General features: G+C 45.9%; 1 long non-coding RNA gene across 1 annotated transcript; it reads right to left on the reverse strand.

The window, feature by feature from the left end:
• Positions 1 to 16379: 16379 nt before the first annotated feature.
• Positions 16380 to 41465, reverse strand: LOC133211496 (uncharacterized). Its single transcript, XR_009725213.1, has 3 exons — positions 41413 to 41465; positions 17536 to 17678; positions 16380 to 16935 (listed from the first exon to the last, which is right to left on the reverse strand). It is a non-coding gene; the product is annotated as an uncharacterized LOC133211496 (long non-coding RNA).
• Positions 41466 to 72089: the final 30624 nt, after the last annotated feature.

The following is a 72089-nucleotide window of genomic DNA, read 5'->3' on the forward strand; positions in this document are numbered from 1 at the left end:
GCTCTCTTCCCTAGGGTGGAAAGAAGCACCTCAAGAGAAGCACAGAGTTCTGGAGTTGACATCTGTCGCCTTCTCTGTAGAGGAAAGTTTTGCCCCAGGTAAAGATGTTCAGATTGGGCTGGGCCGCGTGTTTTCCAGTGGCTTCCAGTCCCTATCAGCTTCACCCATTTAGTAGGCTGGTGTTAAACAAGTTCAGAGGCAGGTGTGGCCCCTGCCAGGAATTTCTTTGGCTGTGGGAAACTTGCACTGAGAAACAGTTTTTGTGATGCTTGTCTGGGCTTGTAGGAAGCCTGTCCCCAAGGTCCCATGAAGGCTTTGGTGGTAGATGTAAGATTGCCTAATGCAGAGCAGCACCCAGAGACAACCAATCTGTGGTACCCAAAGAAAGCTCTGATACAACGGACCAGCCAATGGATCGGTATCAATTAGAAGATTCATTAGCAAGGAGATGAGAGGACATTCTTACATTCTTTGTGGCAGAGTCAGTGTTTCAGAGTCTTTCACACCTCTTTTTCTTACAGGTGGGATTTCCCAGCAAACCCAGTCTTCCAGGGTAAACTCCTGACAGTTTCTTCAACTTTAGAGGGTTAGAAGGACCCAAGAACTCAATATTCCTAGAATTACAACATCCTCCCGCAAGCATAGATGCTTATGGCATCCAGATGCCAAAGATGAGAGTAAAGCCTCTGACAGAGTCATATTTCCCCAATATCCAGCACCAGTGTAGGGCTCAGGAAACCTGAACAGCTCTAGTCACCCTCATCCAGAGGGACCTGCTTCTGTAGTACAGCATGTTGTGATATTCAACCCCTTTTTCACAAACACATACAGACTCCTCCATCCCTTAGTCTGAAGCTAGATATTGCAAAGCCTGAGCCATTTCCCAATTGAGAAAAGGAGTCCATAACCCAGTCTTTGTCTCTTTTGTCCCTCTATGGATTACAAAATCCTCAGGCCAAGGAATATGTGCTTGTACGGTGCCAAGCTCAATGTGGCCATGATCTCTGATGGATACTTCCGAAACACAGATCCAATGTTTAAGGCACATCCCAGAGCAACCACGGTCCAGATCATCTCTGATCTAATCTGGCTTCCATAGTTAGCCTTCCTTGGACCCAGAACCAATGCTCTACTGCATACAAGGCTGGTATGGCGAGGAATACGATTTGGTCATGGCAAAGTACTAGATCCCACATGCGTTTATTTCAGTTTGCTGAAAGTGGGAGACAAATGACCCTTTAAATCTAATACAAATCTAATACAAATAGCCATGAATCTAGAACATAATATTGAGCAAGAAATCAATCTTGGTGATTTGACAAGGTGATTTGACAGCTTTGTTGACTACAGACATCACATGAGGACCTGGCATCCCTTTTCTACTTCTTGTTCTTATAAGATCACTGAACTAGTTTCTCAGCAATTATTAATGCTCCTTGGTTATGCATAGCTGCTGCTTTGATGTCCTCAATTCTCTGTACTCAGCACCAATGTTCTGATCAGAGGTACAACAAAATAATGCTTGGAGGTGGGTTTCTCACCTGAGGTTTTGCAATTAGCTTTCTTTTGCAGTTTAAGCTCTTTTGTGTTCTCCAATAAGCCTGATTAGCATCTACAGACACTTTGCTGTCCACTGCTCCTCCCCAGGCTCAAAGGTGGTTCTTTTTCTATACATGAAATTATAGGGGTTTAGCATGCAACCTGAAAAATTCTTGTAATCACCTCTCAGCACTCTTTCCACCTGGTGAGCAGAAGGGATGCTGTGATAGGTAACCTTCTTCTAGAACTAGAACAAGGTCACTTGACCCTTCAGAGCAATAACAGGCCCTTTAGAGCTGTAATTGCTAGTAGATCTCCCCCTCCGCCCCCAAAAAAAAAATAATCAGTTGAATCTCCTTTCTCAGAAATACCTGTTGTTATTTTCCTCCTCATGTTCCACCTACCTGCAGTGATACAGGGGCACTGCTTCATGTGGGTATCAGAGAAAAGCTGTTTAAATCCAGGTTTTCTGCTTTTGAACAAAAGGCTCCAAAGGTAGATTGAGAACACCTCATGAGCAAATAACGAGTGTGTAGGTACCCTCCCCTACACTTCTAAACCAAGTGTTATTTTTAGTCTGGAGGAAAGAAAGCTCCCCATATTCCAGTATTTAAAGGGTGGCTATGAAGAAGATGAAGACTCCCTTTTTACAAGGAGTCCCATGGAAAAGACAAGGGGTGATGGGCACAACTGGGGAGATTCCAACTGGACACAAGAGGAAATTTTTCACATGGAGAACAACCAACCATTGCAATAACCTCCTCAGGGAAGTGGTGGATTCCTCAACATTGGACACTTAAGACTGGGCTGGCCAGGGTGCTGGGTCATCTCGCATAGGTCATGCTTTGCCTAGAAAGGTTGGTGCAGATGATCCTTGAAGTCCCTTCCAACCTGGGATTGAAAGATCCTAGGATTTAAAGACTTTAAAACTGCCTAGGGGAGAAAAGCTGCTGCTGTAAGAAAAACCCTCAGAGGCTGAAGGCATGGAGCAAAGAGGGTGGCAGTTTCACACCATCAGGGTCAGGAGGAGACCTGCTGGATGGCCAGTGGTAGGCTGGGAGCTAGGCTGGTCCCCACGAGCAGTGGCCCACGGGTGGGGGCTGCGCTGTCCCACTGCTGTCCATGGTACTGAGCGCCGCAGGGGCTGCCCAGCTCTCCCTGCTGAGTCTCGGGGTCGTCCCTTGGGCTGCAGCAGGCTCTGCCCTTCGCTTTTAGAGCCGCAGGGATGGAGAGGGTTGATTTCAACGTTTGGAAGCACTCAGGCTCCTAGAATTTCCTAAGTTAAGTGCTCAACTCTCAGGAAACCATAATCATAGAATCATAGACTCAACTAGGTTAGAAAAGACCTTTAAGATCATCAAGCCCAACCATCACCCCAGGACTAACTAGTCCACCATTAAACCATGTCACTGAGGGCCTCATCTGTATGTTTTCTGTCATCAAAAGCTGCTCTGGAGGCCTTAAAGCCAAATACATTCATGAAACAAGGCATTAAATGGATCATAAAGAGCATTGTTTCATGAGCAAAGGCAAGTCAGCATTACTGGAAAAGCCTGACAAGGTTACCCTTTCCTTCTCACGACCATACTCCCCCAGCTCTAGAAACTAGTACAGATTTGTACTGAGATTGAACATAATTTCGTTAAATAGGAGAGATTTATGAGCAGGCCAGCCAGCCATACAGCAAGGGAGACCTGAGAGTAGAAGTCCTCAAATTGAGACAATGTCTCCTGTCTCTTGCAGAAGGGCCACTGATGATCAGGACTCACCAGCTCTGCCTATCCCAAGTGAGCAAGGCTGGGATTCCCCCACCACAAAGGTGGACCAAAGTGAGGTACCCAAAGCACAAAATGAGGCAAGAGTGGAAAGGCAGATGATCTGAAAACAGCTGCTTTTTTCCCCTCAGTTCTGTGCAATTCTTATTTAGGACATGATGAAGGAGATTTTGCAGGAAAATAAAGGATCCTAAAGAAGATCTACCCCCTACCAGCCCTAGACAGCACAGGACATGCTCCCATTTCACATGGCTCAGTCTCAACAGTTTGTTTGCACAGCTTTCCACCTCATTATGTAGAGCAGGACTGCACCTACGCCTGCTTCAATGTGAGTTTCAGACAACATTTTCTGACGTGTCACCTGAAACACTTCCTCTCGTTTTCAACAAATTTAGTAAATTAGCCTAAAATCTGCCCTTATTTATGCTTGCTACAGCCAACCCAATCATCTTCTCTAAGCAGCTCCCAGTCAGCAGGAAATTGGTCCAACAGTCAGATTCAATGTGTTTCTAAATCTGGAGTCTGAAGAGAGAACGGTTGTTGCGCTCTGATGCTGCCTGCCTACAGCCAGTTACAGACTCCATGTCTACCATCATCTAAGGCACAGTTTACCCCTCAAAGCCTCCTTGAACCAAACCACAGCTCTCTTAATGGTAACCTTGTTCAAGCACACTTCCCAAAGGGCCCACCTCCCTGTGGAGCTTAGGGTTTCCTAGTTATATTCCCAAGGGAAGAAAGGGTGGGAAAGCAAGAAATTTCTTTCCACCATCTCTTCGGTCATGGTTGTTTCTAAGGTTACAGGAAAACAGAAATACACTGAATACTACACACCACATCCGGACATTCAAATAGGGATGAGCAGCTTTACTTGGTCTGACTTCCTTGTGAGTTTGCAATGAAGATCTGACTCCTGTTCTCTGGAAATGCCTTTTTCCTGACACCTAGCACAGAGATGCATTGAATTCCCAGTCATAGACATGTCTCATGTGTGCCCCACCACAGGTCCTCAGAAATTGCCTGTCCATGTCCTTCCAAATAGCCACCAACATGAACAAGACTCCTAAAATCACAATGAACTCAGTTCAGCCCCAGTGTGTTCAATTTTCCTCAATATGAATTTGCAGAATCCAGATAACACTTTATCATGTCTACAATCCAAAGTCACTGAGCAAGACACTGATGTGTTAAGTTCTTTGCAAATGCAGTAAGTATTTCTGCAGCTAATTTTCTGCAATAAAGTTTTTAGAAGAAGACTCACAACAAGAAATGAGACAATATTCTCTCAAAATCTGAATGTTCTGGTCACAAGCCAGAAATTTTTGGGGCAATAACTTGTAGGACTGCTCTCAGGGCAGAGAAAACTCAGGTCCTCGATTGCAACATGCCTGACAAAATCAGACACCGCTATTCCTCATGAGAACTCTTTAGAGAAGATGGGAGATGAAGAGAAGCAAGAGTGGAAGAGAAAATCCTCACTTTTCTTGTCTTTAAATTTAATCTCAAATTATTTTACTTGAAAATAATAAAAACGTGGATGCTTCTACACTTGGCAGAGAAACAACAAAGGAGGAGCTTTTGCTTTTCAAGTTTGCAGCATGATTTCCTTTTTTTATTAACTTTCTTAGTTTTATCAACCACTGAACCACATCAGCTTCGTGATTTTTTTGACCGCCCATACAGACACACAGGGCTTTGTGTGGCACACAGCAATGTACCCACCCTGAACTTACCCAGGTGGGCTGCAGTAAGTGACAGCAAATGAGTGAGACCATCACCAAACAGGGCTCAACCCAAAACCATCTGCCTAAACCAGGAACTTGGGCATCTAAAATGTGACTACAATGTAAGTGGTGCTTCTGCTGTCAGCTATATTAATAGAAACCCTGCAGTGCCTTCATTGACTCTTTGCATTTGCTGATGATGCTCAGTAACCCAAACCTGCTCAGGAGACATCCCAATGAGGCTTCTTCTTTGCTAGTGACACCTAAACTAACCCTGTAAAGAAGAGGATTTCCTGTAAGTGAGAGATATAGGATGCACTGGGCTTCAGGCATCCCATATCTCCTCTCTGCCACTGACAGCTTGTGTACAGACACCAGCTCAAGTTTGGGGCTCAGTTTGGTCCAGATTAGTCAATCCAGCCCAAGAGGCTATAAGAAGCCTTTGCTTTAAACCCACTAAGGTAAAGCAAGCTTAAATCTATATGAATTGGCCAAAGTGAAAACAAGAAAAGCCACTCTGAACATGAGGTAAGCGTCCACAGTGTGTTTTCCACCTGCTTTACTAAATTGGCACATGTTTCTCACGTAGACAAGGCCTAATTTACTTGTCCCTGGGCAAATCCCACAACCTCCTTCTGCTTTATGTTTCCCACTTTGTAAAATGAGGGTAACACTGTACCCACTTTTGTGAAGTGCTCAGAGATTTATGGAGAAGGAGTGCTACATTAAATGGAATAAGTAGGAATTATTTTACCTTGATATACAAAAAAAAAAAAAAAGCCAAAAAAGGGGGCTCCAAGTCCAGTTCTCCACTATTTTACTGGCATTTTGTGACTTAGCAGAAGCAAGAGTTTAGGGAACAATAAAAACAAAGTTAAAGCGTTCTCAGCTCATTACACATTTTCTCAATGTCTTTTCAGACGCAATTAAACCAAAGAACCCTGAAATTAACTGGTTTCCAGCCTGAGTAACACTGGAAACATTTATTTCCTACCCTACAAGTCTAATTAGTGCCATTTAGTCAAAAGGGAGCAAAACTCCAATTTGTAAGTGAAACTAGACGTATATTAAAAACACACTCTGTAATAATGCCCCAGTGCTTCTGTAATGCTTCATGCCTTCAAAGGGCTGAGCAAGTATGATCTCATTAATTCTCACAGGTAGGTAATTTGGTGTTATTAGCCTTGTTTTACAGCCAGATCTTAGAGAGGTGGAAGTGATTTGCCCACAGGCACAGACTCCACGCTTGAGACTGAACTAGAACTTGGGAGACCGACGTCGTAACTGGAGCTGGGGGACCCTCCGTGCTTCCAAAGGGGAACTCAGCTTCTTGCAGGGTCGGGAGACAGCTCCTGGGGGATTTAAGGGTCTGCTATAAAGACCATTAAAAAGCCAGAAGGAAAGCTGGGGAACATGGGAGCACCAAGCTCAACAGCAGTTGTGCGAGAGCCTTTCCCCTTGCTCTCCGTCCCTAATGCCAGCAATATCAAAGCTTTCCTGTTTATGGCTCTGCTGTGACTTTTGCTGCTAGGCTTTAGACCATGCCGCTTTCCAAGGGGCCTCACTGAAGTCTTGCTGTCATTGGAGACTATAAGAGCTTTACCCAGGATAAATAAACAGTAAGAACACTCTCCCACAAGGGCCTTTACAGCCAAATCCAGCCTGTTGTAGCCACTGTCATCCAAGATTTCATTCTCACACCCTTGTTCACCTGCCATGTCACTCTGGGGCATTACAGCTGATGATAAAGCTCCATTTTTACAGCCCCTAGCCCAACAGCACAACATCAGAACATGCTCAGAAGTGTCTTGGTCCATGCAGGCCGTGCTTGGCCAACACATCGCCCTTCCCTTTTGTCACCACCACAGCCTGGCCCGTAGGTGTTTCCATCACATGCCTACTACATCACATACCAGCAGATGCCCATAATATGCAGGAGTAGGAGGCAAAACTCATGCATTCTCCTCCTTCTTAACAACTGAAACATTAGTGAGTATTCCCCAAGTCTGGGAAACCTCAGCCCAGCTCCCTCTAACACTGGATGTAGAAGTCCTCCAAATCCTGCCTGTAGTGGGCTGTGTCCCTACCCAACAGCAGAGCTGGAGAGGGGCTCCCACACCCCATTTAGGGAGAAACTACTCAGCAAGGGGAAAAAAATAATGAATAAAATCAAAACCTGAAGCTCCAGAGGGCAAGAGTGAGCATGACTCCGTAGCCCTGGGATTGGGGCACTCCCCTGGGAGTGGGGAGACCTGAATTCCAGTTTCCAGCACCATGGGTTGTTTAATTTTCAAACACATAAACAGTCCTTGGAGCAGGAGCTGGATCTCCGGCCGCCCCGCTCCCAGGTGAATTTCCCCAAGCGCTAACACAGACAGCCCTGCTTGTTCTTTCTTGCTGACCCACTGAATCTGGTGTTTCCCCGCTGCGAGGTGGAACAGCTTTACCTAAATGAGGATGAAGGGAGAGCAAAGAGGCACCTGACACCTCCCCATATCGCCCCAGGAGGGTGGTAGGAGAGTGCAGTGGGAGATGTGGCTTGGACCTTTCCTGATGGAAAAGGGACCCAAGCCCACGCCTCCCCTTGTTGAGGCCACGTGTTGGGGCTAGCGAGGTGAAGAACTGCTGATGCAGGAGGAGAAGCCCGATCCCCTTGCAGTGGTGCCAGCACACATATGGTTTTGGATAAAAAGGCTTTACATGTTGTACGTGCTGCCCATGCAACTTTAGTCCAGGGACACAGCTCCAAGGAGCATGCAGTGCTTGCACTGGCTTTAGGAGCACAATGTTGACTCTGAAAGGGGGGGAAAAATAAAGCCTATCACAGCAATATATAAATTAGGACAACCTCACTCTTCTATGGGAATTTGTGTAGTCATCTACAGCCCAGCCCTGATCTTGTGGGTCTCCATTCTTCTTCCATGGCCTTCAGGGAGTGCAATGGACAGTAGTGGAGGAGGTGCTGCATTTCTCCATCTCTCAGAAACCGCAAAAGCCCTGGCAGAAGAAAGCCATCAGAGCAAGTGTTGGGCTCTCCTTGATGTCCCTCTGCACCTTCCCTGACCTTAGCATACCTCACTGCAGCCAACACAGCTGCATCACCCAGCACAAGCTGCTTATGACACATTGCAAGGCCCAGCTAAGAAACCCATCCCTTCCAGCTGTCCCCAGACTTGGTGACTTTTCAATATGGGACAATTACTTCAGGAACAGGGGCCTGTTTGAACACTGCAGTGCTCCAGAAAGGTTTTCAAGGTGTGGGGATGGAAATGCATGCACACTCTCACACACACCTCACACCCACACATGCTCACTTCCAACCATTCCTTTCTCACACCCACAGAAGAACTCAGTCTCACACAGGGACACTATCACAGCATCGGCAGCTCTTGTTCCCAAGTCCTCTCCCACTCTCAGACACGTGCACAAACTTTTCCCTCTTCTTCTGCCCCACTGCGTGTTGGCTTGGCTCTCCCTTCTCAGGAGGTTCATCTCCCAGGAACCATACTAGTCCCTAGTAAAAGTTCTGGAGGGGTTTAATAAGAGGAGCAAAACCTTACTGAGAACAAGCAGAGCAGATGAAACCACAAGTTGGGCATTTGCAACAGAAAGGAAATTGGAGAGATGTTTCCTTTTGAGAAAAACTATGCAGATAAAGGTGTGGGGACACCTCTGTACACACGGCTACCATCCCTACAAGTTTATTAATGAAAGTCTCCCAAACATTACACTGCTCAACCCCTAGGGCCTGTTTTTCCAATTGTTAAGCTTGAAATGGGGGTTCAAACCTCCCCACCAAGCACAGGGTAATCCAAGTTCTTATCAGGGAACATCCCCCAGCCCAGGAGCCTGGGGCTTCATTCCAAGTCTCCCTCCTCACCAGAGCTGCAGGTGCTTTGTGTAACACACAACCACAGACCACCCTATGCATCGGAGCTTACCCCCCAACGTGGTGTAATCTCCCATCCCCATTGCACAGGTATGAAAGACAGAAAAAGGAGAAAAAAGAAAACCCATGGTTTTAGCATTTGCCATGGGTGTAGGAAACAGGGATTCAGTTCCCTTTTGCTAAAGCTCATACATGCCACCCCCCCAGCAGTGCAGTCCACTCATCGGGCACCAGGCTCAGATCTACTGTTCCTTCAAGCTGGTCTTGGAGTAGGCTGCTCGTATTAGGGGGTCATCACATCTCCTCCAGAGCACTAGTCATAGAATCGGTTGGGTTGGGAAGGACCTCAAAGACCACCTAGTTCCAACCCCCTGCCACATGCAAGGACACATTCAGTTCTGATGTTCTCAACGTAGGAACCTAGAGCTGTTGGAGCAAGTCCAGAGGAGGCCACGAGGATGATCAGGGGTTGGAGCACCTCCCATAGAAGACAGGCTGAGAAAGTTGGGGCTTTTCAGCCTGGAGAAGAGAAGCTGCGTGGAGACCTCAGAGCAGTTTCCAGTATCTGAAGAGGGCTACAAGGATGCTGGAGAGGGACTCTTTGTCAGGGACTGTAGGCACAGGACAAGGGGTAACGGGTTCAAACTGAAACAGGGGAAGTTCGGGTTAGACATAAAGAAGAGATTCTTCGCTGTGAGGATGCTGAGGCATTGGCACAGGGTACCCAGAGAAGTGATGAACGCTCCATCCCTGGCAGTATTTAAGGCCAGGGTGGACGGGGCTTGGAGCAAACTGATCTAGCGGAAGGTGTCCCTGACCATGGCAGGAGATTGGAACTGGCTTATCTTGAATTCCTTTCAAATCCAAACCATTCCATGATTCCATGATTTTAAATACTAGGACAGAGCAGTTCAAGTGTTCCAGACTTGTAGGGAGGGGAACTGAAGTCTGACAAGAAAAGCCCAAATGTTCTAACTAATGGAGCTCACAAAATGCTGCAGTGATGCCAAATGTGCATCTCCTCCTCTGCCACTGCACACCACAGATAATGGGCGATATTGTTCAGCACAGGATGAGTGCGGTCTCTCAGTCTCTTTTATTAGCAGCCTGCTTCCCAGATCCTAAGCCAGCTTTCCCTACCAGGTCTTGATTAAACTTTTGGTGAGCATCTCCCTCTCACACGCACCCGCTACCAAACAAAGCCAATCACTCACAACTTCCAGCAGCGCCGCTGCTTCAGAACATCCCTCGGCCTCATTTTGGGGATGTTTTCCTTTCAGCTGTGTGGTTTGCCAACCACCCCTCCCCTCCCTTTGCTAATTGATTTCTCAGGAACCACAGATGTAGCTTGGCACATTGGATCCCCTTGGTCTGTCAGCCACAAAATCGCCTCATTTCTCCCTCCCCCCTTTCCTGAGCCATGCTAAGGGAGGGGAAATGCTTTCCTGCTTATAAAGCTCCTGCCCCAGCTGTACTCCATGTGGGGAAATAAAACACACAGGAGATAAGAGATGCAACAGGCAAGGGCCATGCCCAGAGAGAAGAGGGACAGTTGCCAAAACAGGGAACAGCTCTGTCTGCTCCTCACTCTGCTCCAGCACAAGCAATGTTGACAACAGAAACTGAGGGTTATCAGGCTCCTACATCCCTTGGCTACTTTTGGAAATAGCTCTTCTTCCACAGGTCCCTCAGGGGGGATCTGCCCCACACTGGGACGCTAAAGGCAGGTTCGGAAGAGCCACCCAGAGAAAGAGGAACGAGAGGCATGGTGGAGGCTGATTCATCCAGCTTCTCAGCCTGCACATGTTGTTTCAGCTGGGCTGGTTGGGATGTCCACCTCTGCCAGCTGAGCACTAGCTCAGGCTGCAGTCTTGGACAGTCCCTTGAGGTCCCTGCCAGCTCCAGATACCCACGAGGAGCATCCAAACCATCAATGGCTTAGAAAACCAGTTTGTGCCTGGTCATGGTCTTCTGGTCATCTCTACCACATACATTATCTTATTCCTGCCTCTCTGTGGGATGAACCCCTGTCCTCTGAGGTGAAACCCAGACACAGCTGTAAGGGTGTTTTGCTCCCTGTGCACTGTACAGATTAGTCTATCTCAGATTTGGCACTCTCCATCCTCTGCAGCCATCCAACCCTTGCAAACACCTCACAATATGCTGCAAAATCAACTCTCCAGCGGGCTGCGACACGGTCCTCATGTATTTCAGGCACTTTGTATTTAAAACAAAGTTAAAAAAAAAAAAGGGAAAAAAAAAAAGTTAATTATAACAGGGAAACGCAAGGGGCCCAGAAGAAGCCTGAGCCAAGTGCTACATGGGGTGCACTTTGCAGCGCTGGCAAGGGCTGCTTGGTGGCAAGGCAAAGTTACCAAGAAGCATTCCTGCAAATCTTATCTGTAGCAGCTCCTAGGGGAGGTCCTGGTTCTGGGGAGGAATAAATAACTGTGTGTATATTAGTCAGAGATGGGCAGGTTTCCAATCCTCCGCTTGGGGCACAGCAGCTCCTGCTGCTTCCCACTGTTACAGACACTTCACCTATTCCTTTTCATTGCTCATGTTCCCTGAACCATTCCTCTGCCAGCACACGAAAGACACTTTTGAGCCTTTGTTATTTGCATTGCCGGATGGAGCAAAAAAAGCAGCCCTCTATTTTAGAGTAGGGGGAGAATATAAATGATTAGTGCTTTCTCATAATCTAATTTGTGGCAAGTTTTCTATACAAAACTCATCCAAGGCACTGGAATGGGCTGCCCAAGGAAGCTGTGAATGCTCCATCCCTGACAGTGTTCAAGGTTGGGTTGAAAAGAACCCTGGGTGACACGGTTTAGTGTGAGGTGTCCCTGCCCATGTCATGGCATTGGAACTACATGATCTTAAGGTCCTTTCCAACCCAAACTATTCTATCTTGAAATACAAATCAAATTCCCTTTTCTGAAAGGCCACATCACACAGCAAACTTGTTTCGGTGTCAGAATGCTGTTCCATCAGTGGACAGGGATGTACCTGCCATTGAGCTACCTGCCAAAACCCACTGTTTGTTTCCTGTTGGCATGAAATGAAGCTTTGAGAAAGGTAAGGTGGATCACACAGGCTTCACATCCACTGTGCCATCCTGCACGTTGGTATCAGATCTCTCTGTACCAGGAGCAGTGTGTGAAACCGCATGGACCTTGCCTGGTTCATCCATCACTGTCAGACTAAGAGCAAACTCTCATGAAGATAGTGACCAACAGAAACAGAAGGGAAGATCTGATGATTAAGCAGAGCCAGATCCATCCCTATAACTAGTAAAATCAGTTTCGTATCTCAGAAGCTACGTGGGAAAGAAAGATAAAATGAAGCTTGTTTCAATGACCCAGCATTGCACTGAGTAGGAAAAGCCACAGCTATTTGATTGAATCTGTTTGGCTGCCTGGTTAACCAGCTGGTAGACACCACAGATAGATACTCTGATTTTTTAACCAGAAAACCCAGCGCCTCCAAACCTTCAGAGCCTCCCACCAGCTATATTAGCTCCAGCTTCTCAGAACAGAGAGAAACCCAGCTCCAAAAAGGCATATGGGCCTTAAATTCCTGCTGATTGCTTTGGCACTTTAGTACCTAGAAGCCTTATTGAACCAAGGCCAAAGGCAACAGTTCTTGCTGTGAGAACAGGACCAAGGAAGTTGTGTCTGCTTGGTGCTTATGAGTCAGACCAGGTTCATGAAGGAGAAATGGGGAATCATCTCATAAGCCATTCCTGATAGCCAATGCTTTGAGGTGGGAGCCAGAGACTAGGGTCTGTTCTCAGCTCTGCTGTATGACCTTGAACAAGTCATTTCCCCAAATGAAAGGGTGTGTGTTTACACGGAGGCCCAATATGGCCGTACTGAGCTACAAGGCAAAATGTCAATGTTATTTCTGAGTTCAATGCTTGGACATGTAGAGATCCATCGAAGCACAAATTTATCACTGCCTATCTCTGAGCTGAGCAGAGCAGAGCAGATCATCAGCTGGGGTGACTGGTACAGAAACCTTCGGTCGCAGCCCTTCTCCATCACTAGATGTTTTCCCTCCAATGGTTGTTGCATGCCTGAGACGATGGCACCCTTGAGGGAAGGGTGTCATGGTTACAAAGCGCAGGTCCCAGAGCCTGAATTTACCGTTTCCATCCTGGCATAGCTCCATAGAGAACAGGGAAATTCTCCTGCTTTGGGAATGTAGGTCTGGAAAGGATCTCCTGCCACTGGCGAGCAGCACTTTTCCTCCATCATAAATGTAATTGAAACAGGGTCCCAGCTTTCACCCCCATTAGCCATTTAACCAGCAGTAAATTGCCCTAGACCACGAAAGCCTGCCAATGGCCTTGCACTCACCTGCCTTGGTATGAAACCAAAGCAACTCCATCTCATTCCCAGGTCACTTTGGATTCACGTTAATGTAACACCTTTAAGTCAAGCACACTTACTTACACCAACGTGTCAGTGATGGCAGAAGAGATTCAGAGTCGAGTCCTTTTGAAACTGCTGCGTTAACATGGGCAAGCAAAACCCTGCAGACACCATAACAGCTTAATATCTGTGCTCCTATTGAGGAAAAAGTTGTGCCTGTTATGGTACTGCATACCTGAAATCTGAGTATTTGTAATGGTATGAAAATTACATACAGAATAGGAAAGTTAGAGCTTAATTATTGTGATTCCAAATACCAATGTTCTTTCCTTAATCTTAACTATCAGAGACAAAGGAAAATATCCTTGGTCTGCACATCTCATCTGCAGAAGAAATTAAGAATTGTATACCTTTTTTGTGAAAATATGTGAAATCTTGATGAAAATAGATCAGAGGTTTCATGGCCCACAACTGCAGCTCAGAATTAGAGGTCTAAACTGGAGGAATGTTGAAAATAGTCATTATGGTTTTGTTTGTGCCCTAGGACACAAATCCAACACTAGGACTGAATGACCATCTCAGATCAGCATCCAGTCAGAATACATCCCACTGAAGCTTCTCAGGACAAACCTGTTGGTCCTGATGCGAGTGAGACCTTGATTACCTTCAGTGCATAGACAGCAACGTGCAGCTATAGCTCCAACTTCAACAGCACTTCAGAAAAGTCTTTGTTTTTCTGAATATTTCTACATATCCAAAAATAGCAAGAGCAGTAATGACAGCTAATGGGTCTGGCATTTAATGAGTTCCTAGATGAAGAGCCCTTAAGCTCTCAGATCTTCTAGTAGGTCATTAACTGTCAGAAATTATCTAGTCATTTATTTTAGGGTTTTCTTTTGGACTCATTCCTGTGACATTCACATACTTCAAGGGCCTGAGCCTGTTGCCTGCACTTCTCACTGATCTCAGTTGTACAGAATCAGGTACCAGCACCCTAAAGAAATGTTAGTAAATCACAGTGCTTTCAACACAACTGATGTTCCTACAAGTCCTGTAGATCCAGGGGCTTCCTCAGTAACAATGAGGGATCCAGGTTACTTCTCTGGGGAGAAACAAAACCCTGATGCACCGAAAAGGTGCAGCTGCAGGAACCCCCTTTCCCTTCAGAGGTTCCCACCCCAGCACACACGGCTGTCTTAAAGGAGAGGAGATGACTGTTCTAGTGAGACAGAGAGGACAGACCTCATAGCAGCCTTCCAGTATCTGAACGGGGCATATAAGGATGCTGGGGAGGCACTCTTCATTAGGGACTGTAGTAATAGGACAAGGAGTAATGGGTTAAAACTTAAACAGGGGAAGTTTACATTGGATGTAAGGAGGAAATTCTTTCCTGTTAGGGTAGTGAGGCACTGGAATAGGTTGTCCAGGGAGGTTGTGAATGCTTCATCCCTGGCAGTGTTCAAGGCTAGGTTTAGAGCAAGGTGTCCCTGCCCATGGCAGGGGGGTTGGAACTGGATGATCTTAAGGTCCTTTCCATCCCTAACTATTCTATGATTCTATGATAGGCTGGTAGCAGCTCATGGCACGGTACTGGACATGTCCTCACTAGGAAATGAGGCAAGTTTGTGTTCAGATCACCTACTAGGTACATCAGGCTTGAACCCAACTACAGACAGTGGAGAGAAGCTGCAAGTTCTATGATAGTCACCTGTATTACATCCTTTGAACATGACCTTTTTCTGTGTATCATAGAAACATGAAATAGTTTGGGTTGGAAGGGACCTTAAAGCTTCTCCAGCTCCAAACCCTTGCCACAGGCAGGGACCCCTTTCACTAGAGCAGCTTGCTCCAAGCCCCTGTGTCCAACCTGACCTTGAACACTGCCAGGGATGGGGCAGCCACAGCTTCTCTGGGCACCCTGTGCCAGTGCCTCAGCACCCTCAGAGGGTGTCATTTCTTCCCTATTGCTTCTTCCCTACAGTTAATCTAAATCCATCCTCCATCAGTTTCAACCCGTCACCCTTTGACCTATCCCTACTTGCTTTTATAAAGACATATAAAAATATCTTACCTAAACTGCAAGATCACTTTTTCCCCACCATCTCTATATGAAATCAGAGTCTGGAGGCTCCAGAGAGAAGACACTGTTTGATTCTTTATTTTGTAACACCTGTAGCAGTTGAAATACATCCTCAATGCTGCTCCTTACCATTGCTCCACAGCACAAGCAAACCAGGGCAACTGCACATCCTTGGCCAGAATCCAAATTAGTAGAAAGTAGCATAATTTCCTGGCATTGGCAACACTTCTGATTCAGAGCAGCCAAGGGGCTGACCCAAGAGACAAAGAAAACCCACAAAAGTGGTAGTTTTTCCTCTAGAAGAGATGCATGCTTATATTGCCTCTGCCAGTTCGTTACTAAGAAATACATCTGTGTCAATATTGAGAATAGACAGTGGTTGCTTCACCCACACCCTGTTGTAACTCTAGTGCCTGAATGAATCTATCAGGAAACAGAAGATCGGTCCTGTCACTCACCATGGCCCAATTCTCTGCATCCTTTGACTTTGCTTCACCTCAATCACTATCACAGAGTTGTGTCCCACCAGAGAGTATTAGGTCCTGCTAATATACAAAGGCTACATCTGCATTAGTAAGTCAAACAGCATTAGGAACTTTTTCAGGCACAGAAACACCACTATCTATACCATTATGCTCATACAGTGGTCTTGGGCGCAGTTTTAGGCCAGGTCAAATGATGCTTTTGCGAACAACATCTGAACAGGAACCAGCCTGAGCAAGGGACCATCCCCAACATGCAGCTGGGATGCAGCCACCCTGTTACAAAGGATGAGAGAGCCCAATAGCACAGACACAAATTTCACCACCAGAAAACAATGCCAGGCATATCTAATTTACTCCTATAAACATAGCTCAAAAAGTTTATTATCTTTGGGAAAGGAAGAGAAAGCAAAGCGTATTTCAACGTTCAAAGAACGTAGTGGGGAAAAAAAATACCTGGATATTTTGAGCATCCAAAAAAAGTTCCTTAAAAAAATAAAGATACTGTAGAAAAACTCAGTTTTCCAATGAGAGCATCAATCCTATAGTATTCCCAACATCTTTGACGAATTTTACTGTAACACTTCAGTTGGCTAAACTGGTTTTCAGGGAATGACACCCACAAACACTCTTTGTTTCCACAGGGACAAGAAAAGACATCCAAGCCAGGAAGTTCTCAGAAGGCAAAGCCAGCCGGCTCCAAGCCCAGAGGATCCGGGAATACTCAGCTGACCGCTTGCTTGCCCATTTTTCCCTGCAAGATATCACAATCCTTCAGGATGGAGATTCCCCACCCCACCCCACCCACAGTCTGTCCTGGGACTTAACTGTCCTCCTGGTTCAAAAGCTCACCCTCCAGTTCACCTCAGGCATCCTTTGCCACATTCTTTGTCCCCATCAGTTGTCCAGCCACCACAGGCGTAGCGGGTTGTTGACTGATTTCCTGCTCTTTACAGTAACTTGTATACACACAATTTGTTATCTGCTGTTAATCCCAAGCTTTCCCAGAGCCGTTGCCTTCCAAGACATCATCTCCTTTCGTAAGCTCTTTCAAAGTGTAAATTTGCCCTTGGCTGCCTTAACACAACCAAGAGAAGATGTTTCTATCAAGTCATCACAATCACCTCGTATAACTGTCCCGTCCATACTTGACCTCTCTGCCAGGATTGCACCATCTGAAAGACTTTACCAGGAACTTTATATTTTCCTCTAGATAATCATAGGATCATGGACAGACCCCAGTGGACTGAAAAATGTTTGTCTGAGTAATGGGTTATGCAGCATCCACACAAATAACACCCAAGAAGGAAACATGCATTTCCACACCACCTCTTACACAGAGTCCTCTCCCCACTGCTCACATGTACTGGCCAAGTTCAAGGTCTGAGCTTTCATAACGTTTCTTGTTAGGGTCAGGTCATATATTTCAGCTCAACTTTTGGATAAAAGCAGCTGATTCAAGTTTATTGAAATAGTTTGTTGAGTTCAAATCATGTAAGAAAATGGCTGTGATTATATTGCTTTAGCCTCCCATTTGAAAAAAAAAAATATTAAAAATACTATATTTCTTAAACAAAACAGTTTAATTCAAACACAAATAATTCTAATGATGTTTTTAAGCTAAAAATGTATTGGATAATAGTTATATTTTACTATTGCAGACCTTAAATGACTTGCCAAAATACCCCATATCATTCACATTTGTGATGTTTGGTTGAACCACATCTTTCCTCTTCCATTTTCTAACTTCTCCAGCATGAACCTTTCCAAATCAGATTTGCTTTTGCGCCAACAGGACACTATCCCCATGCTGACACTAGGGAAAGAACAGGCACCAGCACAGCAGAAACGTCAGCAAAAGCAGATTATTTCCCACAAGATTTGCAAAACACATCTCAGCAGTAAGGGCCAGAACAATAACAGCATTCGTTCTGATTTTCCCCCTGGGTAGGACTCATCTCCTCTAACCTCAGCGTAGCTGTGGTGTCACAACTGCTCTGATCTTAATTAGGTGCTCTTCAGCAGAGCTATTGGAGCCTGGGAAGTGTTGTGCCTTGTCCTGAAGATGCATATACTGGGCTTCGCAGGCAGCAGCACTGGTTTAGCCCCATTGCCTACCTCTCCTGCCCCCTGTGCTTCCATGCGCTGTTCAGCACACAGCAGCACCAAAGACCCAAGTGATAAAGGCAGGGCCCCAGACTCCATGGTTTGAATCTCAACACTATTTAAGCATTTAATCCCTCTCTGGGTTTGTTGCAGGCCCTGGTGTAAGTATTTCATATGCACACAGTCCCTCATCACTGCTACCACCATCTGAGAGACCTCTTACAGGACCTGGTACGTAAGAGAAAGATGGAGAGGAAAAGCTGTTGCGTATCTCCATTGAACGATACTGTCCCAACTGGGCTTCAGCCCCTCAGCTTCTGTTCATTTACACCTCAGAAACATCAGTCTTTTAATCCTGCTCAGTCCCAACAGCACTGGGCAAGAACAATTCTGCTCCCACAGAATCTGAAGCCATCCCCAGTGGCTCCGTCTTTCAGATGAGCTAGGAAGATGCCTGATTTCTTTCAACCCTGCCATTCAAACAGCTAGCTTGGAGGGGGAGAGCAGCATAAACATGCTCTTAGATTTCATCTGCGGCCTGTCACACTCTGCTACCTCCAGCAGCCCATGAGGTAAATGACCTTTCTAGCTTTAAACGAGATGGGTCTGATGAGCCCCTCATCATCCTGCTTCCCATCCCACCTTTAATCCCATGCGCTGCCTTGCCAGAAACATGATGTTCATGTCATGATAAGGGCAGACAAGGCTCTGAGAAAGTCTTTGCAAATATGCTTGAAGTTTTGGAATTGCCTTGAGCAGGCAGTGATCCTAAAGACACAGCAGTGGGTGGGGGGGATTTCCGAAGCTGCATCCATGTCACTGACAGCACAGTGGCTGGTACCGGAAAGCATCAGTGCTCATCGCTATTATAACAAATTACTACAAATGCCCATATTTTAGGGGAAGAGATGAAATCATGCAAATGAACCATGTTCCCTGACTAAACTTTACTTGCAAGCTCAGCTACAGGCAGGTGTCTTTGAAATGGATATGAGGTGAAGTCCCTAAATGTTCCAGAGGCTGGTTTGCCTCTTCATTCACCCCATTTCACAACAACAAACAATGAGAGGGCTTTGTTCATTTAAACACAGGAGAAAAGTAAAAAGAAGTTATCTCTTGTAGCCTTTGTCTTCAGGACATTGTGTTTATAGACTCGGTTTGCTCTTTGTAGGCATTAAAAAGTCAAAACGTTGCTCTTATTTCATTACCATTAATTTGCTTTATGCTCAGAGATCAGAGCCCATCTCACAAACGCAGATGTATTCTGAGATCAAGGCACAGGTGCTAGAAATAAAAGGTATATATGATATTGTGCAACATAAAAAATGAGGAAATAAGAATATAAGTTTTTCTGGAAATTTCCTGGTTTCCATCCTTTGGAAAAACAGAAATATATTGTAGGACAAAACATGTATCTTGGATAGATCCATCTTTCAGAGCCAAGCCCATCCTGCCTCCCAGGGCTCAGCTCTAAGCACATATCCAGGTGGCATAAGGTTGATGTGGTTGTAAATCAAGAAGAAACAGGTGGATATTCTGATGAAGGGTATCAAACTTGGCCTCTTCAGTCCCCTGGACCCACAGCTCCATGGATTACTCTATCACACTCCGACTTGCCTTTAAAACTCCTGTGCCTATTTGTTTTCTCTCCTTAGTTAGAAAAGGGATTTGGGGGGAAAGGAGGTCTTCCAAAGTCTTCTAGTGGAAGGTGTCCCTGCCTCTGGCAGAGGGCTGGAATCGGATGAGCTTCAAGATCCTTTCCAACACAAACCATTCTAGGTCTTTATGGTTCTAATTAGAGCTGCTTTGTATTTGTTAAAGACTGAAGCTGTTGTCAAGCTGCAAAACTTATACTCCCAAGAGTCTTTAAGAAGAGATGTCTTTCTCCTTTCCAACACTGCCACTTCTTACAGACTAAATAAACAAGAAATAAACTTCCCAGCTCATAGACCCACTAGCACAAGTGACCGATTAGTTTGGGGAAGAGAATTCAGCCTTGTCCCAGCCAACTAATGCCGCTGGCATGTTTTCAGGAGGAGCCATTGTAAGCCCTTGTTAAACCCAGTTCTTCAGCCACTGCTAAATTAATACACTGTGACTATTTCAGGCACCACTTAGGAGGCCAGGCTTGAAGAGTTCGGCTTGTGGTTCATCTTGGGGGAGCAGGAAGAGGAGGGAAAAGGATGACAAATTCAAAATGAAATCAAACAAGAAGAACAAAAATAAAAGGACTCAACAGCCAACCCTTCACAGTGGCCTGCTGGGAGCTCGTTCCTTTTACTTCTGATTTACAAGTTACATATGGCGGGTTGTTTACATTCTGTTACTGGTTTATGTTCTTCCAGAAAGGAGAAATTCCTCCAGTAGAGTTTGATTGCTTTCCTGTATGCCTCTCTCCCCCAGCACCCCCACCCTCAAGTATCTGGTTTCGCTTAATATGCCCAGAGGTTTCCGGAACAAAAGAGGTTGCTGGATTTATATATTATTTTTTATGGCTAAACAAAAAAATTGACTATTTTTCCAGGAAGATTCAGGCTAATTCAGAATATGTGATTGTGAATCCATGCTTTCAGGCTCTGTTAGGGCAGCCATGTCTTCATGTGTCACGCTAATGTACCACATGCAACAGGCAGAGGCATCCCAGTGGAAATCATTTTACCCATGTCTTTGGTTATGTATGCATTGTGGATTCACCAGGTTGAAGGAGCACTTCATGTCTTACAGTCCAGCTCCACACACTCAAAATCTCCATAAACAAGCAAAAAGAGTATTACTGCTCACACAGTGAGGAAAAAGGAAAGAGGTTTCTTGATTTTCCAAAGAATCCGAAGCAGAGTTAAAGCTGACACAAGAATCACTGAATCTCACGTTATGCGCATGTTACAGCAGGGATTATCAATGAGAAAACTGCCTACCCAAACAGTTTGTTCCTTAAATTCTTGTAAACAGAACATTTATCTGTTGAAGCCAAATCCATTTGGTGTGAATTCCAGTGGAATTTGCATCCTAGGCTGGATTAGTGAGGCTAAAGCAGTGGGTCCAAGGACATAACCCTTCCCTTCCATCTGGCACTTGTGAGACCACGGGTGGAGAACCATGTCCAGCATAAGAAAGACACAGACATCATGGAGAGAGGCCAGTGGAAGTCCCAGGATGGTTGGAGTTCAGGAACACTTGCCCTGTGAGGAGAGGCTATGAGAACCAGCTCTGGTTCTGGGATTTACCTTATTGCAGCCTTCCAATACCTAAAGGGGAGTTAGAAGAAAGATGGAGCAAGACTTTTTACCAGAGCCTGCTGTGATAGGACAAGGAGTAATGGTTTTAAGATTAAGAGGGTAGATTTAGAGGGTGGATATAAGAAAGAAGTTATTTACTCTGTGATTTTATGGACAGCTTTAAGAAGGGAAGGGACAGGCAAGACCTTACCACTCCTAACAGCTACCTTATCATAGGATATACAAAGCAGACTCTTCTAGGAGGTTCACAGTGACAGGACAAAAGGCTATGGGCACATGTTAAAACATTGGAAGCCCTGATTATATTTAATGACTTCTTTCATTTTACCATGACAGGTCAAATGTTGGAATACTTTCATAGAAATGGGGCCAACTCCACCTTTGAAAGTGCTCAAGACTCAATTGGAAAAGCCCCTGAGCAACCTGATCTATTAGGACTGGTTTGGGCAAGGGTTTGGGCTAGATGACCTCCAGATGTGCTTTCCAACCTGAACTGTTCTATGAGTCTATGAATCCTAATTTCTAATGTCTTTAATGACCAGGCCAAGTGCCAGTTTGGCATTCCTTTGCAGGATGAAAAGAGAAGTTAACTTGTGGCTGAAGAGCTGGCTGCGCACATCAAGCAACCTCCTTTCAAGCCCTACCGTTTTCCAGTCTGATAGGGAAACAGAAGAAAAGAAACAGAGCAGATATCATGGTATTCAGAGCTGAACTTCCCCATACATTGTCACTCGACTCCTAACAGCCCCTGTCTTCATCACCCAGCAGTGCAAACATCCACTTCTCAAAAGAAGGTTATAGACCTTCTTCAGTCCTGTTCAACAGGACTGTTCTGGAAGCTGGACATTGCTCTGAGCAGAGATTGCCATGGCCATAAAAATCAGTACATTTAGAGCTAAGTCAAATTACCTGAGGGTGATTTTTCACGCCCCAGATAGAGCATAAAGCCACTCACTGCCAGCTTGGCCCACCTTTCCAAAGAAGGAGCTCAAAAGTGAGGTACTGTTGGGAAACTGAAAACATAGACAAATTTTAGGAAACACAAGTAGCTATTTCTTTAGTTCAATGGGAACTGAGTTTGGCTGCCTTAGCTCCGGAAAAAGACAAGTGTCTTCACATATTGCCCCAAAGACAGTAATAAAAAGATAAAAGAAATCTCAAAGGAACAACGTTGCAGTGTGTGTGTTTAAATATACATGCTTCATCATACAAAAGAAGTCTGGTTTAAATAAATTGTCCTGCTTGTGAATTTAATGGAACAGCTTGTTGACAGCCAGCAACATTTGTGATGTACAATTCCAGAATACTAAAAAGAGAAAACCCAACCTGAGTCCACCAAGGGACTCTTTCACCCTGTACCCTGTCTCTGACACTAGTCAAGAGCTAAGGAATTAGGGAGGAAAACCTTTAAAAACAGGGTCAGTCTTGAGGCAATATTCTCTAGAATACTTTCCCAGTATCTTATAACAGGACACTCCTGAGGGTGTCTTCAGGTCACCTGGTCCAACCCCTGCTCAAAGCACCTCTAATTAAATCAGGTCACTCAGGACTTGCACGTTTGACTCTTGAACACCTCCAAGGATGGAGGCATCCTTTGTGAACGTCTCTGCCTTGCATTTGTCCAGCTGATTTATGAACCCAAGTAAACTTTAACCACCTACAGCATCCCAACAAAAGGCATTTCCTAGTCTAACTACAGGCAGCACAAGGAACTCTTTTCCTTATTGCTATTAGCTGCAGTAAATTAAAACCAAAACCAAATGGTACATCATGTAGGAAAAGAGATGAAGCTGATCATATCGCCACTGTTTGCTAGCAGTGCCATTGCTGTAGTCACCCTGTCTTGATAGAGCATGAGAGACAAGTGACAGGAGTTACTGGCCTGCTGGACCTTCAAACAAAAAGAAATTAGGATGAGTGAGCCTGCTAACCACCAAGAAGTATAACACATCTTTATAAAACAATCAGGTTTCCATATATTGTAAACTAGAAGTACAAAATATGTTTCCTCTCCAGCATGTCGGGAAAGGAGAAACTACTAAAACACTGACAAATTATGTTGTTAAGAAGACTCAAGTACAAGAGCAACATCAATTTATAATCTATGGCATTCATTTGCCCAGGTCATTGACAGCAGAACTAGGTATTTACACGCATGGTCCATATGATGGATTATAAAGGAAGCCCAACAAGGGATGCTGAAATTCTGCAGTCCTGAGGCATTTGCCTTTGAACAGATTTAAGAAGGCATTTACTGCACAAATCTGCTCATGAAATAAAATGAACCAAAATTACAAGAGCTGAGTTCAGCTCTGATCTCTGGGGCTCTCTGCTCCAACACTCAGGACTGACTCAATGGCTGCATTAAGACTGACCCTTCAGAAGATCCTAGTTCCACTTCCCTTGACAAAGGAAATCAATACAAACACTTGGGTTGGACAGCCCATAATCTGAGGCTACTAGAACTAAAATAACCTGTTCCACATGAGCACTTCCTGAAGTGTACTGCATAAACGTATGTACTTCAGGAAAAGGTACTTCACAGAATCATGTGTTCTAGATTTATTTCTAGGGACCTTCAGCTTCACCCTGTACAGACCTGCTCTAGGGGAAAGCAAAGCTGCATCATTCCTTGCTGGAGGGACCGGAAGGCATTCCCCCCCCGGGAAGGTCCCAAGACAGTATACTGCATCTAAATGGATGACAGAGCACTTTGGATAAGGAGTCCTTGCTTATATGGTTGAATATTGTCTGAGAAATTAGTCTTTTTACCCCAACCCTTGCTCTAAAGTGTCCGTGGAGCGTGCTATGAAAATCATCTGAAGGAAGATAGTCTGTAAAGGCATCTCACATGGAGATTCCTGTTCACTCAGTCTGTGCTCTTTGTGATACCCATTCTCACTCTAGCACAAGAAGCTCCTTGTGCTGTGTAGACCTACCCAATCTGGACAGTGTCTGCTTCTCTTCATGTACAAGTGCTCCCTGCCTGACCACACTAGGGATGGTGCAATGGGTCCCCAACAGCCAGGGCAATTCACAGCCTCAGAGTCCTCATCTTGACAGTGAAGGTGATACACAAAAGAATGCTCCCATTTACAAACTGGACTTCAAGGAGCTGTGAAGTTAGTAGATATTATTAAGAGAGAAGGCTTTTACTTTACTAAGAAGACATAAGGATCCATGTTACCAGCCAGAGGAACCTATGGCCTACAGGACTTTCATTCAGTAGCCTTCTCCATGAGTCTGGCTCTTCACTACACAGAAAAATCCCTTGATATCTTGGCCCTGTTCAGACATCAGACTCACTAGTAAGCGAGAGACCCATTTTCAGACCCCATTCTTCTCAAACATGACCAGTGTGTTAAATTCCCATGTCCCTGGACCATTTCTCAATCACTGGGTGCAAAATGTTCCATTTTGGGTACATGTGTCTGTAAAGTTACAGACTTGTTAAGGGAAGAAAAGGCTGCTTGTGTAGTTCAGTCCCTAAATACAGAAGGGAAGGGAGATAAAAAAGCATCCAGTGAGTTTCTGAACAATGCCTTACTCTCTAAGTAGGAAGCCCACAGTAGGGATCCTGCTTTGTTATGAGACCTCATATTCTTGGTGGGCTTGAGGCTCAGAAAACATAACAAGAGTGTGACATAAGTCTGTGAGGTGAAATATTGCAGCAGACCCAAGATCTTTTAGAGCACTGGAATGCAGGGCAGGTAACGCTGTACAGAAGTCCCAGCTATGTGGAAACACAGAGGATGGCTAACAAAGGGATAAGAAACCACTGAAACTAAGGGGAAGATGGGCTCCTTTGAGGAGAGGGGTGGCCCAAGAATTTAGTATTCATTTTAATAAGAAGCAACATAGATGGAGTTGCATCTACTTTGCTTGTCTGGTTTTTATTTACCCTTCCTCCCCTCTTTGGAAAAGCATCACAGAGCAAAACAGCCCAGAAGGGAAACCAGCCTGATAAATAGACCATCAAGAGAAATAATTAGTCCAGATAGGAAAATTAAATAGGGGGAGCCACTAATCAGCTGCTCCCTCTGCAAGGAGGAGGCTGGGAAAGTAATTTAAAAAGCCTTTTGGAGGAGACTTTGAGGCAGAGCGTAAAGTAAAAATACAGATGGCCAGAAATTAGAGCAAGTCTGTGTGCACAGGAACAGGTGGAATTGGTTAGAGACAGAGCTCCCTCCCACCCTGCTTACCCCCTCCCATCCTTCTCATGACTTTACCTTCTGCTTGGCAGTGCTGTGAGCTGGGAACTAAAAAATCTCTCCCTCCAAGCTGGTGGAGCTGGCTCCAGCTGGGAGACTGCAGTGCTAGCAGCCCTGCTGCGTTCCCAAGGGATGCGCAAAAACCCCAGCACCAGAAGACTACCCTAAATTCAACTCCTTCAGTGTTACCCTTCACAAGTAGAGGGGTAAATCAGGACCCATAGAGACCCCACCAGCATGAACTAGAGGGAAGCTTTACCTGGACAAAATGATGCTAATTAAAACCATCAGACCCCCCCTGCTTATAAGCCTCCCAGAAGGTGAAGCTTTGTTGCGATCAGATTGAGTCAGCCCACCACCAAGGCAGGAGGGAGCAGACCACAGCTCTGTTTTCCCCCCCATCAGACTCCTTTTGGCTCCAGGGCCTCACCAGTTCCTCTCATTCCTGCTATGAGAAATTACAGGTTCTCTAGTTGAGATCATCTTGTTGACTATCATCATGGTCACCTGCAAAGGTCAATGTCTTATCAAGAAGGGCTACAGGACAGCAGGTCCACAATGGTGCTACAAACTCAGAGGCTGTGTGAGTGTCAGAAACACTGGAAATCCTGAAGGGAAATTGGGATAGACAAGGCTTTGGAACGCAAATAAAATTCTTCACCCCAAGGAAGTTTGGATCTTCAGCTTCCATTCAATTTGGGAAACTCTAGCTGACTGAAGCCCAGGGCTAAGCAAACTCATGTCTCCCAGAATGGAATCCATTACCAAGCTGGAATGCCTCTAATTATCCTAACACTAATAACGTTAGCTACTAAAATAGCTCAGAAAAGGATAAGTTACAAACATGGGTTTCAGCCTGTGGGTTTTGAATGCATGGAAGTTGCCAGGAGGGGTTGAGAGCAGGGACACAACCTACTTTCTTTCATTTCACTTCCATCTAGCAAACTCACCCACCGTTTTCAGATCCAGTCACATAAAGAACAGATGTTTTAGTTGCTATGTGGGCACCCAAAGAAGCAGCCTGACTTTCAGAACGAAAGAGCTGAGAAGATTTTGCTCTCTTTTAGATAGAGAGGAGAAAGTTGTTTACCCAGGATAGGAGTGATCAGGTTTCCTTCCCTTTCTATATGTGAAATCATGTACCTTATGTCTATGAAAGCTTAAAAAAAGAGCTTTTTAAAAAAAAAAAAAAGAAAAAAAAAGAAAAAAAAAACACACCAGAAACCAGACTTCTGTCTACCTCATATAGCAAAGGGGAAGTTCATACCAGGTTACATCTGTCAGTGCTCAACAACCAGGAATTTGTACCATGCCTCTACCCCTCGCTAAGCGATGCATTATGGAAGATGACCTGGCGAAATGCCTCGCCCCAAGGAGAAAATAGGAGCCTGAAGAAAACCAGTGCCATATTTTATAGAGGATTTTCTTTGGCTAACATTATAGTTTTTCCATAGAAAATTAAATTCCCACCCAAAATAGAGTTTATTCTCCAACTAAATCCTCTCTGATTTATGGATTGGGATGATGGTTGGGATATTTTTTTGCTCCTAATATTGGAGGCAGGAGCAACTGCCTCCAAATGTAGGTTTCAAAGGGAAGGTCACAATTTTCTTTTCATCCTGCTTTGGCAGATTCGAAGAATCTTTAGGGTTTAAGAAAATTAAGGTTTTTGGAACTATTTATGTTCATTAGGGTGTCACTGGCAGATTTCAGACTCATTTGAAAACCAAGCCCCAAGGGACTGGAGGGGATATGAACTATATTTATGCACAGGATGCTTCATATTGAGAGGCAGGGGCCTAATAAAAGGCATGAGTAGGTGACCAACTTCAAGAGAAGAGACACATCAAGATAAAGAATTTCAAATCAAAGGATTTTTCCCTTCTTTAGGCAGGACTGTTTCCGAAGGACGTAAAACAGATCATTTGTCATGAGACTGGTGTTTCTTCATGCAACCATCACAGGAAGAGGTAAAGAAGAAACACACACATGGTGGGTTTCAGTAACATGGAGGTCACAGCTAAAACTTCAAGCCCTTACTAGAAGTTAGGGGAAATTACCTTCCTAAAGACATGCCAGTGACCTTCAACTCCTAATACAGTCTAAAGGGATTCGGAGTCCAGCTGTTCATACACATTCAGAACACCCAAATTGCAGATGATTAGTATGACTCAGCTTGCTACCTTCCCTAGATTTGTCCCCACTGGAAATAAATGCCAATTGTCCAAACATATGGGGTAGAGGGAACACAGTCATCCTGTTACAAAGCCTAAGGACAGTTATATGCTTTGTCACAGGTTTACCTGCCTTTCAGCATTACTTTTGGGGAGCAGATCCTTCCTCAGGCATTGCAACAACAGGTACTGTGAGAAAGTCCTGTTGCAAGTACACAGAAGGAAAGGAAGAGGGTCCCTTGCCACTGTTTGGACTAAAATGTACTAATAAGAGATGCTGGAGCTGTGGATGGGTCAAGTCTTTCAGGGGCAATTGCAAAGCAGGTTTTGCCAGTGAATGTCCTTAGAGAGGCTGGAGCTATGCACTATCTTCTACAGACTCCACCTGTCCCAAATGGTGCAAGATTCAGAACAGTGCTTTTTGAAAGCCATTATTCCCCCAATCCAAATGCTCCCACTGAACAACAGTTTTATCCTGACAGTACATTTTTATTTCATGCATTTTCTTCTGTGACACTAAAAAGGGAAAACAGGGCAGTTTGGTCACCTCTTCCTCATCTCATTTTAACTTTGGAAATAAAAGAAACTACAGAGAGAGAAAAACAGGAATAAAAACCAAAAGGTGAAAAAGACAGTAAAGGAAACCCAACATTCTTCAAAATTAAACAGATTGTTCAAAGCTCTCAACGAATCTCCTTTTAATGAAGGGCCAATTCCTTCTGAAGCCTGTGGAATAATTACCCTGAAGCTTGACAGAATTAGTTTCACCTCAAGCAAGTTAAGGAGTGATGAGCCATGGCCAAGTTTGAATAAATGGATGTAAATTGAGATCCCCCTGGCCCCCTTCCAAGCTGGCCAGACACAAGGAAGCTCTGGTCTTGAAGTCACATACCTCGTGTATCTACACTCAGAGCAGATCGTGACTCTGTCTGGGTTCATCGTGTGCTTGCTGACAAAGCTTCATCACTATTCCCCACAAAACTATATCCCTGTAACAGCAAGGTGCTTATGGCAACAGGTTAAGGTGGTGTGAACACATCACTAACAGGCTTCAAACTGCTTGTTTGACCTCTTAACAAACAAACAAAATTGCTTCTCACCTTCCTTGGAATTCCCTTTCTATGGGACTCCACATAAAAGGAAAAAGCTCCAGGCTTGCCTGGCCTGGAATCAGAAGGCACTTGCATGCAGAGGAGGAGGGAAGACAGCTCCAGTCATCTCCCTCCCCTGTCCCACTTGAAACGTTTTCTCTCCTTCAGCCCTGAAGCCCTGCCAGGATGACTCCAGATCCTGCGGATGGCAGAGCACACGTGGTGAGTCAGCTCCCAAACCTTCTTCAGGTTGGATCTGAGACCAGCAAAATGCCTCCACCTCAACAAAGGGCTTTAAGGACCAGATGCAAGATGGGTACATGAAGGAGATGGGCAGTGGGTACCATCTAAGGACAAGCTACTGCTCCCAGACCACTTTCAGCTGCAAGCCCAGTTGAGTTGGGGTTTGCAATGCTAGATCAAATAGCAGCAATTGCATTTCTATCAGACCTGTAGCCCCACTCAGTGCCACAAGCCCCAACTGCACTGTGTTTTGGAAGTGACCCAAGGAAGGTGCTGCTCAAAGGGAAGGGATGATCACAGGGTGAAGAGAGTTTATTCTGGGATGGGGCTGGTAGTCCTTAGAAGAAACGTGGCTTGGCATGTTTGGAGACAGTGTTTTGCCAAAGGAGGGTCCAGTGCCAAGCACAAAGGGGCTGTGAGCCATCCAGAGAACGCTCTGCTCCAGCTTCCAAAATACCACCTCTTTCCAAAGCGACCATGAGATACTTTCCAAGGCAAACAGACAAATGTCGCCACATGGAAGCTAAAGTTATCAAAGCCTGAAGACACCTCGCTGATGAACAAAACACAACCCAGAAAAATGGGATTTAAAGATCATGCACACCCCATGACCACGGGTATGCCCTGAGTTTTAAGAATGACTCTTAACTAGAACAGCCCAGAATAGCTGAGGTGTGTGACTTCATCCATAAAAAAGCATAGCCCAGATGTATGTAACAAACCCAGAAGTCATCTGGAGGCCAAACAAAGAGCGGATGAATTAAGACAAGGCTAAATGATCAGAAAAAGGAAATAAAGGTTTATAATCTGTCTAACCTGCCTCGAAAGCACAGGTCTTTCCTACATCAACATTCCTTAGCAGTTAGTAAGAGATAATAACATGATTATTATGGGGTTTCTAGAGACAGCCCAAGCAAAAGTAAAGGAAATTCATTCTGCCACAGAAGAAAACCACAATAGAGGGCTCTGCAGTTAAAGGTTGTCTGCTCTGGACATTTCAGCTATTCATTGAGCAAGTATTAGTAGCTGAAGTATTCAGGCTGGCAAGGGATTTGGTTCGAATGTGACCGAGAAGAATGATTAAACCAAGCATTTCCTCAGCTTTCCTGGGATAGACTGTGTCTGCACAGGCGGAGGAGCTGGGCAGACACCCCTTGCTTGGGTTTGACCCATGGGCAACACCAGGCAGTGGATTCTGTAGGGACTGACGCAGCACAGGAGATTTTTTGGATGAATATTTTATTCACTGAAAAAGCCCTGGGTTTTGGGCCTACCAAAACTATTTGCAAACTCAGTGAATAGTTTCCACCAAAAGCCTGAAAACATTTCAAGGAAGCAGCGTTTTGTTTAGCCTTTTCTTTTACTTCTATTTTTCTTCCCCGCCAGAAATGCCTCTGCTTGAAACTGTAACTTTGAGGCCAGATGACTTGACTTTAAGCAGACTAAGCTTGAACAGAGATGCTTCCATTTTACCCTGAACATTGTCAGCACTCGGCTCCATGGGCCAACTAAAAGGAATGAGTGATTTGCAGAGCTCTAGTAGGAACAGCTGGAGTGAGCCTAATGGCTCCTTATAGGGAAAAGCTGGATCCAGTGCCAGTAGACCCAGTTCAGGAAAAGACACAGTGCGACCTGAAGAAAGCAAAAGAAAGAACTTCTCAGCTAAGGAAATGTTTGGTATGGGCTACTCAGAAACCATACTAGAAAGCCTGGGACCAGGAAGAAAAGCCTGCAGTATGTATAGATGGGAAGCAACATGAAGGAGTCCAGCTTGGCACCCCCCAAAGCTCTGGGAAGTAGATAACCCAAGAAATAGAAACCCACTGAAAGCAAAGAAGCCAACCAAGCTGATTCTCAAGGAATTGAAGCAGCAGGAATCATTTCATGACAGTCCTCCAGGTTCCTTGAAGACACTGGACCATTGCTTAGTAGCAATATCTAGCAGGAAGATGATGAGCTCTCAAGATGTTCCACCTGCTGATGCACAGAGACATCTCCTCTCACATACGTAGGCATGTTGGTGATGAGTGAAGGGTATTCCCAAACAATCCGAAGCTTGCAAATAAGTGCCAAGTCTCCCCAGGCTTCTAAAGCAAGCCTATCCTTTGACCTTCCCTTCTCTATCAACTATAGGGAATCTAGTCTCCCAAATTCTGTATCTAAATTAAAGGCTTCAGTGAAGACTGTGAGATGACCCCACATTCACTTCTTTTTGCTAGTATCCAGCAACAGGTGAAGCATAAAGTAGTAAGATACACACAGATATGCAAGGATCCCATCCCAAAACACTTCTCCAGATTCCAGTTATCTGCTACTCAGGTATTTCCTAAGCCAGAGGTGCTGTCCTTACATCTGGCAGCACTTGATGGAGTTTTATTGCTTTTGCCTGAATGGCTCCACGCTGGAGGGAAAGGGAGGAGAAAATCCGGCAGGTTTGGAGCCAGGAATTGTGTCCTCAGACGATGGTGTTCCCGCACACAGTGTATCCATCTTCCCATCGATGGGGTCTTGTTGAAGGCAACTTGATCTCATTTTGGATGTTCAGGAATTTTGGCCATCACCACACAGACGTTCTGGACACATGCAAACTCCCACCAGTTCACACTAACTCCTATTCATTTTCCTGCCCGATCGTGGAGGGCAGAAACAGACCCTCAACCCATAAATCAGGTCATGGTGTGTTTGTCCCTGTGCCATGAAGAATTCTCTGAGAATCCTGGAGCTGAAGGCAGGAAATTCACAGCTGAGACCTGTTCCAGGGCTGGAGCCCGGGCAACTGGCAAGCAACTGCAGCGAGAGATTTTGGAGTTATTGAACTGAGATTTATGCTGCTGGAATTCATCACTAAATATTTCACTCTCAGCAAGAGGTGGGAAAGAGGGAAAGGATCGCTTTGTGTGAGACAGCTTATTTATGAAGGGCTGCCTCTCATCTAGCTTTGGAGGCACCGTGAGGCAGAGAGCTGTAGGGTCTTGGGAGGCAGAGGATGGCTCTGCAGCTCCATCCAAGCCTACCTCCTGGAATCCAACCTCTTCTCTGTTGGTTCTCCTATAGAAGCAGTCTCAATTATTTGCTTTTGCTGCTATCAGGCTTGGAACAACCCAGTCTAGTGGAAGGTGTCCCTGCCTGTGGCAGGGGGTTGGAGCTGGAGGAGCTTTAAGGTCTCTTTCAAGCCAAACCAGTCTGTGACTCTATGATGCTACGATCAAAGGCTGCACTGGCTGCTCACCAGTTAGTGTCCTGAATACACTTCTTCTGGGGTCTCCCCTGCTAAATAACCAACAGTGAGGGAGGAAAGGACCATAATAATGTGAAAATTTGTCTTAGTCTGTTTGCACTGTGATGGGGGTCTTACCACCTCCAGAATGGCAGAGGACTCTGCTGACACCCAGTGAAGGCACCACAAGAGTTGCTATGTGCTTTGCAAGCATTCAAGGTGAAAGATGTTGCTTTATAGATCTGAGAGAGATGCCACAGCACCATATTGCTATGTCATGAAGTACAGAAATTGGTTTTGAAGAGTTTAGTCAAGGCCTGGGGGTGAAAGAAAGGCTTGGGGTTGCTCTTAGGTACGCAGGACAAAGCATGTCTGCGTAGGGTGTTATGGCTTGGCACCTGGACTGCCAGGCTACTTGGTCTGGGAGGTCTTGTTAAGAGGGATCTGGAGGGGTCTCTGCTCACATCCATCCAGGTCACACATGAGACCTCTCTACCTAAGCCCATAGCATGCAGACAAAGCAATTTTGAATTGCAAGTATTGCCAGTTCACATGTTTGCCCCAACCATATCTGACTCATGGTGAGGCAGATTCCTATTAATTCTTATACCAGTGTCTAGTATACAAATTAATTCATCTCTAATTTGGTGATTACCTTAAACATACATGACTGAAAAGCGGTGGTTGAGAGAAGGCCATAGGAAATGCGTGCCCTGAGCAATCCCCTGGGTGAGCACAGCATATGCAGCTACCCCCTTGCTGGTGGAACCAGTTCTGAAGAGCTCATGGACCAGGTAAGGGAAAATCTTGAAGCAAGAGGCAGAATTTATTTGTGGTGGGAAAGGTTTAAGTTGGTGACAAAGGGACAGTTTGTCCTGGTGCTGTGCAAACTCCCTGTGGGCACTCTATTCCCACACTACTCCCAGTGCATCTGCAGGAACTGCAGAAGCCTGCACCACTGCAGCCTAAATCCAATGAGGAGGATGAGTCAGAAACCTGGCAGCTCACTTGAGTGACTTTTGCAAAAGCAGGTTTCATTCTGTGATCCTTTCTTCCTCATCCTCCTCCCCCCATTCCCCACCTTTTATGAGTAACCATATCTAAATACCTGAAGCTGGGTACTCTTGCACAGCTCTTGACTTGGAAGGAAATTGCTCAGATGAGGCAATACTTGAACTTTGAACTTTTCACATCTTTACAGAGCTTTTCTTCTGGATTATTTAATATTAACACAAGAAACAGCCTTAGTGAGTCTCTCATGCGGAGAGAATAACAGGATCAGCAGCTCAAAGTAATAGCGACATAAAGGACAACAAGAATCCCACTTTATCTAGCAAAAGTGTCTTAAGTTGTGCAACTTGTTTACGATGGCAAATCTTGGCAGCCAGAATGAAGAGCCTAGGATGGATTCCAGTTCAGCCCGAACTGCCTCTCAACAAGTCCCAACAAAAATGAGCACCATTCAGATTTTGCCACACCAAATTCATACTCCAACTTGGCTCCAGCAGCAGGCGTGTGGGGGACATTCTCACCCCTGCCTACGCCATAGCATTACTCCTAGAAGATCTGACCAGATAAGATTCCCCATCTGAGCCACTGAGATATGCTTTGGTGATGAGTAGGTAAGTACGAAGTTCAGAAAGCCTTTCCACTGCAAGACCCACTGACAGGTGACCAAGGTCAAGCTCTCAACCAAGTCTAGCAAGATGAGCACTGATGAAGAAGCACAAGCAATAGTTAACCACAAGTCAATTGGTTAGAGAATAGGTGTTTTCAGGTCCAGTTCCCCGTATGTCTAAGAAATGGATCTATTTGATTTGACCATTAATAGAATCATAGAATAAACTTGGTTGGAAAAGACCTCTAAGATTATCAAATCCAACTGTTATCCCAGGACTGCCAAGGCCGCCACTAAACCCATGTCCCTGAGCACAACATCTACACGTCTTTTAAACACCCCCATGGAGGGCGACTCCAGCATTGCCCTGGGCAGCCTATTCCAAGGCCTGACCACCCTTTGGGGAAGGAATTGTTCTTCATCTCCATCTAAACCTCCCCTGGTGCAGCTTAAGGCCATTTCCTCTTGCCTTATCAGAAGAGACTGACCTCCACCTCACTACAGCCTACCGACTCCTCCTTCTGTTACTGTGCTAGTGACAGAAAAGTGGGATCTGCCTTCCAGTGTAGAGGATTTTTCCACAATCAGTACATTACTTAGGAAGTCCATTCAAAACCATTGGGCCAGATACATTTTCTGGGGAAAAACTAACAAAATTAGAAGCTTCCATACTGCCTATATCTTAATTTCTTGGGATGTGGGAAAAAAAAAAAAACAAAACACTTTTCTCCCACAAACAGAATAACAGAATGGTTCCTTACTTATAAAGCCATGGAAGTGGAAACAGCTACTCTTTATTGTTTACCTGACTATGTGGCAGCTGGAGTGGAGAGTCTGCATCGTATTTGCTCAGGGAAATCTGAAATGGAGCTTTAAAGTTTTGTTTCAGATTGAACCAAACTATTTGGAACCTTGTAGATCACACTCTGGGTTAATTTAAACAACTTTTCCCTTTTATTTCCTGGCCCAGTCAAACTAAAGAATTTCAACTGTCTACCAGTTGCCAAGTAGGTATCTCCCCACACATTTTGGGTCCAATCACAGCAATAATAGCTTCCTTTGAGGATACAAAGCAAAGCTCTGATCCATGAGCTCCAAGCAAAAACCCCTAAATAGTGGAAAAGAGCAGATTCCAAGTGTAAAAGTCAGTGAAGTCTTTTACTATCCATTCTCAAGGTACATGAATTCAGGATACTGGACATTGATAAAATCCTCAGGTCAAACTGCTGCCATTAATTCATAGAATCATAGAACAGAAGGGATCTCAGCCTAGCTCACTATTTTGGTTTCATTGACAAAGTCTAAGCATTTCTCCAGGAAAGTACTCTGCAACATAGAAGCATACAATAGTTAGGGTTGCAAAGGAATTTAAGATCATCTAGTTCCAACCCCCATTGCTCAGGAAAAGACTCCCAGGGTCATCAATGGACTTCTTAGCATCTAAACAGTCAGGAAACAAAGAGCAGAGGCCAAGTGGACAATTGCTTTGCCCAAAGTTGGAATGAAGGTCAACACCAGATCAGGATTAAGAAGCGTGCTCTGCAGCATCCTATGAGTGCTCTGCTATCTCCACAGTAAAGCTTGACAGAGGATAACAAGTGAGGTTATTAAAGAAGTATTTGCAGAACGAAAAGGTTAGCCCTTTATATGACTCCTAAAATCCACCAGTGAAGTAGGTGACTTTATGTAGACATAATACCCTAACTCTTGAAAAGGAAATATGCCAGGAATGTGAAGGGATGTGTTTGGTTTCACAGAAACCCTCTCAAAGATCTCCAGCTTTTCCCAAATGAAGAAAAAAAAAAAAAAAAGGGATAAAGTAGACAGGAAGAAGTTTTCACAAACATGAAGTCATTTCACTTTCTTGTTCATCAGCAGAGAAGTGGCTAAAAGGAATGCGAAGCATTTACTAGCAGGGCAGGAATCATTCAAAACCGGAGTGAGCCCATTAATTACAGAAGTAAATACAATTAACACAGCCTCGAAAGAGTTTACATAAGCTTCTTTGAAAAAAATACCCCCTTCTACCAAGCAAGAGTGTCTAATTTAGAAGTGAAATTAGGAAGCTGGCTACAGATAAAACAGCCAAGGAGACGCTTGCAAAATGCAGTTCCTTAGTTGTGTGAGAAAAGTTAAATGCTATGAAGCCACCAAGGCCGTTAGCACAATTACCAAACCACCGAGTACTTGGGAGATGCTGCAAGGTAACAGAAGATGAAAGAAAAAAGCCAAGGTGGGGGGAAAGGCAGTATTTTCCCCAAGATAAAGGTGCAGAAAGGTAAAAAGAAACACAAAAGGCGCTGAACTGGTAACTTCTGATGAAAAACACTGTCCATGCCTACTTTGGGGTTGTCCACATCTGAGTTTGAGGTGGCCCCCCTCATCTAGTACAGCTCTGAAGTTTTACTTTAATCAGTTAAAATGCTTAAGGTCAAAACACAAACTTAAACACACCTGCCTTCCATTTCCTACAGGAGAAATTGAGATACCTTCACCTGGGAGCTACATCCGAGTACTTTGCACTGCAGAGACAGCGTCAGGAAATGATGGAAACGTAGGTGGTGCTGACACTCCACATTTTTAGCATAATTTTGGAAGTCTGGAAAGGGTAAAGAGAAGCTTTGGTCAGGCTGTGAAGTGTCTTTTCAGGGGATTCACAGCATCTTCATTAAAACCTCCAAGTGCCTCCAGAGAAAACAGCAGCCACTAAAAGTCACACCTCCCTCTAGCAGAGGAAGGCTGAGCTGCTTGAAGTTACAGCCAGGACTGGGACGTGATAAAACAGATTCAGAATGAGGAGAAACACTCCTTAGTCTGGGTAATCCCTGCCCCGAGGAAGAGTCCACAGCCCTGCACATGTCTCATTGGGTGACAACAGCTGGACAGGAGGGTGGAGGCTCCGGCTCAGAGCGTGCCGTTACAGGAGCACAGGTTGAGACCAGCCTGTGCTTGTGGGTATCCTTGTCCACAGAAGGGTGCAGCTGATGTTTCTGCTGGTGGAAGGACAGGGCAGGATAACAGCAAACCCTGCCTCAGGTCTCGCTTGAGGACACACAGTGCTTCTGACGTCTAGGAAAGCACTGAAGAGCAACCCAGTGCTGCTCAACTTTAAGCCAAAGTTCTGGAACACTCAAAGTGTGCCTTCTGCAAAGCTACTTGCTTTCTGTATCAGATGTCCAAGCCTTTTGCTTCCTCCTATTACAGAAATAACAGCCTAATAATCCCCACACCTCTAAGCAACCTGATCTATTTGAAGCTGTCCCTGCCGAGTTGAAGATGTCTCATTGTGAGGGGGTTGGACTAGATGATCTTCCAACCCAAACTATTCTATGGTTCTAAGTCCATTTGATGCTGGACTTAGGCCATGTGGACTCACCCAAAATGGGTTAAGCTTTTAGCCAGATTTTGCTAACCTCAGGTAAAGCATCTCAGGGATTCAGCAGGGATTGTAAAGCACAAAGCCAGGCTAACATGGCCAGGCCACATCCAGACCCAACACTGCACACCCCATGCTCCTAACTCAAAGCTCACAGAAGAGAAGAGGCAGTTCAGGTCTGCCTACACCAGCAGGATAGACATGCCCTTTGGCTATCAGTTTTGTAGGTGTGGGGCTGCACCCTCCAAAAGGAACCTCTGCACTCAGTTTGCCTACAACCATGACAAGAAGCAAAAATATCCGGCTCTTCTAAAGGATGAAAGGCAGGCGCTCGGAGGATTAAGTCACCAGCTTCTTCCCTTCCTTTCAGAGCTGGTGAACCATGCAGCAATGCATGTCAGCTGTGTTGGTTTTGAGTCGGGAGCCAGAACAATGCAGCCTGTCTTTCCTGGTGTGCACCTCCAGGGAGGATTCCCGCAAGCGCTCCTCCGAACAGGGCGATGTAGGTGGCAAACAAAAGAGAAAAGCTCTTCAACTTTTGACCCTTCTGGAGTTTACAAATTGAGAAGAGTTCATGTCAACGTGAATGAGCCAAGAGCCCTTTGGCCCGCATTGCGCGTGCCTCTGCACTTTGTCACCTCCTGAAAGGGTTTGTCCTGTTCCCACCATGGAGCAGGAGAATGGGGCCAATGGTTCCTGGGAAGTTTTGCCTATGGATGTGCCTTTCTGCAGCAGTAGCAAATAAAATAAAGCCCTGAGGTCCAAAGGCCAAGCCATGTCTGCAATTGATAGATGCTAGTCCTAGACGCACAGGAGATGGCAACAGCTTTAATAAAGCTAGAGAGATGTATTCCTTAGGTCTGCTTGTCTCCAAGTGACCTCAGACGTCTTTCACACCTAGTACTGGGATGGCCTGAATGAATTCACGCTCAGGGCATCTACTGCCTGGAAGTGGGAAGGGACACCAGACCTCTTGATTTTGTAAATGGGGAAAACTAAACACAAGAAGGAAAGAGAAGAATTGAGCATAACTACCTCAGAGTCCCAGCCCAACACCTTTGCTATGAGGCAATGTCTGTCCTGTTAAAGAGAACCAAAACCACAGGATAACAACCTAGAAACACTTCCACATACAGTCAAAACTATACTCTGCAGCACACTGCAGTTTTTCACTGCATTGGGGTTGCCTTAAGTTTATTTAAAGCAGTATTTCCATCACATGCTTTGCTGAATTTGGTCAGATAAGTGTACAGTCAACAAGGATGACAGCTAGAGCTCATGTAACTGGTACAAACTGCATCCCCCTCCTTCCTCAAAGAGAGCTTCTTCCAAACTTGCTGTAGCTACAGAGCATCCCCATGAATTCCTGGCAAGTTAAATAAAATGCTCTGGAAAGACCAAGTCCATGTTTTCATACATGGAGAAAAGTCAGCCAGCCTTCTCAGGATGATAGGACTGCCAGTACTTGCCAGCTGGTGTGGGCTGGATAAATATATATAAATAGGAATATATATATGGCATTGACTTAGACAACAACATCAAGTGAGCCAGCATTCACATCCTGGTGCAAACACTACTGCCATTCTTTCCCCGAGTCAGTCAGGTCTAAAGGCGCATAGTCACACTCACCCAAAGGCAGGATGCAGATCCACATGGCACTGAGCTTGAGCTACAGGTTATGGGCTGGCACACAGCCGGCTCAGGGCAGGAACATGCATCTGCATCTGACTGCATTTTAGTGAGCTGCAGAGGAAAATTAGGGCTTCCTAAGAAACAAGGCTGAGAATGAGGAGCCCTCTGCTCTGCTGATACGCCATTCTGCCACTACAAGCATTTCCCAGGCTTACTTTGCAGGACCTTTTGTACCTTCACCTGCTGCCATCACACTTCCTTACAAGCAAGCACAAGCCAGGAGGGAAAGTATAAAATATAAACCTTCATTAAAGATTTTGTAAGAAGTCAATGAGGCCAAAATAACAGAGGATGTAATAGAGCCATAAATATCTCCCACAGCCATAAACACTTCTACCTGCTGCAGCCTGGGCATTTATAAGTGCTTCAGGCGTTCAGCGTCATGTTCACACTTATTCCAGCATTTACCATCCAAGAAGCCAGCGGTAGGAAGACGTGGTGCCATGCACAGACTCAGACAGCAGCCTGGTTTTATTGTACTGGCTTGGGTACCTTTCCTGGACTCCCTTTTCTGTGGATTAGGGTTTCTGTTTCACCCAAGTTCTGGCTGAGCTCAGGGCCCATTATATTCATGCACACACAGACTATATAGTGTCTCAGAAGAGACTTTCTCTAAGCAGACAAAGGGGAGAAAACCACCTTTCCTGAAATTTAGGTTTAAAAGGAAACAAAACAGGATTTCCTCTATCCAAGACTGATATTACAAAAGCCATCTTCCCAGTAGGTCTTCTCTTGAATGTCCCAACAGTGGCAAAAGCCCTCTAGAAAGTGGAGAGCACTTCTCAGGTCCCTAAAGACAAGTGGACTCTTGGGAACACCAATCCACTGCATCATCTCCCACATTAACCTGGGAAAGTTGAAAGTCTTTGGCTATCCCAAGCAAATTCCTTTTTCTGCTCTTAAAGCACCAGCTGTAGCAGGATAAATCCTTGTGGCCAGCCAGCTTTTTGACACAAACCTTCAGGCACCCATCTTCCTTCCTAGGCCTAGAGTCTCCATGTACTGAGCAATGTAATTGCCTGCACATCCCACCACTTCCAAGAGGCACAAGACAAAGGCTGAAGTGTTTTGGCAGTAGACAGATGGGTTGACAAGAAGCTAGGTGGTTAAGGGGTCTCCAAACTAGAGTATTCATGCCCATTAGACTCAGGTGTGGTTTTTCCATTACCCAAAATATATCCTCCCCTCAACCCTCAGCTCATCTACAGGCATTCATCAGCTTTTTCAGAACCCTCCTAAGATATTCCACAACCTTCTCCCTTTCACACCATCACATTTCCAGCTTTCCCAAGCCTCACTGGAGATCTCCAGCTAGCTTAATTCCCTGCTTCACACTGTCAAGTGTCTACAGCAACAATTACACATTGTGTAATTGTTGTATGCATAGCGTATGTTTGTAGTGCACGCTTAATACCCCAGTCATGGCAAGAGGTGAAGAAGTCACTTATGTTTGATTGATGAAGCATCTCTTCAATATTGACAGAGGTCCACAACAGACACAGAAACAAGCCTAAACTTTTCCTAATGGATTCTGGAGGCTGTTTTACTCTGCTGCAGAGCTACAGCTTGTCCTGAAATGATAACCCACCTTGAGGATCAGGGATGGATCAGCAGTGGGATATCAGCCAAGTGCCATGGAGTCACCTCACTACAGATGCTTCTGCTTGAGCTGTGCATTTTGTTATGGGAAACCAAAGGTGTTTGCTACTTGCTCCTTAGCAAAAGCTGTCTTTGGAGCATGGTTATAGACAAGAGGTCATGATTCACCTCCAGAGGGACCTCAAGATAAGTGACATTTGCAAGGCTTAATCATGACCTTGTGAACAATGGGTGAATCAGAGAGCTGAACTTTACATCACTCATCCAGATTAATGTGGCCTTGGAGATCCCAGGCCAAACATTAGTTAGTTCCTCCCCTAGATGATTCAGAACTAAGATTAACCAGAGAGAAAGCATGAAGCCAAGCAGAATTATTTACAAAGATTAGCTAAGCAGGAAATGTTTTCCTTGTCCATGACTTGAAGATCACATTATCCCACTATTATATGTCCTTTGGAAGCTTTTCATAAATATGGGGACAGGAAGGAAGAAGGACAAATAGGTCAGTTATTAGAGAGCTCACATGAGATATGAGAGCAATTGTAACCTTCTGCACTCCGTGAATCACACATGGAAGATGAACCCTAATGACTAGTATGCCAAACACTCTCTAATCTAACCATAAGAACCAGCTTCATCCTGGACCAAATACCTCCCTCTAGGTGGTACTAATTCATCAGCAGGATGCCCACAGAGAAGTCCTTCTTTCAATAAATCAATATTTTCCAGGAAAACACTCAAAAAGGTTATCAGGACTATTTCAAGTTTCTTTTAAAGAAACAAAAGGGACCAGGTCCAGATCCCAAAGCCACTGAGAACCCAAGATTTCCAGGGTTCAAATTTGTAATTTACACCATATCAAAGAAAAGAGTGCAACTTATGGCAAATAATTCAACTTTCTCTAGAGAAAAGACAAGAACAAGTTACTCATCTTCCTAATCCTTCACATTTTGGGGTAAAAAACAAGCATAAAACCTAAGCTCCTACCTTCAGTTGCTGCCATCACAACATCTCTGCCTCACATCTCCCAGGCTCAAGAAACCCTACACAACTGCTATCTTAAATTTCTTTTAAAGAAAAGCTGATCATTTGCCACATTAAGTAATTAATTGTACCTGAGCTCTTCCCAACTCCCAGCTAAAGCTGATGAGCAATTCTCACCTCTTCTGGTTTTGACCTATACCTTCTAGGAAGGAAGATCTGAAAGCAGAAAGCTCAGCAAAAGCCAGCTAGGACCTGCCCATCCAGTTCTACACCACCCAATGCAGAGGAATTTGCCTTGTAGAATTCAGGCTTGCAAGGAGCAGAAGTAAGGGTTGTTATTGCCTTGGTAACTGCTTGCACTGGAGGAGGGTGGGCCAAGGTTCATGGGGCTGGGCCACAGCCAACAGGCAATCACAGTTTAAGATAAGCTGATGGCAGTGCCTAAGGTGCATAATCTGTCTTTTTCTCCTCCAACAACCATCTTCTGTTTAAGGAACCACTTGTTGGGCCACTCTTTTCCTTCTGTGCATCCCGGCTCTTTAAAATGACAGTTTTCCCTGTGCAGAGTAGCTGAACTGACTACATTCAAGCTAAAGTGAGGGCTCAGAAATGCATTCATCTCCAAGTTGCTCTGGCCAGTTTCCTCTTATGACCCCAGTGAAATGATTCACCACATCTCTGCACTGCAAAGAGGCATAGGTAACTTCTGTTGTATCCTCCTTTTCTTATCAATAGAACAATTCACAGCAACAATAACCAGTGATACAAAATAGTGTTCAGTTCGGTCAGAAGGAAAAGTGTCACTGACTGCAATTGCAGTCTCTATAGAACACTTTCTCTATAAAAGATGCCCAGAGCTTCCTGGGTAGCAGCATCCATAACGTTTGGAAATAAAGGAGATGGATCCATCTGATGTCAGCTCCAGCTTTGACCTTTCTTTTAGCTATACTAAAAGCACTGTTATCAGCACTACAAGTATCATCCAGATGTCCTGTGAGGAACCAGATCTCATAATACATAGAGAAACAGAGAGATCATCTGAAGCACACAGAACCACAACATCCTGATACTCCCATACAGAGTATTCACTTCAGACCATGGCCCTGTTTAGGCATCACCTAAGTTTCAGCTCTGAAATGAAAGGAATGGAGATAGAAAAACCTTAAGAGTCACTGACCCTTGGCTCAAGGTGAATCGAATCCACACTCGCAGAGGATCAAGCAAGCCCATGCAAGCCTTGCAGAACCTTGCAGGAGTGCAGCATTTTTCTGCTCTGGATTTATGCAGCTCATGTAAGAATCAGTGCCAAAATCCATTACTGCCTGCTTTCTCGCTGCCTTCGATTTCGTAGCCTAATCTCCACTTTAGCCTACACTGAACCACAGAAGAACAAACAGTGGCCACCCTCCTCCCTCCCCGGGAGCACTAGCTTCTATTTATGGGTCCCCTGGGGAGAAAACAGTCGTGGCCATTGTATTTGTTTAAGGGTTTTCTGTAATTTCCTTGGGTTTGACTGCAGCCTCTGAGGTTAACCACAGCCAGCTATTGTGGCTGTGTCTTCATCATTCCCCATTGTTCCGCGCTAGGTGGCTCTGCCTTAATTTCTTGGAAGGTCGAGAGATTGTTTGTCATTTCTGCCTTGGTGCTCAACCAGGAGAGGGTGATGGAAGGGAGGGAAGAGGAAAAGCGGCTCCTTCTTTTTTAGGACTGTGGGTTTCTGAGAAAGAAAGTGTCGCTGACCGACGAAGGTCAGCCCGAGGTTGCTTAGATGGTATGTGTAACAGCAGGAGGCTCTAACCAGCTCCCTGCTGTGGTAGGATTCCCTTGAGGGGTTTAGAGATAATGCCAAGAATCTCCCACTTCTGCCTCCTTCCACTGGGGTGTTCTGAAAGTCTTCTCTCCTGAGAAAAGGAGAGGGACATCCCATATAAAGCCTTTCCCTGGCTGTGGCAGGATTAGCTGCTTTTGCACTGCATCCTGACCTTTTGCTACTGTAATGCTGAACTTCCACGCCGCTGCCAAGAGGCAATCCTTTTTCTGGCTTCCAGTTTTGTTCCCTTATGGGAGGACACAGTCATTCTCCAGCCACATAGAGACAAATTCTTCCCAGCTCGTCTCTGTCAGTGCCTAAGACTGGAAACTTACCTCATCATCACGGATGCATCCTGGAGCCAAGGGCTTGGACTCTGATTCATGCCTAGAGGGAAAGGAAGTAGCGGGAGAGCACGACTCCATTGGCTTCACCGAGTTACACCAAGGAGTCAACAAGGGGAGCAGTGTAATCTAGTGCATAGGACACTGAACAAGGAATAAGGGAACCTGGCTTCTAGCTTTAAAAGCAACCTGCTTTTTGATTCAGGCAATACCACTGTCTCATAGAGCTTTCATTCTCCTTATCCATCCTTATCCACTGATGTCTGCCCCAAGTTACAAGTTGAAACATTGGATTGAGTTAGTCATCTATCTAACTCAGGCATTGGAGAGAAAAAGACACTGAGGAAAATACTTCACCCAGTGCAAATCTGTTGTCTAACATGGCTTAGAGGAGGTGATGCAGACGTCCTCCTCATGCTCCTCCCCACCCTTCTGCTCTTTTTTGTTATAAGAGCAAATAGGGCCAGGCCAAGGGGAATGGCTTGAACCTGCCCGAGGGGAGACTGAGATGAGCTCTTAGGCAGAAGCTCTTCCCTGTGAGGGTGCTGAGGCGCTGGCACAGGGTGCCCAGAGAAGCTGTGGCTGCCCCATCCCTGGCAGTGCTCAAGGCCAGGTTGGACACAGGGGCTTGGAGCAAGCTGCTCCAGTGGAAGGGGTCCCTGCCCATGGCAGGGGTTGGAGCTGGAGGAGCTTTAAGGTCCCTTCCAACCCAAATCATTCCATGGTTCTATGATATTGCAGCTGGGGCTTTGTCCTTAAGCATCTCAGTTTCAAGCTTCTCTGGACACAAGGGAAGCAAAGAGATTCCTTTGCTTCCGTGCAGGTTGAAGCCTCCACCCCCATCACCTTGCAAACTCCAAAATCTTCCTAAGGTCTTTGACAGCAGCCCCAGAATAGTCATTGGTGGAGTTGCTTTTGTACTTTGGGGGTAGTGATGATGACACTTCTCTTCCTTAAGACCAGACTTCAAAGTCAACTTCTACCTTCACTTTGGCGTAATGAATAATAATATTGTCCCTGCTCATGCCAGGGGTTGGAGCTGGGTGAGGTTTAAGGTCCCTTCCAACCCAAGCCATTCTGTGATTCTAAGTGGGTCCCTCCCTTCAAGCAGGTCAGTGTCCTGGGTCCTCTTTGAGCAGAAACTACAACTTTCATCAGAAGTCTTGGTGTCAGAGCTCTCTATTAGAGGTTTCTACTTATGATGTGGTATCTGGGCATCTTCTTTGGCTGAGCCAGAAATTATGACACCCACCTCTGACACCCTCAATAACCTGACAGGGACCAAGAGGGTCATCTTTAAATGCTGAAAATTCCCACAGATCTCACCCTTTAGTGGGAGGGTAGGAGTATTTAACATCCTGCAGCTGATATATCATGCCCTGTATGATCTCCCTTCAGCAAAGCAGGTTTATTTTCATCTCTTTCCCTTCAGTGGGGCATTTTAGGGGTGCAAAAGGGAACAGTTAGGGGAGCATCAGCAAAGGTACCGATCTGAAGCATGGACAGTCTTCCACAAAGGGATGAGGAGAAATCAGCAACATTTAGGCTAATAAAAGAATAAAAGTGGATACGGCCTAAACACACCATTCATCCCCAGCAGAAGATATACATCATCAAACACAGGTCCTGGATCTGCTTTGAACCCCCAGAATGGAAATATAGCTAGAAAGTAATTTTAATGATTTTAATTTATCCAAATGCCTTCATCCAGCTTCCCTCCCTTTCCCCCAAATCCTCCACTGCAGCAAATTTCGTAAAGATCTCACCATGTACTTGGCTGATAGAACAAGTGGCCAGTATTCCCCAGAGCTGACCAGCTCTGCAGCAACAGAGTAGAAACTCAGGTACCTTCATTTGTTGTGAAGTTTGCCTGAACATGTGGGTGGCAGCCCTGGCATTTGCAGGCCAGAGCTAGTTCCATTCATAAGAGCATCAACAGGGCAGTGCAATGAGCATCAGAGGAGAGTATGTTAAGAAAAGCCTGAGACTTCAGCTACTTAAAAAAGGGGCATTTTAACAAACCAGAATCCATCCAGCAGGACGAGCAGAAACCCCAAAGAACAGCCAAAAGTGAAGGTTGTCCATCCCATGGGACACCACTGGCCAAATCTCATTTTAAAAGCCTTTTCTATTTTCCTCCTCAGCCCATTGCTGATGTGTTCCACTCCTGGGAAGAGATTTATGCCAATTAGTCAAGCCACTGCACCACGATACTATATAAAAATGGATATTAAAGCAAATGCAATGAGTCACCCATCCCAATCTTTAACAGTCGTCAGCCTGGCTGTGTAACAAGCTGTTGACATACCACTGGGAAATGAATGTTAGCAAGAACAGCCACTCGTCTCTGCCTCAAGCACCCTTGACCTTGCTTTGAGATCTCAGAAGTGGCCTGTGAGACATATGAAGCCAATTACCTTTGCCTAAAATTGCCCTTCAAGGGCCTCATTCCACCGTAGCCCCCTCCTCAGCTTCTGCTGAGCTTCCGAGTGTCATTCAAAGCTGGGGTGCAACCAAAGCCTATGTGAGACAATCTGTGTAAGACATCCCCCAGCAGCAGCAATGCAGCTTATTGATTGCTGTTGTTAGTTATTAACCCTTTGGTTGCTCTGGGCAGAACCAGCAAAGCTGGGGCTCAGGTGCTGCTGGTGGGGAGGTCACAACATGCAAGGGGACTTTGGGTGAGCATCATCTCAGCCAGCATGGGACATAGTGGGTAGAGATGGCACTGGGGTAAAACAAACCCCATGGATTGCTCCTGCAAGAAGAGGAATGGCAGAAAGGAGAGGGAGCGAGGAGGCAGAGCTTGGGAGAACCACTAAATGTCACTACTGCAGGAAAGAAGAGGAAGGGAAATGGAGGAGAGCACCTCTTGCTTCAACCCAGTAGCCACCCTAACTTCACCACAGACTGGGAAAAAAGGATTGCCCTATTTCACTGGCTTCCCCTAAAAAGCATTTCCTCTGCCTGCTCATAGAACAGCCCTGTCTGTACCAGCTTTTCTCCTCCAGAAAACCAGCATCGGGCATTGCAAGTGCTGCCTCAAGCCAGACTATCATTATGTTTGGGCAAGAAACCAGAGCTTGAGCACTCTCAGCCAGGCTGTGGAGGAAACTGGCTGGATATCAAGAGTTTTGTTCAACGAGGTCAATGCAATGCTTTACTTCAGCACTCTGCACTGGGCCTCCAGATGAGCAGGGTGTCTGCAGCTTCATGTGCAGCTCAGCACAGGGGCTGTGTCTCTGTCAGAGAGGGCTGAGCAGAAGCATCTTGGACCCCTGAAGGTGCAGGTCCATTAGCAGGGAGGAAGTTCCATCAGTATGAGGGAGCCTTCAGCTTTCTGTCAGCTATTCTGAGGTCTGTACACTCATAGAATCCCAGCCTGATTTGTGTTGGAAGGGACCTTAAAGCTCCTGCCACGGGCAGGGACCCCTTCCACTAGAGCAGCTTGCTCCAAGCCCCTGTGTCCAACCTGGCCTTGAGCACTGCCAGGGATGGGACAGCCACAGCTTTTCTGGGCACCCTGTGCCAGCGCCTCAGCACCCTCACAGGGAAGAGCTTCTGCCTAAGAGCTCAGCTCAGTCTCCCCTCGGGCAGGTTCAAGCCATTCCCCTTGGCCTGTCCCTACAGGCCCTTGTCCCAAGCCCCTCTCCAGGTTTCTGGTAGGTTCCCCTTTAGGAAGGCTGCTGCAGTCCCTCTACCCCCCTCTCCAGATCTTTGCTATTATTTGCAATTTTATGAGGAGAGCAGATTTAGCACTGAGCTGTCCAGGAACATCCAAGATCTTTCTGTGGTTTGCCCCTGGGCAATCACCCTGTCACCCAATGCATCAGCAGAGCCATTACCAGTTGTACCAGAGCTGGCACTGGAGCTCAGAGGCCAGGCACGGATCAAACCCAGCTCCAAATTCCTCAGCTCCCACTGTGTGCCAAAGCTCTGCCATGGCCAAGCAAGGGACAACTGCTTGTCACCCATGAGCTACATGTGGCATCAGCAGGACATCTTTAACCCCAAGTGTCCTGCATGCCGCTAACCATAGCAATGTGCCTGTCACTGTCTGAGCTAGGGCATTGCAGGCACCACTTCTGTCCTAAGAAAGAGAAAAAGAAAGAAAGATGGAAAGGAAGAAAGGCAAAAAGCTCTTGAGTGTGAACTGACAGTGACCTGTCAGAAATATGTTGCCTTCAAACTTTCCCATAGAGCACTGAAAATTTGTTCCTTATTAAAGAGGGGGGGCGGCGTATCCAGTTCAAAGGAGAAGCTGGAGCAGAGAAGAATTCTGTGGCTACTACTGTGGTGTATTTTTTTCCATTTGCCTTCCCCCTGCTTCCCCCCCTTCCCCGCTCTCTTCCTTTCCAACCCAATTCCTGTTCGGTCTCCCTGAATCTCACAATTCCTACCCAGTGCAAAAAAACAAAGAGAAAATTTGGGGAGGAGGGAGGGAAATCTCCAATTTGTGGGAACTGATGGTGTTTTAGTGGGAATGCAGAGAAGGTTTCGGACTTTCCCATGCTTTTAGCTCAGAACACTATTTTTACTATGCCATGTAACATAGGAGAAATGGGGGTAAGAGAATAAAGCAGTAAGTAAACTTTACATGTCGTGGCTCACATGTTTCAGGAGTGTAGCTGTTATGTACTGTTTAAACCCTATTTACATCTCAGAGTACCCACAGTAGCCTGTGATACAAACGCAGGACGCAAAGTAACCCTTGTCTCTTAGAAGGCATTTTTTGGCACTGCTTATATTTTGTTGTGCAATTTGCCTCAACAAGGTGTAAAGCATAGTGGAAGCATGAAGAACCATTGACATCACCCTGCAATTCACTGTAGCAAGTGTCTTGAGCACTGGTTATCTGAAGTGGGCATTGAGGCATCTGGAGCTCTGGAAATTTCCTGGAGTGTTCAGAAAGCACCTGGTATGTAAAGCAACTTGCCATAAATGCTAAGAGGAATAGGGGCTTTAATAGTCCTACTATAAAGCATGTAGGATTTTGGCTTTGGAAGATGCTTAACGTGCACCTGGAGAGTGTATCACATTCTCATGCAGGACCCAAAGACAAACACAGACTAGTTAGGGTTTGAAGGGACCCTAAAGATCATCTAGTTCCGATCCCCTGCTATGGGCAGGGACACCTTCCACTAGACCAGGTTGCTCAACACATTGTTTGAATCCTACTGTAGGAGAACAGGATGAGCAGGGCTTCCCTGCACACCTGGAGCAGAGTCCCTCTACAAACCCATGCTCAGGGTTAGACCAAATGTCCAGCTACCCACAAACCTTGTCTCCAAGTGGCCAACAGCACATGTGTCTGTGCGAGAAAGAGGCTAAGTTTCTTTGCATGAACTAAAGAAAAAAAACCACCCATTTTTACTCATTAGCACTCCTTGCTCTGTCACAATTAGCAAGGGGTCCCAGAGGAGCTCAAATACTTCTGCTCTGCTTCAGTGGATGGGAGGTGACCAACACAGGCTTGGATACAGCACATGAAATTGTGCTCACCCATCTGGATGAGCACCAAGGCTTTCTTCTGGCACCATCATCTGCCACAGGGATCTAATGTTAACTCACTGCCTTCTGCTTATCAGTTATGTCCTCAGTAGCAAGGGGATTTCGGGTTGTGCTGGTTTTGACGGGGATAGAGTATTTTGGATTGGTGGTGAAAACAGTGTTGATAGCACAGGGATGTTTTCATTACCGCTGAGCAGTGCTTACACAGAGCCAAGGACTTTTCTGCTCCTTACCCCACCAGAGAGGAGGCTGAGGGTGAACAAGGAGTTGGCAGGAGACACAGCCGTGACCTGAGGGAGATTCAAGACCATATAGCATGATGTTCAGCATATAAACTAGAGGATACAAGGAAGAAGGGGTTGACAGTGGAAGTGATGGGGTCACTGTTACTCCTGATAGAGCCTTGCTGTCCTGGAGATGGCTGAACACCTGCCTGAGATGGGAAGCACTGAATGCATTCCTTGATTCGCTTTCCTTGTGTGCACAGCTTTTGCTTTACCTGTTAAACTGTCTTTGTTCCAACCCATGAGTTTTTTCACTTCTACCTTTCCCATTCTCTCCCTCATCCCACTGGAGGTATGTGAGCAAGTGGCTGCGTAGGGCTCGGTTTCTGGCTGGGGTTAAACCACGACACAGGTTTTTCCCACTGTCATTTAGCTAACTTTCATCCAAGCTTCCCTCTTCCTTAATCCTGCATGTTCAGCATTTCACAAGGACCAAGTTTGCACTAACTGGTCTTTACCCAGGAGCAACTCCTTGGAGGCATGAGAGGATCAAAATAAAGATGGGATGTGCCACATGAGGCATAAGATATGCACAAAGAAGAAATGCCTTGCTGAGTCAGGGCCTGCAAAATAAAATGGGAAAAAGAGACAAAAAAGCAAGCTGATGTTTTTAGTAAAGTGTTTGCTTTCCTATTTTTAAAAGAAGCTGTTGTTTTCCTATTTTTAAAATAGGCTGGAGGAGCAAAATTAGAGGTTGTGTTCTAAATCTGAAGAGGAATTTTCTGATGGGTTGACCTACAGTAATCTGTAGTTTAGGGACAAAGTGCTTCAATCTACAGTAAGCTCACCGTTATTTAAATCCATTTAAAGCCATTCACTACTCAGTATTTGTATGAAATAAGCACAAGATTGATGCAGAAAAACAGTTTAGCCATTAAGCTACATCAGGATGGTCAATGCTCCAAGCCTCTGTCCACTCACCGTGGTGTGCGGGAAGGATGACTGCGTGTTAAAAGCATCCCCTGCTATTTCAAGCAATTTGGCTTCAGGCACAGCCTTGTGTCTGGGCAAGATCTGGAGCATTCTACAACTTGTGGCATTACAGAAGCGCTTCAGCTGGGATTGAGCTCCTGAGAAAACATGATCCAGCAGAATAAGCCGAAAACACTTTCCTCTCCAGCCTAACAGTTCTGTTCCTTATCATTAAAATGAGAATAAAATATACCCTTCCTCCTCCTGACCTGTCTAGTTTTGATGGCACAGACACTTTTCCTCCCAGTGTCATTAAATCTTCCATCATCTGGAGCACTCTCTTGTCTACGGCGGTAGACGATGCTCTACTACAAATAACAGACGCCGACACTATAATGAATTTTAATCATGGCAGAGCATCTTGGATGTGAATAAGCAGTGTGGGGCCTAGTTTTATGCCACAGGCAAAGGCAATAGCTTCATCACCACAACATCTCCTCATAACCTGATGGCACCTTGGGCTCTAATTAAGACTGAGACATTACTGCTATCTTGGGAGGAATCCAGAGCTTCAAACGAGCCCTGACCCCTGCTTCAGTGAGACCTGGTTAAATCACCACTTTTCTTTCCATTGGAGAGAGCATGAAGAGTGTGATGGGCTCTGGAAAGGAGCAAGCCAGGCTTTTCAATTATAATCACCCATAACTCCTTCATGTTTAATTTGTTCTACATGGAGACAAAAGATTTGCAGTAACCCAGGACCATTTACATGTGCTACCAGCCTGTTCTTCCTAAGCTATTTCTTCCTACATCTTAAAGAAAGCTTGGAGAAGGGTATTTTTTTTCTGGTCTGCATTATCAAGCACATACAAATACCCAAAAACCCCAAGATAAGCATCAGCTTCGGCTTAGGACAGATGGCAAACAGGAGGCCTTGGGTGATATGGTTTAGAGCGAGGTGCCCCTGCCCATGGCAGGGGTGGTTGGAACTTGATGATCTTAAGGTCCTTTCCAACCCTAACTACTCTATGATTCTATGATTCTATCCTTAGCACAAAGGGCCTAAGGGAAATGAAAGAGGTACTCTGGGCTTTTTCTCTGGCATGACATGACTTTAGCACGGACAGGCTGTGGCACTTGATAGCAAGGTCTTTTGGTGCATTTATCTCTGTTTCCTTAGGCCAACACTTTCTCCTTGTGTCCTTCCAACACCAGAACACTAGATTACAATGAAATGAATGAAAAGAACGCAACAGGACATCGCTCCTCAGCTATTCCCAGTGCCTGGACTCAGTGGAATATTTGAATGGATTTGGCAGCTTTTCTCCAGCCAGGTCTCAGGGGTAGCACCAAAACCCTGTTTCCACCCCATGACAAAGATGTTGCTGTAGGGATTTTCTCACAAACAAGGTTCTCTATGTCAACCTCGTCCTTGGGCTGAGGACACTGGGGACTTGATTTGCTCCTGGGTACCTCCACAGTACTGGAATGCTTCAAGCTGGAGAGAAGTCAAAGTGGGACAACACAGATGATTAAGTGGCTGGAAGGATTGACTTATGAGGAAAAAACAGAAGGAGCTGAGTATGTATAGTTTGGCTGGAGGACAGCAAAGAAGGACAGCTGTCTGCTGACTAGTGACAGGCATAAATGTCGGGGAGGGGGAGGAATTGTTTAGGTTAGCCCAACAGGGGAATAACCAGGAATCACAAGATGGGATTAAGAAATGGAAAATGAATTCTGAATATCAGGGGAAACATTCTTAACAGTGAGATCTAACCTACTGGATTGTGGAACATCCTCCCCAGGGACTGTGGTGGAAGCCCTGCTCTTTAAGACATTTAAAAATGGACTAAAACACGGTCTGTTGGGGATAATCCTTTGACTAGAGACAGACTAGATCTAGGCAGGGTGTTCCCTGCAAGAAGTACATCATGTTATGCTGAGCACAAGTGCACCATGGGAAGGTGCTCAGCACAAAACAGGCTTTTTGCCCAAATCCGAGAAAATCCAGCCATGGACTAGGCATTAAGCTTTGCTCTTCATGGCTGGGAGCAGCCCCACTGTGGGGGTCTCCATGAAGAAGTGCTCACATTCTTCCTTCTCACCCAGGCACCTGAAAATGGGGGAATGTCATAGAATCCCAGGGTAGTTTGAGTTAGAAGGGACCTTAAAGCTCATCCAGTTCCAACCCCCTGCCATAGGCAGGGACCCCTTCCACTAGAGCAGCTTGCTCCAAGCCCCTGTGTCCAACCTGGCCTTGAACACTGCCAGGGATGGGGCAGCCACAGCTTCTCTGGGCACCCTGTGCCAGTGCCTCAGCACCTTCACGGGGAAGAGCTTCTGCCTAATCTATAATCGAAACATACCCTCTTTCAGTTTAGTCAAAAGTAAGTCAAGATTTATGGTGGGCAACTTGCCTGGAGAACACTGTCAGGAGTTTATGCTAACAGAACTTTTATGTGCTGTGCTCAGAGTTTGGACGCACACCTCTTCCAGATTCCTGACAAACCGTGGAAATAGAACCACAGATCTTTATTATCACTGAGGCTGTAAAACCTGTGATACACAGTGGATTATCACACTTGTTGGACTGGCCTGCGCTTCAGACTGGCCATAAAAGTTATTTATGACCTAAAAATGAGTGCCAGGGGCCTGCTACATCTCTGATGACATAAAAGCAAAACAAAACTAGCCAAAGAACCCAACATCAAAACTCCAAAAATAACCCAAACCAAAACAGAACCCCCCCCAAATAAAAGAGAAGTCCACTGAGAAGGAGCTGGAGCAAAAGTGAAACACGCCAACATGATGCTCAACAACAGCAACAACCATAATCTTTCATTACTAACTTGGAATAAAAGTAAGCTTAAGCAGCCCAGAACATGGAGGACAGCACAGAGACAGGGCAACATAGTGCTGATGTAGACTGGTGCACTCAGAATGGAGTATGGAGTACCTTGATAAGGTAACAAGTAGCATCCAAGAGGTCAATAGCCATGTTACATCAGTATAGCGCCCGAGTTCGTAAATTTTTCCACTTGCACCACGCTGATCTAAGTCCAAGCACAGTTCAGTCCATTTTCACTTGAGGATCCTTGTATGATCCCTCCTGGTGAGTGCAATCTGCACTGGAGCTCATGGCTGTTTTCTTTCTGCCAACAAAGGGAGAAAAAGGTTGAGAGCACACGAGGTGGGGAGCAGTGGTTTCGGAGAGCCATCTGAGGACATTTAGACATGTTTTTCATCTGCATAAAAATTAATATGAAATTGTGGGGATAATTAAGGTAGAAGTACTGGCACCAAGAATGCAGCGCGATGCTTTTGTTGCCTCTTGGCAGCAGGCACTTAGCCTCATTGGCTTCAGTAGCAGCACTGGCTTTTGACACATACAGACAGTGAATTTTATTCCTGGAATAATCTATGTTGGAAGGGACCTTTCCAGAGGCCTCTGGTCCATCCTCTTGCTCAAAGCAGCATCAGCTGCAAGACTAGACCAGGTTGCTCAGGGCTTTTATCCAGTCTGATCCTGAAAACCTCCAAGGATGAACAAACCCCATTGTGTCATCCTCTCCCTGTGCTTCAGCCCCCAGCCATCCTGGTGGCCTTCAGTGAGCTCAGTCCAGTTTATTAATACCTTTCCTTTACTGGCAGTACCCTGAAACAGGGCATATTCTCTAGGTGAAGTTTAACAAATGCTGAGTACAGGATTTTAGGGTTTAGATTCAGAAACATCCCCAAACACCAGCTTCCTGCAATGTATCAACCCAAAACTATGAAGAATGATGATAACAAGCATGGAGGGAAGGACTTTCCACTCACCAGAGGGATGTATTATCTCATTAATTCTTCTATTTTACATACATAGGTGTATCTGCGGGTGTACCTTCCAGCCATGTAGACTCCCAGCAAGAAGAACAAACATCTATGTTTGTTCTTCCTGTTTTGCACAGAATAGCATCTGCCCTGTATAGAATTCCTTCACCTGACCATTTCTGACCATGTTTTGGGGGTTTTCAAACCAGAATTTGCACCCCATATTTACATAGAATCATAGAATAGTTAGGGTTGGAAAGGACCTCAAGATCATTTAGTTCCAACCCCCCTGCCATGGGCAGGGACACCTCACACTAAACCATGTCACCCAAGGCTCTGTCCAACCTGGCCTTGAACACTGCCAGGGATGGAGCATTCACAGCTTCCTTGGGCAACCCATTCCAGTGCCCCACCACCCTCACAGTAAAGAACTTCCTCCTTATATCCAATCTAAACTTCCCCTGTTTAAGTTTTAACCCATTACCCCTTGTTCTATCTCTACAGTCCCTAATGAAGAGTCCATCCCCAGCATCCTTATAGGCCCCCTTCAGATACTGGAAGCTGCTATGAGGTCTCCACGCAGCCTTCTCTTCTCCAGGCTGAACAGCCCCAACTTTCTCAGCCTATCTTCATATGGGAGGTGCTCCAGTCCCCTGATCATTCTCGTGGCCTCCTCTGGACTTGTTCCAACAGATCCATGTCCTTTTTATGTTGAGGACACCAGAACTGCACACAATGCTCCAGGTGAGGTCTCACGAGAGCAGAATAAAGGGGCAGGATCACCTCCTTCGACCTGCTGGTCACGCTCCTTTTGATGCAGCCCAGGATATGGTTGCTTTCTGGGCTGCAAGCGCACACTGAAGCCAGCTCATGTTCATTTTCTCATGGACCAGCACCCCCAAGTCCTTCTCCTTGGGCTGCTCTGAATCTCTTCTCTGCCCAGCCTGTAGCTGTGCCTGGGATTGCTCCGACCCAGGTGTAGAACCTTGCGCTTGGCATGGTTAAACTTCATGAGGTTGGCATCAGCCCACCTCACAAGCGTGTCAAGGTCCCTCTGGATGGCATTCCTTCCCTCCAGCGGATCAACTGAAACACACAGCTTGGTGTCATCAGCAAACTTGCTGAGGGCGCACTCAATCCCACTGTCCATGTCAGCGACGAAGATGTTGAACAAGACCAGTCCCAACACTAATCCCTGAGAGACACCACTCATTACTGGTCTCCAGCTGGACATTGAGCCATTGACCACAACTCTTTGTGTGCGGCCATCCAGCCAGTTCTTTATCCACCAAGTGGTCTACCTGTCAAATTGATGTCTCTCCAATTTAGAGACAAGGATGTCGTGTGGGACAGTGTTGAATGCTTTACCCGAGCCCAGGTAGATGACATCAACTGCCCTACCCCTGTCCATCAGTTCTGTAGCCCCATCATAGAAGAATCATCACATCTATGAGGGCACACACCAAAGCAGCAAAATCAGGATCAGAATCCGAACAAGTTCCAGTAGCTACAAAAATACAGAGCTAAAAGAGATCTTTCCACACCTTATCCTTTCTTCCGTGTAGGATTAGTTCTACCAAAAGATATTTGCTTAACATGTCTAACCTCACCCTTGCAAACCCTCTCCTCCTGTCCAACCCATATGTCTTGATCCCAATTGAGATGAAAACATGATCTTCTGCAGTGGACTCAAGGAGCAGGTTCTTCTCTTCCTTTCCACACTACCCTTTTACATACTCACAGCCTCACAAATCTCTCTGCAGTCATACCTCCCCTAGACTAAACAACCCCAGCTCTTTCAGTTCCTCCTTGAAGGTCACATTTTCTGGACCTCTGATTATTCTTGCTGCTGTCCCCTGGACCTTATCCAGTTGGCCTTCATCTGTCGTGAAATGCCTTGTACTGGACACATGGGCTCCAGCTGAAGTCCTTTGGGATGTCTGAGATCAGAGATCTCAGTTCAGCCGATTAGAGAAGAAGACTTATATTACTAAGTCTGGGTATGGCTCCGAATCCACACTTCCTCCCTGCTTAGGATGATTCTGCTGGTCCCACAAGGGACAGTGTCTGGAGTGCAAATGTCTGAAATGCTAAAACACTTGATAGCCAGTCGCGGACTATGAAGAAAGATAACATAGAAACTCTTTATAGGTCCTCAAAGTACAGCTCGTTTAGTGGCTTTCCAGCTCCATGTTGTGGTGCAGGACTTGCTGGGGGCAAAAGAAGAGAATACTGGTGTATATTCAAATCTCCCTCTCTTATTCACAAGTGTCTTAACGTGAGTCCCTTTTGCTGCCCGTCACTGCAGCTGCAGAAGCTGATCTACATGCTGGATGGGGAAAGAAGTCAAAATAAAATCAATACAACTAAAAAGATGTTTCCACTTCTCTAAATCAATAACAGGAATTGTTCTCCTTAGAAGAGAAACTGATTCTTAAAAAGTAACCCATCTATTAAAGGCAACAAAGGAGCACCAATGATTAGCCACATTACAGCAAACTGTCCTCCACAGAATCAATGAAACGCAGAAATGAACAAAGAGCTTAAAGGATGAAACATGAGATATCTGTAATCCTTTCAGCTTCACTCATTTAAAGGGCTTAACAGGAGAAGAATTACCCTCACATGCAGACACACACATTTTTTGCCTTGGCAGAGCTTGCCATTTCTTCTTAGTCGTATTTATTATTAGAGCAAAGTCAACAATTTCCTGCAAACAGCAATTTGATTTATTTTGCTTTACTTTCTCCACTTACAAATTAGCAGGTCATGAGATGCCCTCATTTGTTTTATTTGTAATTAATAGGTTCTAAATCCTTGGCTGGTTTCAGCACTTGGTTGTTGCAGCTCTACGTTTGCGTGCTTTCAGCACTATTCTGGTCTCCTTGGAGTGATGCACACTGAAAATGGAGGAACCCAGGGATAACCAGGATTAAAAAGGAATTCTAGATGCATATGTTTTCACTGACAACCCACACACATACCATTCCTTGTGAATGTAAATGCTGCAGTAACTGGTACACCGTGTGAAACCACTGTCACCCCACACCAGCAGGTCCTGGCAGCTCAGGCTGTAATCCTGGTCCTCACTGGGGCAAAAACTGTGCTATCAAGGGTGATTTGGATCTCACTGAGAGTTGGCTTAAGGCTGCTGAAAAGGTAATATTGCTTCTTTTCTGTCTGGGGGGAAATAATCCTTGCTACTTCCTTCCCCTCCTCTTTGGCCACCTATTCATGTCTTCTGCTTCTGTTTCTAGGGACTCATTGGGTGCATGAAACAATAGGTTCCTCTTTATCCCAGCTGGGGCCTTCAAAGAGTGCTATGACACTGTGAAACAGTGCAGAGCTGCCTGGCACAAGCTGCTAACGAGCCATCCTATTTACCCAAACGTAGATTGATCTCTGATTCCTGCACACCTACAATGAGACCTCAGTGCCCAGAGACCACATCTGGTCCATCTTTAAGAGCCTGCAGCAGGTCAATGTTTCCTGGCCCAGCTTTGCTGACAAAAGGCCCTCCAACCTTCAGTGGCTCTTCTATGCTGGTACAACTCACAGGAGTGCTTACACCAGCTCTGATCATCCAGCCCAGTCTGGCCATGCCTTTTTCCCACAAGGCAGGGTCAAGGCATGACACGTGCGCTTCCATCCACACCCCATGCAACTTTCTCTCAAATTTACAACTTGTTTCCAACACATTTGCTGGAGGAAACACAAGGCTTTCATTTACAACTGGGATGATGCACAGACCTCAAGGCTGAAAGCCTGTGGCTAGCTGGCAAATGGGAGCAGTCTAGCAAATGCTGCACCATAAACATCTTAGCCAAAGCCTAACCATCTTTCTGGATAAAGAGAAGGGGCAGGGAGGGGATGTGGGATTTGTGTCTTGAGGATTCATCCTGTAACTTACCTAAAACTCCCTAGACTATGAGTCATGAGAGTCCTGAAGGGGAAAAATGCATTTCCCAACATTTGGAGAAAGGTATGGTAAAGCTGTGCCAATATTTTAACAGGAGAAGTGATTTAACTCAGGTAGCTACACACAGGCTAGCTCAAAATTAATCCTTGCTCCCTTTCTTCAGTCAATGGAGACAGGCAGGCACTTCCAAACAGCAATCATCCTGCTGTAAGACAGATGTCTAACATAGATTAGATGATTCAGCTGCTGGAGGGCTGATCTCCCTCTGTTGACTGCAGAACGAACCTTGGCAGGTAGTTTGGATCAGACAGCAAACTGCTATTTGGTTAAAATTAGGCCAGGTGACACCACTCCACCTTACAAAATAATTACATTTACAACAAGTGTCAGTCAACATTTTTCATGGGAAATTAGCTTGATCTCATTTTCTGACAAAATTACGAGTTTTGCTCATCAAAGAGTCTCTCACACGCATAACACAAACTTTCATGTGGTGCATGACTTCACATTGCACAACCTCCTGTTTGAAAAGTTTTTGCTACACTATAGAAATAAAGCATACATTCAATAGATGGGGACTGGTTAGCTTGTAGAAGCTGGGAGGTGTTATTCAGTGAGAAAGCATCAGATGGTTGTCAGGACCTACTGCCTTGCCCAGATGTAGTCAACATTGTCATCAGCTTGCATGAAAGTATATTACTTGCAGCTGATGTAAGCTGTTTAGGCTACAGAAGCTGGCCAAGTGGTAAGTAATGAGGGCAGGGCACTTGGCTCCATCAAGACTATCAAGCTTCTGGAATGCTTCAGCTCAAGTATATATTTTAGGTAGCAAAATGCAGACGACAAGGAGCATCCACCATACCCATAGAGCAAAGAACTGTGATCTGAAAGACAGAGATTTTTTGAGACAAAGTTGGATGTTAGAATGGGCAAGAAAGTCAACTTGATTTCCCTAAAAGGTGATGGTGAATAGAAAAAGAGAGAGCTTCTATGTCTGCAGAAACCTCAGACAAGACAGATGCTGAAGTACTGTGTGTACATTTTGCAACACATACTGTAGAAGGGATGTTTAAAATCTGAATAGAGCCAAGGAAAAAGCCACCAAAATTATCTGAGAGCAAGAGAAAATGCCTTGGTGGAAAACCTTGAGAGCTCAATTTAATTAAAAAGGATTAAGATAGTAAGAGTGAGATTCATCCCACTTACATTTAGGAGTTTAAAAGGATGGAAACAGCCCAGGCTGGACATTTGGCTTTAAGAATCAATGGAGAGTGAATGGCATTTCCAGAAAGCAGTTCATTTTCATAGGAGATTAATTCCTTTCTGGAAGACCCAGTTCTCTGAGGGGATCAGCAACCATTTCTGACCTTAACACCATAGAATTTATGACAGAAAACAGCAGTTTCAAGACTATCTTAGCAAATCCAAATCCTTTGTAACAAACAGTTACCCCAGTTCAACCTACCCTGTATGCCTTCTCCAGCCAGAGGAGCACCAGGCATCCCACAAGAGCCCCTCAAAGGTTCAGTCACCAGCACTTTGCAATACAGGTTGCAGAAAAGGGTGTGCCTACCTGGAGAAAAGGAGATATAGATAGATAAACATGTATATATCTTAAATTAGGAAGCCCACATCTCTCTTGTACCATCCTTACAGTATCTTTGACCCTTACCCATCTGATTGCCCTCCCAGCCATCAGTGAGAAATTCTCCTTCCTTACCCCAAGATGCTGCTGTTGCATCACCTCAACCACTCACCCAAATCTTGCTCATCATGAGGTCAATGAGCAGTGGCAGCCCAAATGTCACTTTGCAGGCTGGTTTCCAGTCCCCAGGCAGATGTCTGCTGGATCTTCTCTGAAGGGACCTCAGCCCAGCATCTTGGTTCCATTGACAAATTCAGCACATTTCCCCAGTGAAGTCCTCTGCAACATCGTCCAGCAGACCTCTTAGCTGTATCTCATAGACAAGATTTCATCTTCCAAAGCAGATCTCTACATTGGCAGTATTTCTCACAACAGTCCTTAATGATGAAAAAGGCATTGTGTAAACCTTAATACTTAATACATGATGAAATGGTCTTCCTTATAAAAGACTTTCCAAAGTGCCATGGGCTCCCACAGACACGACTTCTCTTTACTTACAGTGACTCCCCAAGAGAAATAAGGACTTCTGAGTAGGCAACCTCTGTCAGCAAAACTCCCCATCACAGCACAGACCATTTTCACCACTGGAGGAATAAGGAACTATTTTCTTTGCCATCCTCCATCCTACAAGCACTTCTGCATTACCTACACTGACCAGGAAGACCCTTCTCCCAGAAAGCTCCAGATTAATCCAACTTTGGGAAAAGCTGTCAGATAATGAAAGGCTCTGGTCTGCCTTGGCAAGGCTGGCTTTTAAACAGTGATCTCCAATAATGGAGACCACATGGTCCATCTCCAAGTCCAAACCACCACGCTTCAGAGTATCGTGGTTGACCTGAACAAGAACCCAGCAAAATAAACAGAGTGCTGCAAAAGCTTTGCCATGGGAACACTTTATAGCAAGCACGTATGCACACGTACCCTTGTTGGAACAAGGGACCCACATTTTAGGAGAAACTGGAGCTGAACTGATATCTTGGCTTCTTTTTTCTTCATTATTTTCTGCCAAGCTGAGAGAACCCAGTGCTTTTCAGACTGGAGCAAAAAAGGGAGGGAGAACAGGAGGTACTCTTACCCACCATGTGGTATCAATAGGTTGGTGGTAAAAAGCCTCTTGCTGCCAAGGAACACCAGAAATAACAGTGTCAAACGTGTCTTTGTGAGCAATTACGGTAAATATAAATACACACACACTTACTAAAGATGAGAAACATTAATATATATATATATATATATATTGGCCTCCTGCTTCTCATCCACTCTTCCCTAGGCCAGGATTAGAAACAGATTGAAGTAGCCTGAGAAAAAACATTCATGTGTCCTAATTCTCTCATTAAACAGTAGGTGGTTCATCTTGCCATGTGTTTGATATCACAGGGTTTGCTTCTCCCCATCTCTTTTGATGTGTCATCACTCCCCACCCCATTGCAAGAGGGTTTCCCAGTGAATTTCACGCCTGCATGGTCCTTTCCCTCCCATTTAGCCTTGCTAGAATAGCACAGGGCCTCCTTATGTGAAGTTTGCTATGTGCACACACACAACTGCAGGAAAAGACCTGTGTCAGGTCCTGCTCATAAAGTATGTGCAGATTATGGGACCATTTAAATGAGGTGAGGCAGCTCCATCTGAAAAGGCAGGAGAACTTGCCCAGCCTGTTGCAGAAAGGAGTGTTGGGAATCAAGAACCATTTTGCTCATCTATATGAGGTAACACCGGGACTTTATTAGTGTAACTTGGAATTATGGATAATTTTTAACAGAGGAAAGAGCTGAAAACAGACTTTCTCCACTACCTTTTCCCCAGGAATGTGGTTGCTCAAAGAACCTATTTCTGCTCTCAGGTTTTCACCAAGATTCGATTAAAACTCTGAAGTGCAAAAGGAGAATGAAGGAACATCAGCGCAAGTTTAACAATTACAAACCATGACAACAAGCACAAAACACCACATTGTTAATATGCATTTTCTTGCATATCTCTGTCCGTGTTTTCAAGAAAACCAAACAAACAGATGATTTCTGGTGCACAGAGAGAGAACAACCTGATTCCTGCATGCAAAACCTTGTCCTTCTGACCAGCTCAAACCCCACTATTTTACAGGCATCCCACAGAGTTTTACGTAGTACATTGAGTGCCCTGTGCTAACCTCATCCCTGCCAGTGGCACATCCCAGTGTAAATCATTCCACGTGCGCATTCAGAGGAGCAAAGTCATGTCTTGTGGGGACCAGTGTGAGGGGAACCAGTAGCCTTGAAGCACCCAGTGCTTCTCCTCCTGCTCTGGTGGGCCGGAATCTTCTGGAGCCATGGCTCTGCTCCCTACAAAGCACCAGCTGGGCTGACACAGGCAGGAATATCACATACATCAAGGAATTGAACAGAGATAACTTCTCCCCTGGACCTAGACCATGGTCACGTCCCTGATTTAAGGCTGTGGATAGTTGTCTGCTTTGCTCCCCGATAGCTCAGAGATACCTGGGGCAGAAACCAACCTTCTCACCCTTGTTGGTTACCACACTTGTGACCACTGAGTCAGTGAGATTTGTCCGGATCACATACAGAGGGGCAAGCAGCAAACAGAGGGAGCTCTGCACCCTACATGCTCTCACTGAAATCCAAAAGCCACGCCAGCCCCCCACCAAAACGCATCCTTCTGCAAACATGAAACATGGCAGTCAAAACCCATTGGCTGTTTAGGAAAGTCTCTTCTGCTGTAAAGTCCCTCTCCCAGGCTAACCACAGTGGAATGTTCAGGAGGAGCTGCGTATTTCCAGAAGGGGATTATCCCACTGATGAGGCTATCATCCTCTTCCCAGCCATTCCTTGATTATGTGTTTGCCTCAGTGTCCTGCCCTCCCATCACATTTGCTGACGACACTGGCCAGCCCTGCAAGCTCTGCAGAGCTAACCTGGCACACGAAGGGAAGCACAATCCCCATGGAGCTCATTTCAGAATGACAGAGACCATTCCTTGTGATACAATTTGGGAAATGAAGCTTGAATGAATGGCTCTTCTTCTAGTCCTGGCCAAGACTGTGGTTTTCCAGTGAGCAGGGAGGAGGAGACACATACCTTCAGGATTGTCTCTGTGGATGGGAATTCATCATGGTTTATTTTCTCAAGGCTCATGGCTTCTCACAAATCCTTTTAAAGTCAGGAGGCCTGGGGGGGGGCGGGGGGAGAAAAGAGAATGATTTGGTGTTATTTTTGTTCAGAAAGGAACAGTTAGTAAGTCGTTCCAATCCCATTAAGTGAGTGGTTATAAAGCCATAGCCCCTTGGACTACTTCGCTTGATGAGGTTTGGAAGAAGCAAGGGCACTAAAGGGTGTCCCCTGGCCCAGATATCCCCCCAAGCCCACCATTCTGAATCCTGCACAACCATCCGCACGCAGCCTGAAGTATCTGGGAAAACCTGGGTGAATCTGATCCTTTTTTAGCCTGCATGAGCCGTTTTCTTTCTCTTTGCCACTGGGCAATGTGCTACAGCATCCCATGCCCTTCATATTACCCCTTGCACACAAGAGAGGCACCAGAGACAGGAGTGCCCCATTGCAGTAGCATTTTGCTCTCATTCTCAGTGTGCTGGCCTCGCTGCCCAAACAGCAAAGCAGAGGAAACTCAGAGCTCTGCGCTATCTCTTGGGACCTCCAGCTCCAAGCAAGCAATCAAAGGTTGCAACACTCCTGCATTAAGGGAAGGAAAGATGCTGTGAGAAGAACTAAAGCTCTACTTCCCAGGAGGACAAACGCAATAAGCAGTATAAGGTATCCCCTTGCCTCCCTCCATCTGTCTTGGAGCAAGGTGTTAGTCCAACCTGCTTGGCCAGTGAAAGGGGAACATCACATCCAGAGGCTGCAACACACTCCAGGAGTATGTAAAAGCTGAGAGGGGGAAAGGGTCTGATCTGGCTTTAAACATTCACCTTGCAGCCACTAGCCACAGTGTCAGATCTCACACAACTTCCTTATTCTATGATTCTATGATTCTATGTCAAACATCAGGGACACTTAATGTGAGAAAAAGCTTTTTTATGTGAGAATGCTTACATTTGACTGATCCAGGCTCTGGCTGCTCCGTTAGCTGGCGTCCCATGATGTACAATATACCACCATCTCCTCATGTAATATTACTCAGCATTATGGTTCCTGGGAGAATAGCTTCCATAACCACACTAATAAATTGTGACTCAATTGAACACCATCTCCCCCTGGGTGTATCCTGTATCTTATTGAGCTCAGTAAAGCAGCATCCATTGACATTTTAGACCCTGAAACAGCCTTATAGAGCCTTAACATAGCAGCTCTCAGACATCAGCAAGCACGGGATGGGACATCTTTCTCCTGATCCACAGCACTATCTGTCTACTGGCAAGTGCTCAGCAGCTGGAGCTGATGACTCTCCAAATAGTCACTTGCATAAATGCTTCTTCGTGGACAACATGGGATGATGTTGAACCTCAGCCTTTGTCCTCCTGCTGTAAATCAGGGGTGTGAAAACCTGAAGTTATGTCACAGGGATGCAGTATATATACAGACAGAAAATAAGACAACTATTTGACCACTGAGCTAGCAAAAGCAGTCTAGCTTAAAATGTCTGCTGGGATTTGGAGGGCTTTCTAGAGAGCAGAAATAGTGGAGGGGAAAGGGAATACAGGAAATAAGGAGAAAAGAAAAAGGAAAAAGGTGGGGGAAAGAAAGCACAAGCCAAAATTTCAGCCTCAGAACTGTTTTTTTCTTTAAGGTTCAGGCATGAGAGTAAATAGGATTCTTTTCACATCTTTACAGGCTTTCCATACCATCAGACCCCTTCCATACCGAGTGAAGCAGACTTAAACTGGAGGTATGTGAGAGAACAAAGGGGAAAAACGGGGTGCATTACAGCAATCGTAGGACCATAAAGAACTACATATATTCAGTCTGACCTCCTATAAAAGCCAGGCAAGAAAAACTCACCCAGATATTCCTGTTTCAACCATAAATTGCAGATTTGCAGCATATGCTTAACAAAGTCTCCCAAACCTGTTTTAAAGACCTGAAGCACCTATGGACCCATCATGACCTCAGGCTTATCACCTCGACAATCCACCAGACAATAGGTCCCCTTGAGAAAACACGGAAGACACAACAGGACTCATAGAAGCTCTAATGGATGTATCAGCAGGAAAGCTGGATGAGAGGGAGAGGTCCTGGCCTCTCTTTTCCTTTCTTTTTTTTATTGTTTCTTTCAAAGCTGTGGCACTCAGCCTGAGGCAAAGCCCTCTGAACTCAACAGGAGTCTTTCCACAGTCAACGGTAGGTCCATTCATCCCACCTCCCATCGCCTACCATCCAGAGCTCACTCTAATTCTTGGTGCCAGCACTTCCCATCGCGCTGGGAAATGCTCCTTGCAGCCCTACTTAGCTCCTGAAGGTTGATTCCCGTTTTTAACAGGCCAAAACCGCAGGGATGCCAACTAATTGCTTCGTGAATGACCCCAGTGTTAGGGGCTCCGCCGCCATGGCTGGGAGGCCCTTCCACACGTTTGTGGTGCCTCGCACTTCCTGACATCTGGTTCCAATTGGCGCTCCCTTTAGCTGCTGCCAGAGCTCAAATGACCTCTTACCTGTGCTAAGGTACCAGTAAGCCATGGGGCAGGATTCTCACCACATCTGATCCTTCCTTTGCTGCTCACGCCAAGCCCATATTTCATCCCAAATCCTCTGTTTCAGATCCAGCCACCATGAGATAATTTCTTATGCTGTCCCTCCTTTCTGCAGCCTTTATCTTATCGTTTATAAGTGGAAGTTTTAATCATTTTTGGGGGGTCCTTATTTTATTCCCCATCTCACTATGGTGCTCAGTGTCACAGGACCTTCATTAGTAAGAATGGGGCTCTATAATACCCCTCACACAGAGACAGCCATTCACAGCACCAGACTCTGGATATCAGCCTGAACACTGCAAAGCCTTAGTTGTAACTACGAGACAATACAGGGAATGAGGGACTTCAAACATAGACATCAACTGAAAAGAGGCACTTGCAGACCTGAGAAGTGGGGAGGTGCAGGCTTCCTCAGTAACCAGCTTGGAGGCTCAAATAAAGCCTCGTGTGCCCAAATATAGTCCACCCCTTGCCCTAAACCAAGGGCAGCAGACACAGGAACACAAGGCAGGGAGCCAAACCACATCTCCTAACCCTCTACCCATAAGGATGTCCACTGCCCTGCTGATTTGCCACCTTGACGCAATGTGAAACAGAGTCCAGCTGCTTCCCTCATCCTATTAACTCAATTTCTTAAGCCATGGTCTAAAACCCAGATATTCTCTGTTGTTCTTGGCCTGTGGAAGAGCAGCAAACCCATTCACCACCCTGCTTCCCCTTATTGTAACCCATCTGCTCCCCCTGTTTAGCCTCTGCCATGAAGCTAAGGCAGGCTGCAATCCTGCCACCTCCCACATTGCCAGTGCAAACTACTACAGAGCAGGCTCCACATCCTGCTGTGCAGAGCTCTCATACTCAGCCACAAAAAAGCACCATCCATGTGGAAGTCTGGTGCATGCAAGCCCAGTAACGAACACTGGACCCCAGGTACTGAAAGGTGGAAGATCCCAAACATACAAGGTGGGACCTTCTCATCCTGCTGGAGACCAAAAGAGCTTTCAGCTCCCAGGTACTGTGCAAGGTTATGCTCTCATTACAAAGGGCTGTGGGATCTGGTGGTCAGAACAAGGTACCATCAATCAAGGCTCCCAAGCATTATTTGCAACCACAAAATTAACTCACTGTTGTGTTACTCAGCTGCTGTATGGTTTTGCAACACGTATTGTCAGGCTGAATACAGGCCTTGGGAAACAGGGATGGAGCTGAGCTTGCTCCAGGAAAGCCCAGCAGTGATCCTGCCTTGCCCTTTTCCTTTAACTTGGATTTTCTATCAACAGCAAAGTGCCTTTACCACCTCATTCGCACCTCTGCCATCGATTGTCTGGGTAAACTTGGCAAAATCACATAGCCCAACTCAGTTTTTCCATCTGGACACTCAGGATAATTGCAAAACCCCTTTTTCCTAACAAGGTGCTTCAAAGTTCCCAGGTAAAAGGCACTGCTGAACACAGGACAGCGTGATTTCTGTGTTTTGAGATTAATTAGATGCCAAATCTAAATCCTGCCCCTGAAAAATGAAGTGTTGCAGAACTGGGCTGGTTTCAAGTTCTTCGTCCTTTTCTTATGTTTTGATTTCCTCGGTGCATGCAGAACCCAGCCTGCCCAAGGAGTTTTGTCTGGGGCTCCTCTGGATCCCATCAGATCACAGCTTCTGGAGCGCACTCTAGTAAATATCTGGAGCTACAGGTCCAGGCTCCCAACACGTTGTTGTTCCAGGTCAGAGACAGGCTTGCAGACATCCTCATCTCAACCTGGGTTGGGATCACATTGAAGAGTAGGTATTCTGGATCAGCCCAGCTTCCAGCTGTGGATCCTGGGCCACAAGAGACTGTGAAGAAGGGTAAGGGTGGATCATGTAGGCCTGCAGCGTAGGAGCAGGAGGCAGCTCCTGCAAAGATGCTGCAGCCTTGATTTACCCAGCAGAGAAAGAGCAGAGGGGAAGGAAAGAGAAAGCTTCAGGTCCAGGCATAGAATGGATGTCCAGTCTGTGCATTGCAAAAGCAGCTTCCCAAAGCAACCCTCTGAACTGCCTGCAGCTTAGAAAGAAAACATTGACAATTACAGTGACAACTGTGTTTTAACATGAGCTCTCCCCACTGGAGAGCATCTTTGTACCTGGGTTGATACACCCAAGCACCAGCATCCTTCCACAGTCACCCACTATAGCCCAGCACCCAGAGCATCTGCCAAGCACCTTTATGTGGTTGCTGGCTTGCAAGACTCCTGGGGCTGACTTCCATTTCTCCATCCTATGTGCTCCTCCAGCAGTGCCCTCAGCCAAAGCCACTGGAGAGGTCCCTGGCCAGTCTTTTGGGTGCCATTTGGCACAGCCAGCTCCAGCCACCCTCGGAGCCCGGCTGCGTTGGCAACACAACGTGGTTAATTTGGGATCCTAGGATGTGGGAAAAGCCAGGCCACGGCTGTTTCTCTACAGCTGCAGGATGGATGGGCTGAGCTGCTCGGTGGAGCCATGGATGAGGGGCTGCTGCCTGCAGAGGGCAGCAAGGGAGCACAGCCAAGTGCAGTGTCTAATCCAACGTCCAGTGACAGCCTGGTGTCCAGCACCAGCATCCAGCTCCAACAGCTCATAGATGGGTGTAATCAGGATTAGGGTTCACATACCCTACGTCTTATTCAGCAACCCCCCAAAGATCTATGCACGCTCCACAGACACATGAATGTACCATGCAGCGTGAGCACAACCATGCTCAGCTTCAGGTGCTCCTTAACATGTGCACATGTCTCAATAGCACCCTCAGCTACTAACACACTCCCTCAGCCACATGTGCAATCATGCTGGGCAGCCCCTGCTCCCTTGCACTCTGGTTTGCACCCACACTAAAAAGCAGCACATAGAAGCATCATAAAAATGCCACCCCTCCATCACATCACTACCTAGGGAAAGCCTCACCCCAAAACACTAGGCATGGCAGGGACAAAAGTGCCTTTATACCCATCAAACCCATCCTGGGTACATGCAAGGTGTGCCAGGACACAGCTCCCACAGAGCCCAGCACAGCTATGCTAATGCCCACACCAGCACAGCCAGCAAAGGGAAGCTCATGCAAGCACAAGCTGCACTGGTGAAGCATGAAGCGAGCTCATAGTTCTCAGCATCAGCAGCATGGTCTGTCCTCTCTCATCCACCTGGGCTACAGAGAGGGGAAGTGGCTGCATCTTGAGCCAGGATCAGGCTCCTCTCCCTGCAGACCCCCATTGCCACATCACACCAAAGCTCCAGTCACTATGACACACAAGTCCAGGACAAGCATCCCCAAAGCAGATGTTAACAATGAAATTCCCTTTTAGTCATTACCTTGGGGTACATCAGCACATGATGCCTGCTGCTTGGTGCTGTTCTCCCCTCCAGACCCCCGGTACTTGCTGCTCAACCTGTGCCAAACAGCTTTTAAGGAAGAAAAGGGAAGAAACAACCCATTCATGGGAGGCTGACACACTGAGCACAGCACTGCAACCTCTGTCTCAAGGGGGAGGAAAAGGCAGGGAGGGATTGCCCAGAGAAGTGGGGAATGCACCATCCCTGGAGATGTTCAAGGCCAGGCTGGATGTGGTTCTGAGCAAACTGATGCAGTTGAAGATGTTCCTGTTCATTGGAGGGGGTTGGACTAAGTAAGCTTCGAAGGTCTCTTCTAACCCAAACTGTTCTATGATTAACCCTGGCAGAGAACCCAGTTCAAGGGCCTACAAGGACAGCCATGCTCCCTGCCAACCCCAGCCCCTCTGACTGGGATTTCAGCTCATATAAACTCCTAAAGCAAGGCTGTAAGGCCGAAGGGGGTGGTTTTGGCATAGCCTTCCCTGAACCTAAAGCCCTGCAGCAGTATGGCTGCGCAATGAGGAAGCAGGTACACAGGGATAGGAAAAGCTGCAGAGGGCAAAGTCCCTTCACAGTGGGGATGGAGGAGAGAGGAGGATGCAGACTGGGTAAAGGGATTGAAGGGAAAGCCTTCAATTCAATTCTGAATCATAGAATATCAGGTTGGATGGGACCCTAAGGATCATCTTGGTCCAACCTTTCCAGTCTAAGCATGACCTAGGCAAGATAACCCAGCACCCTGTCCAGCCAAACCTTTAATGTCTCCCCTGGTCTTTGGCAAATCCCAACCTAAGGGTTGTCCCCAAGGACACCAGCCCATGGCAACCATCCCCCTTTTAACCTGGCCACAGGACCAGTCAGGAATCACCAGCATCTCCTGCATCCGAGACAACCACAGGCAGGGCAAGCGCCTAGGAAGGAGCTGAGAGCTATATGGGGTATCAGCTTGTCAGGGCTTGTGTGCTCAGCTGTGAGCAGATAAACACAGCCCCATACACTTGACCAAAGCCCCAGGTAGGGAATCAGGTGGTGGGAGAGGAGGAAAGAGCCTCAACAGGGCTGCTGTGCTGTGTAAGAGCACAAGGACAAACAGCTTCCCAAGGATGCCAGCAGCTCCCAAGCATCTCTGTAGCACTGAAGCGTGGTGAGGTTTGGTTCCCAGCCTTGCACAGGGATGAGCAGCCCCACAGCTGTCTATGTCTGCTGTGAGAGATTTCCATGCACAGCTTCTCAACTAGGTTATATGCAAGTGCTGCTCTAGGAAGACCTTCAGGGCATCCTGCTTCTGCCAGCAAAAGGGGTGCTGGGACATGTGTCCTCTTGCTGCATCTATGTGGATGGAGAAGGAACAGCTCTGGGAGCTGTGCTTCTTACCCACTGTTGACTTCTCCAGTGCAGCTCCCTCCTGGGTGCTGGAGCATCCCTGAAAGTCCTTGCACAAAACTTCAGGGGGTACAGAGAGGGTTTGGCAACCTCTGCATGGCGTGTTCCCTAATGCCCCATGCTCATCCCTGCATGCCCAGTGGCACTGGGCTGCCCACAGGAGCAGCAGGTCCTGCAGCTGCCCTGAGCTTGGGGTCACATCCACAATCACCCACTGCAGCACATGCTGGGGTGCCAACTGCACCTCAGTTTCCCCTCTGTAAAATGCTGCTGGCTCCACTGCTGAGAAGTTCATGCAGATTTGGGCAATCTCTATGGATCAGGGTCACTTGTGGAGCATCAGGAGGACAGAGATGGGACCAAACATCGACCTAAAAGCAGCAACCCACAGCAGCTCTTGGTCAACAAGAAGAAAACCAGTTATTAAAGACCTGCCAAGGAAGTGAACACCATCCCTTTGATCCACAAAGCATAGTAATACTACTGTGCCTGTGACCATGCCATTTAAGACAGGAGCATCATTTACACACCAAAAGGAGCAAGCTCAAAGCCACACAACCACAGTTCAGCTTGGGGTTTCCTAACCTCTGCAGCCACACTTTGTGGCCACACTAATACCTTATTTTAACATGCCCTTGAGAGGTTTGTTTTCCTAAAAAACAAACAACTTGGGGAATGTTGGGTCACCATAATATTCCCCAGGTTCATGGGCAGGACTTTGGGGCCATTGCTTGACTCATGGACTTGTTCTGATGTGTGAGAGGCAGGGCACAGTTAGGAGACCCACACCAAAAGGGCACAACATGCATTGCCAGATGGGTTCACGGCCATGGGATGCTCTAGCAGCTGAGCTCATACAAGTAACAGGTCTTTTTACCCAGCTCCCCCATCTCCCCTCACAACGCAGGGACATTGGGCACATCTCCCCAAAACGGCCACTCCACCAAAGACTTCAGGTCCAAATGGGTCAGGTTACCTGGTGATGGGTCCCACCACAAAGCTGTGAAAGAAAGGGAAGAATGGAGGATGATGTAGGAACACAGGTATTTGAGCTCTCCTTAGCGATTTCTCCACCAACAAGATGGATAGGGGAAATCCAGGCAGAGTTTGTGTCCCATAGTTTAGAAGGATCATGCAGTAGTGAGTGATTGTGAGGAAAACACACAGAGAAATGATTCAGAGGCTGAAGCAGCAGGAAGCTTCATCAGCTCAATAATTCTCTTCGCTTATCAAAAAGCAAAGACTGAGCGCTGGTTTGATTCCATCACATGAGCCTCTTTACAAGGAGCAAACGTAGGGTCCTAGAGGACTCTTTAGCCTGGTGGTGAAAGGCAGAGCAAGAATTAATAGCTGAGAGCCAGACAAATTACAAGTGGAAATAAACAGTGAGGGTGATTAACCAGACGAAGCGCTGAGGGAAGCGGTGGATTCTTGATTCCTTCAAGACGGGATGTGTTCCCGCAAGGCGTGCTTGTGCCGAGTTCACACGGCAGGGCACGACACACAGGTAAGAGGATGCAATTTAAGGACTATGTGCAGGAGATGAGGCAGGATGATCTAATGTCCCTTCTTGGTCATCAGCGTGATGGATCTGTAAGTCTGTGAGAGCTGGCAGAGACGCATTTCCCCAGTGTGCCCCTGCACATGTAATGCTTGTTCGATTTAATAAAACCTTGTATTAAAACCATCTCACTGATTTTCTGTGGCAGCAGTTCTTTCGAGAGCAGACATTGCCCAAATGGTAACAAAACCCTTCTTCATAACCCAATCACCCCCTAAAACCCAGTTTATCTCTCCAGTGAAACTGGCCCAGGGGACACACTTGAGATTCAAAATGACTTCTTCCTCTTTCCACAAGCAGAAATAAAACAGGATACAGAGCAAAGCAAAAACAAGTTAAAGGGAAAACCGCTCACTACTGGGCATTTGCAGTTTAGCCAAAACACAGATCTCTGCTGTTTGAGGTAAATCAGTGGGTGTTTCAGGAGCTGGCACCACTGAGGATGGAGCTGACAGCCTCAGGAGCATCAGGAGAGAACAGATAAACTGTGAAAGTCTGACAGGCTGAGAAGAGCTGGGCTGGG

This window comes from Neopsephotus bourkii, unplaced genomic scaffold (genome assembly GCF_033783945.1).
Source record: "Neopsephotus bourkii isolate Nb327-2 ecotype Australia unplaced genomic scaffold, CSIRO-AGI_Nbou_v1 NB_616, whole genome shotgun sequence".
In the NCBI taxonomy this organism is placed as follows: domain Eukaryota; kingdom Metazoa; phylum Chordata; class Aves; order Psittaciformes; family Psittacidae; genus Neopsephotus; species Neopsephotus bourkii.